The sequence below is a fragment of the Crinia signifera genome, chromosome 11 (assembly GCF_055691185.1).
Source record: "Crinia signifera chromosome 11, ASM5569118v1, whole genome shotgun sequence".
Classification (NCBI taxonomy): Eukaryota; Metazoa; Chordata; class Amphibia; order Anura; family Myobatrachidae; genus Crinia; species Crinia signifera.
In genome coordinates this window covers 32,088,357-32,160,445 of record NC_139227.1, presented here as the reverse complement: position 1 = coordinate 32,160,445, position 72,089 = coordinate 32,088,357, and the positions used below count along the sequence as shown (strand labels likewise).

Below are 72,089 nucleotides of genomic sequence, written 5' to 3'. Positions count from 1 at the left end.
TCTACCTTCGCCAGCTCCCCCTCATTGGTCAGGAAATTCTCTGGATTAAACTCATGCGGATATTTCCACTGACTCTCGTCATAGTGCAACGAGGTCAGGTCTGTTATAATCAGCGTTCCCTGGGTGGAATAAGGTCAGACCAGTAATGGAATGTAAGAGACAATTTCATAGAATTTGGCATGTCATTTGTTAAATAGATAATGTCGAAAACACATATGCAGAAACGATGTAAATGGAAATTTAACATTAGTTAAATACAAAGTTGATAATTGTGTCATAAACCATACATCATAAGTGATTCTGGGACATATAACCTGATTGGAGGTAATCTTCTGCGGATGTAGCCTCTCAAATCCTTCTGTCTCTTCAATCCCAGATAGACTCAATGATTCTGATCAAAACTGAACTATTAACATTTCTATATGAAAGCATTCTTATTTTGCAGCATTTTTCCACAGCTGCCTAAAACCTTTACACAGTATATACAGTATATTGGAAAACAGGTAAAATACCCTGAACATTGTATAATGAGGGGTGTGGCCAAGATGACAATGATTGTGGATACCACGCCCCTGGACCAACATCATTTGTCTTGCCACGCCCCCTAGACTTACACGCCCCACTGCAATGGGCAGCCAGAATGAAGGCATCTATGGGTTACAGTATAGCGGGTTGACAATGTCTAGGTGGACAGTCACTAGATCGACCACTGGTGGTCGACAGTGACTAGACCGACACCTGAATATTTATCTTTCCTCTGGGCAACTGGGGTGAACTTACGCCACTGCTACCTGATGATAACCTTGCCATTTATATAATTGTTGCTCACCTTTGGGATGGTATAGCCGTTGAGCTGCACATCCTTGATGGGGGAGTGAGCGACCCCTAGTGGCACGACGGTGGTAAAGCGTTGGACCTCTTGCAGCACAGCCTGAGTGTATGGCATCCTCACTCTGTCCTCATAGTCTAGATGCTCTCTGTCTTCTCGGACTTTATTTATTTCCTCCCGGCACTTATCTGACAGAAGAGAAGTTACATTGTATTACTCCTACCAGATGCACAGATAAGAAAGCTAAGAGCGTTCTGTACCCTGAATGTCTGGATACATCATCATGTACAGGAAGCACCACTCCAGGCTGGCCGCCGTGGACTCAGTTCCAGCAATAAATAAGTCACTCACACATGTGAAGAGATGCTCATCGCTGAAGGTGGACTTGTTACCGTCCTCCTGCCCCTAGATAAAGTACAAGAGGAGACACCAATAGTAGTCATTGCAGAGCCAGGGAAGGTTGCCTAGCAGTAGGGGGTGGGTTCCAAATAAAGGGTTCAAATTAATTGGCACTAGTGATGCAATGGGTGGCAAGTGCAACATTAACTCCATGTAGAGTAAATATGTCCCGTTTTTGCATGCAGCACACAGACACTGAGCAGATGTAGCTGAGGTAGACTAGCTCTCCATCCAACTACATTTAGGCAAAACTTGCAACCCCTCCTTCTAAATCATTAGATTGCTGGAAATTTGCACTTTCTAGTTAGATTTACCCCTAGCTTCACATGAGATTTATCCCCTAGCTCACATACCCGCCAACATTGAATACAGTAAAATCATTACAAATTGGGGAGGGGGTCTGGCCATAAGTAAAGGAGGTGTGATTATGGGTAGACAGGGTGTGGTCACGCCCCCTTTTCCCATCTTTTTCACAGGTCGCGGCATGTCCGGGCTGCGGAGAGGGGAGTCCAGCAGAAACAGGGGCTGCAGGCGGTGGGGTGGGAGGAGTAGGATGCAGCTGGTGGCTGCTGTTGCTCTAAAGGAGGAGGTGGAGGTAGGGAGCTGAAAACTGGGGATATTGGTTTTAGCCAGTACAAACCATAAAAAAACAGTACTGTATGTGTGGTACTCCACTTTAGGGGGGTATCCCCTATACCCCTAAAAGGCACCTGTAAAAGGCACCTGTAAAAGTGTATTCAACTACCCCTAAGAACCCTTTTCCTTTGATGGAGGCTAAGGGGTTCATGAGAGCCGCCTAGCACAGGGATTCAGCGGCTGCCCTTACCTTAACTCCTGGCTGGCTCAGGGCACAAAGAGGATGGGGGCAGAGGTCATCCCAGCAGCAGCGTGATGGCAGAGGAGGAAGCTGGAGGACTGGCATGTGAGAGGAGTCTCTCCCTAATCTCAATCACTGGCGGGAACCTCTCGGGAGCGCCCTGGGAACCGTAGAAGAGCGGGCGCTGCCGAGAGGTTCCCGCCAGTGATTGAGATTAGGGAGAGAAAGAGCCGGCACCTGCAGCAGCAAAATCAGGTGATCAGGGCTCAACCTCACCCAGGGTGGCTAACAGCACAAGGGGGCATATCTGTTACCCTCTCACCCCATAATCTGTTGCCCCACCGAGACTGCCCTCACGTACAGCCCCGGGCACAAGATAGGAGGTGCCTTATCTCCACAGACCCTCTCCCTTGTGTAGGCAGTGACTATGATGGGAATCATTACTACTCCCAGCCGTAGTAATCTCCAGCCCCATGTTAAAGGGCGGTATAGAGGCCTGGACTGAGAAATATCTGTTGGGCTCCCATTCTTGTGGCTACCCCTACAGCCTGTTTTTTTTGCGTATACAACAGGAGGTTACCCTAAGGCAGGAAACTTGCCTGTCCCTCTAACTTGAGGACTGTTTGCTATTCACCTTTCCCTGTGGATCATAAATTAGTGTGCACACTACTATAGGGCCTAACTAATGTCAATTTGAGGTCCCTTCTTTGCGGGACCATTTCTTTGAGCCAGTGACTGTTTATCTGGGACAGTGTACGTTGATCTGCTACTTATTTGCATTAAGCGCTGCGGAATATGTATGCACTATATAAAAAACTGTTAATAAATAAATAATAAATTAAGTTGTTAGTGAGTTTCGATTGGCTGCAGAGCCAGAGATTGAGGTTTAATATACACAGGTTGAGCAGCGCCATCTGGCGGGCACTTTAAATCTACAGTCGTCTTATAGTCACTGTTACAGCATTTTAGTAAAATTATGTCATTTTCTATGCAAAATGTTATTTTTCTCCAAATGTCCTTCCTTGTTATACTGCTCTGGTAATGACAGTTAGAATCGCTAAAGCCTATACAGGTTTAGAGTACTGATAATTGCTTTACTTAATGTTTTATCGTGACTACCTGTCAAGTAGTTCTTGTGTCATTTACAGCTGCCCTTAGAAGTATTGCAGCGACCAATCCAGGTGTCTTTAAATAAAACCTTGTCGCTGCTAACAGTGGTAGTTGTCCTTTTGTGGGTCTTCCCTGGGGTGTACCATTCCCTGCCATAGGTTCTCCAGCAAAGGGCCGTGAAGAATCGCGAAGTTGCTGCAGTCGCCTGATCCAAGTCCAGGTACCATCTTACACCTGTTCGTTTCAGGGGCCTTGTTACATACCGGCTAAAACCATACAGTTAGAGGGTATGGGCTCATTGCATTGACACTATACCTTAACCAGCTCTTCGAGGTAGCAGTCTATGTAGTCTCTGGGCTCTCCGGGTACCCTGGTTATCTTGTGCTCCTCCAAAACTCTTCCGAGGAATCCAAAAACAATTTCTAGGTTCCTGAAAATCGTCTTGTGCGGTAATGGAAGATATTGGACAAATCCGAATGCATTGTACAGCTGCAGGGAGGAACCAGAGACATAGTCATATATTCATGTGTAGGAAATCGAATATATAATATTCTACATTGTGTGTCCAGCAGCAGAAAGACTCCGCCCCTCCCCTCCCAGCTCTCACTGGCTGCCAGACTACCAGATTCATATGTACTGGCAGATGCTCAATTAGTGAAGTGATATCACACAGGTGGTTACAAGGGAGGGGTAATCTTATGTAAAGAAAAGCACACTGTGCATATCAGTAACCAGATATAATCTACATGATAATATAATTCAGAGTTCTTGGTTACATATATTTGCAAATATATGGAAGCCCCCAAGCCAATCGTCAAGGCCTCTCTGAGTATTGGGGGTCCCTATTGCTATATCTAGGTTTAGGGTGTGGCACCCCAAAAATCAGCATACACAAGAAAGCCTAAAGCAGCACTCCAGTGAAAAAACTGAAGTGTTAATAAGTGTTAGTGTTAAGAAGCAGAAGCTATGTACAAAAAGTGATACAAAAGTGATGAATGGAATAAAAATAAATAAAGGAATAGTGTTAGTGAGATTATTAGTAAGAGATAAGTGTTAGTAGAATGTAATGGTACGCCACCCCAGAGCCACCTAGCCACAGCAATCATGGGGCACCGCATCCCAAACCCATCTTAAATCCAATGTGGATCCTCTAACTATCTAGTAGAGCCACCTGATAACTAAACATACCTTAACTAAGAGCTACCTGCCCAGAGCAACCCCATAACGCTCCATGTGGCATGTAGGACCAGCATCTCCTCCTAGGGAATTTGTCGCCAGCCAATTAAAATGCAGCACTGGCTGGTGAGCCAATCAGAGCTCGCGTACCGGCAGCTGCTCTGATTGGCTGCCGGTACGCAAGCTCTGATTGGCTCAAAAGACGGTGCAGCATTTTAATTGCCCGCCGGCGTTCTGGGTTGAATAAGCTTCCGCTATGGAACCTGCTTTGTTCAGTGCACTGAGCGCAGCGCAGTTGAGGCAGTCGGGGGGGGGGGGGGAGATTTGGAGCTGCCCATGCACTTTCAGAGGCTGGAGCCTGGGACAGCTGTACCCACAGCACCCCCCTATCGGCGGCCCTGTCTCCTCCTAACTACTAGACTACCAGTTATACTGTAGTCTCACTTCTAGGACCCCCCAGATCTGTCAGCACCTGCGACCAGCACCCACCCCACCCACCTGGGTGACTGGTTGTGGCTGTGGGTAAGGTGTTTTTCTGCTTGTGGCTTGATTCCTGGTTGGGGTTGCAGTAGATAGTCATCAATACATTGGTCAGTGGTAATGAACCAAGATTTCTGTCTGTGGAAGCAGGTTGGAAAATGACCTACCCAGAAAACTAGATGACCTCACCTGTGCATGTTTCTAGATTTCCCCATCGGTCAATGTGCCATTGTGGCCATCTGTGCCTAGATGAAGGTATAGTGTGGCAATGTTGGTCTGGGTATGTTAGAGAGAGAGTTCCCCTGGTTGGGAGTAGTATCTATTTGAGAGTATGATGTATGGGGTCCATATGTACTATTAGTCAGGGACCCCATGGCCAGCAGAAGGTTTGGTTTACTTAGTCAACTCTCAGAACCCCTGGGAGTAGCATCCAAACAAAAACATAATAAATATTAATTTTTTCTTCTAGTTTCAAAGGTTCATTTGAATATCCATCTTTACCTTAAGATTTGGTTGTCCCACAGTGACTTACCTGAGCCCAGATTCCAGTAGCTATCTTCATATTTTCATGGACAAGATTGAGAATGTTTCGGAACGTTGGATCATCGTAGTCGTAGCGTCTCCCAAACACAACGAAGCAAATTATGTTGGACACAGCGTTGTCAATGACTAAGTGTGGATCTATTAGTGCATCTGAAGTTAGAAAATATCATTCACTATTACATCAGATTATACATTTGGTTACTTAGCAATTACTAAGTGGCCATATTGCACAGTCTGAGCACAAGTAACAAAGGAATAGTACAGACAACTATATTTTAGAGCTAAAACTAATGAGGGGCCATGAGGTTCTTACTGTGGAGGCATCAACCCGACTACTGCCAGGTGACCGGAGCTGGAACCTCAACAGCAATGAGAATACTGGTGCCGGAAGCCCTACTGCAGGAATACCAAATGTAAGTAGGCAGCGGGTTAGGGTTAGGCATGCGAAGGGGTTGGGTAGGTTTAGACAGTAGGGGGAATTTAGGGTTAGGCTGGGTGGGTTAGGTATAGGCATTTAGAAGGGAAGGTTAGGGTTATGCAGTGTGGCCAGGTGTTTGTATTAGGTAGCGATTAAGGGGGTTATGCACTAGTTGGGAGGGTTAGGCTGCTGTTGGGAAGGGTTAGGGAGGGGGGATTTAGGGGGCAAAAGCAATAGGTCAACATGGCACTGATCAACATATGATAAGGTCAATGTAATTATTTCATACAGTACTTTATCATCCACGTGGACTGGGACCATATAACCCACCCCAGTACACATACAGGGCCACATCCGGGCATTACCTGCTCACCGGTGTTCTTCATATACTCCTACCATGCCATAACCAGCCCCAATACACACACACACACACATGGCCGCACCTGAGCTTCACCTGCCACCTGTGTTCTTCATATACTCCTACCATGCCATAACCACTCACTACACACACATGGCCACACCCGGGCATCATCTGCTCACCTGTGTTCTTCATATACTACCATGCCATAACCAGCCCTAGTACACACACACATGGCCACACCCGGGCATCATCTGCTCACCTGTATCCTTCATATACTCCTACCATGCCATAACCAGCCCCAGTACACACACATGGCCACACCCGGGCATCATCTGCTCACCTGTGTTCTTCATATACTCCTACCATGCCATAACCAGCCCCAGTACACACACATGGCCACACCCAGGCATCACCTGCTCACATGTGTTCTTCATATACTCCTACCATGCCATAACCAGCCCCAGCACACACACACATGGCCACACCTGGGCAACACCTGCTCATCTGTGTTCTTTATATACTCCTACCATGCCATAACCAGCCCCAGTACACACATATGGCCACACCTGGGCATCACCTGCTCACATGTGTTCTTCATATACTCCTACCATGCCATAACCAGCCCCCAGTACACACACATGGCCACACCTGGGCATCACCTGCTCACCTGTGTGTTCTTTATATACTCCTACCATGCCATAACTAGCCCCAGTACACACACATGGCCACACCTGGGCATCACCTGCTCACCTGTGTTCTTCATATACTCCTACCATGCCATAACCAGCCCCAGTACACACACATGGCCACAACTGGGCATCACCTGCTCACCTGTGTTCTTCATATACTCCTACCATGCCATAACCAGCCCCAGTACACACACATGGCCACACCTGGGCATCACCTGCTCACCTGTGTTCTTCATAAACTCCTTCCATGCCATAACCAGCCCCCAGTACACACACATGGCCACACCCAGGCATCACCTGCTCACCTGTGTTCTTCATAAACTCCTTCCATGCCATAACCAGCCCCCAGTACACACACATGGCCACACCTGGGCATCACCTGCTCACCTGTGTTCTTCATATCTCCTACCATGCCATAACCAGCCCCAGTACACACACATGGCCACACCCAGGCATCACCTGCTCACCTGTGTTCTTCTTGAACTCCTGGATCAGGTGTGTGCTCTCCTCACAGATTCTTTCCTCCATAGACTTTTTTCCCAGCCCAAAATTGCGGAGGGTGGACAGGGTGAAGCGCCGGTGCTCCTTCCAGGATGGACCATACGGAGCTATTATAAGCCCTGGAGAGAGACATATGCTTAGGATGAGCCATAGTATACATGCCCGAGGCCATCCTGTGATAAAATCCTGCTACTTTTTTTTTATTGCTGGCAATTTCAGTGTCACAAATATGGCATATGGGGGTGGTGACTAGATTTTTTGTGGGAGTGTCTGGCGAAATTAAGGCACGTCCATGTGGTTTAGGGAAAGGACTGTGACGTTAGCTCCCGCCCAGATCTGACTGGAACTTGTTGGTAGGGCAGACCAGGGAAGCAGTGTGAACCGGGCAGACCCAGGAATTTCCCAGGTCTAATGTGCAGTATGAACGGGGTCTGTGAGCTGAGATGAACTGTGCCCTACCAAACACCCGGGTTTTTGCAGGGGCGGCAATGAGAACATGGTATGAGTGAATTAGAATGAACAGGAAGCAAAATGCTGCTTTCCGTGGGTGTGGACCTAATAGCAAGAGTTGCCTTAACGCACCCCTTATCTGCGGCCACCTCCATCTTTTTCCAAGGCTTCTCTCAGGGAGAAGAACATTAAAGTCAGCAAGTGTGTCTATTACTATTGAATTAACATTTACCCTTGGTACCGGAGATGGCTTCTGCTATTCTGTTCTGGGGCCTATCTGCAAAGTCAACACCTTTATTCACCAGAACTTCTTTGAGTCCTTTGAGCCCCCGGACCACCACAGCTGGCGTGAATCCCAGATAGATGCTGTACACCGGACCATATACCTGGGAGAACTGACATAGAAGGGTCATATTGTGTTATATATAATAACATGCCATTTGTGACTGTCCCATGCCCCAGCTGTCCCTCGCTGAGTGCGCACAGCATATATTCACTGGGCAAGAGGGACAGGGGGCATGGCCAGCAGCTCAAAGAGCGCAGGTCATGCCCCACAGCAGTGAAAACAGGGGTGTGGCCTTGTAAGAAAGTGCTGTGAGCATAGGCCACATCTAGTTTCAGGCTGACACCAAAGAGGTCTCAGTTCATAATTTTGTAAAGTTGGGAGCTATGACACAATGTTGTGTTTTTATTGCCGTTGGTCAGTATTACATACCTGTAAGTGAAACTATAGAACTCTGGAGAACAATGGCTTCAGCAGCACTTCCTGTATTAACATAAACTTACTGTATGACAAATGGATAATAATGATGCAATACAAATACATCTACACTGCTCTTATATGATCGATCACCCATGTAACTAGTCCTGACCGGTCTGTTGCTGCACCTACAAGCTTTGTATTGTAATAGCAAAGAAGATAAGATGCCTGACATTCAAGCTTGATAATCTACGTTCTCTGTTATTGCAAAACATTTCCATTGCTAAGGTAACGATTATGGCTGAGAGGCAGACACGTATAGCGCAGTTGAACAATATAGAATATTAACCTGGGTACACACTATATCATGTGCGGCACCAAATGAATGATCTAGCACTGAAAACTGAACAATATCGTCAATGATATTGTTTAGTGATGTCACCAGGACCCCGCTGAACATTCATTATAGTCAGATTTGACTACATGTTTAAGATGATAGGAGGATTGTTAACAACCCGCAGGAGCGCACATCCTTAATGATATGGGCCAGATGTACTAAGCTTCAAAAGTGATCAAATGGAGAGTGATAAACAACCAATCAGCTCCTGCCTGACATTTTTTAAACACAGTCTGTGACATGACAATTAGGAGTGATTGGTTGGTTGTTTAATACTCTCCATTTGATCACTTTTGAAGCTTAGTGCATCTGACCCATAGGCCGGGATGTATCAACGCTTACCGCTGCGCTGACATCCCGTTTTCGCATCCGCAGTGCCCTCGCTTAATGTATTAATAAAGTTTCGCAATTTCGAAGACAAAAAACTCCGCTGGTTTCAAGTATCGCAGAGTTTCCGGTGCGGCTAACATTTGCATTGTGTTCAATGCAAGGTGATGCGCTGTGGAATGTATTAACATTCGTAGCGCAATGATCATCCCTGGTTTTGTTCGCCAAGTCTTTGTGCGTTATACACTGTTGTGTCATATTAAATTAAATTTTATTGTTTATATAATATATTGTTGGGTCAGAGGAGTTGGGAGGCACCAGAAGGTGATGTGGGAGGGGCAAGATGGTGGGATGGGAGGCACTTTGGGTGGAGGTAGAGGCACCAGAGGGTGGGATGGGAGAGGCAGTTTTGCTGGAGGTGGGAGGCACCAGAGGGCGAGGTATGAGGCATGTTAGGGTTTGGTATGTAGGATGAGGTGTGAGGCTTATTATGGTGCAGAGCATGCAATTTTAAGAACAGAAATATATAAATATATTTTAGTATATATTTGTTGAATATTTTTAAAAATATACATGTGCGTCCCCCTGCATCCTTTGTGGATTTGTGGATTGCGCATGACAGGAAAATCAAACTACATTGCGCATGCGCAGAAAGGAAAAAAAAAAACCCGATAACTATCCGGAGGAGGCAGCCGATTACGCAACATATTAGAAAAGTGAAAAAAATAATACATGACACGGACAGACCCGCAAAACGGCGGCGAAACAACCACGATAAATAAACGGTAACTGCACCTTACACCCGCGAATATTGATACATTCCGGCCATAGTGAGTACACTCTAAACAACCATAGTATCGTTGACGATATCATTAGCATGCTTATCATTGGCTAAAATCTCATAGAGTGTACCCAGCTTCAGCTAGAATTCCACAGAACAGGTATTTCAAGTTATACATATCTAAGGGGCGTATTTATCAAACAACAAATAAAGGGGGTTATTCTTGTTTACTCCTTCTGGCAAATTCCTTCTTAGATGGACAAAACCATGTGCACTGCAGGTGGGGTAGATGTAACTTGTGCATAGAGAGTTAGATTTGGGTGGGGTTTTACTTCAAAGTGAGATCTATATTGCAGTGTAAAATAATGCAGCCAGTATTTACCCTGCACAGAAACAAAATAACTCACCCAAATCTTATTTTCTCTGCACATTTTACATTTGCCCCACTACAGTTTTGTCCATCTATGAAGGAATTTACCAGAAGGAGTAAACCAGAATACCCCCAAAGTCCCAGATTTGTTTCTTATAGCAGCTCATCGATTTGAAAGAAATGAATTACTGGGGCAATGTGGCAAAAGCTACTGCAGGGATAGGATTGGAGACGTCCCTGCAAAGTATAAAAAAGTGATTTCTTATGAGGCCTCTATACTGTAGTTATGTGTTGGGGCGCAGCAGAGGAGCTACACGTGTGACCGTTACCAGATGGTGAGTATGTCGCCCTCACAGTGCTGGGATCCAAACAAGGGTTTAATGCTCCTTTCAGCACTTTTCTGTTTGGGTCCATTCAATTCAAAATTATGGCTCCCTGAATATGATGTATGACGAGCTGGATATGACATATGATGAGCTGGATATGACATATGACATATAACGAGCTGGATGTGACATATGACTAGCTGGATGTGACATATGACTAGCTGGATATGACATATGATGAGCTGGATATGACATATGACGAGCTGGATGTGACATATGACGAGCTGGATATGACACATGAACAGCTGGATGTGACATATGACAAACTGGATATGACATATGACGAGCTGGATTTGGCTTATGAAGAGCTGGATATTACATATGACGCGCTACTGTAAATATGACAATATCCAGCTCGCCATACATCACATCCAGCTCATCTTATGTCATATCCAGCTCGACATACAACATATCCGGCTCATCTTATGTCATATCCAGCTCGCCATACATCACATTCAGCTCATCTTATGTCATATCCAGCTCGACATACAACATATCCGGCTCATCTTATGTCATATCCAGCTCGCCATACATCACATCCAGCTCATCTTATGTCATATCCAGCTCGACATACAACATATCCAGCTCATCTTATGTCATATCCAGCTCGACATACAACATATCCAGCTTGTCATCTTCATATCCAGCGCGTTATATGTCATATTCAGGGAGCGCTAATTTTGACTTAATTGGCCCCTCGTACTTTCGTGTGTGAGTGGTATAACTAAACATGCCGCTTACCAGTAAGTGAAGCCCCCTACAAAGTAGCCGATACTGGCGGCAGCAGGGACCCTGGGTGCATACACACTTGCAGTGGCGCACGCAGAGGGGGTTTCAGGTTGCCGGGAGGGTGACTTGTGGCACCTATATATTCTGCCTCTATGCTACTTATATGGTATACCCCTTTCCCATTGCACAAATACCTGGGGTTATTACATTCAGATAGTTACTTACAGTTAGGCAGACTCTGTACTCACCTCCCTTATGTTCTTTAGGGGATTGGAGAAGTCCATCTGCAGAATGTTGCCCACTATGGGCAGTGCTGGGGGACCGGGAGGGAAACCCTTTGGCCGAGACAGTTTCCTCCATAGTATTACCAGGAGGATGATCCCCAGCAGCAGAGCAGTGCTGATCTCCATGCTGGCTGGTAGCTGTTTCTCATACAGTGACTCCTGCTCAGGGCCTCACACTGCTTCCTATAACACAAAGTTCAATGCTGAGCCTCCCCCTCCCACAGGGGAAGCTGTGATAATAATATACAGTACAGTAGTTGTTTGGTTGCACGTTCCTGCCCTGTTCTGTATCACAGGCATACCTGCTACTATAGACACTGGGTTTAATTCAGACCCAAGTGCTGATCTCCAAAAATCACTACTACATGTGCCACTATTTGGAGACTGTCCCGCTGTCCCTCTGGCTGGTGGCAATGCCCACGGGCAGGGGGTGCCGGAGATCACCTGTAATCGCTGTTCATGGCATCTATTCAGTACTGGGAGGGCAGGGTGGAAGCCGGGGGCTGCCCAGTTGCTGGGGAGCGCTGGGCATGCCCCTAAAGATGGGGGCCATGGTGCCAGACCACACCCCCAGAAGATCTGCCCACCCACCATGTAACCGACCCCTTTTTTCGAACCAGACAAAAGATTTTAAAATGTTGGGAGGTACTGTATGCTATTAAGCAATTCCCAGAGATCTGTGACCGCACTTTAAGTATTGACCAGGGGAGGTTACGACAAACCATCACATCCCTCCAGCAGCCTCTCCCTGTGTGTGACCAGCAGGTGTGGATTTGGCGCCAGGCTACTTTCAGCTGACGCACCAGGAGGCGGCGGCAGCCATAGAAAAATAGTAATGCAATTTGAATCTGGTGCGGGTGATGGGCCAATCTGAGCATGCAGACTGGCAGCCAATCAGAAGCTGGCCTTGCTATATGGTTGCCGGTCTGCAAGCTCCAATTGCCTCGTGACTGGCGGTTCTGTCTTTTCATGCCTACCTGTCTGTGTGCCAGCTGTAATCAGTAAACTAACACCTCTGCATGAGTGAAAAACTCATTTTGACATTTTGACTGTCGACCTTCCCAATGTTGACATAATGCTTGTGTCCACTGTCGACCTAATGAAACTGTTGACCTTTGAGTGTGTCAACCTAAGGTCTGTCGACCTAATGACCTTTGCAAAGTTGACCTAGTGAACGTATCATGACCATCAAGCCCTGCCCCCATATCAAAAATCCCCACAATTCATGGATGTATGCAGAGGGGGCGGGGTTAAAATTATGCAAATGGCGTCATTCTAGCCCCTCTGCATACACATGCGATCTGCAGGATTTTACCAGCGGGGTAGAAGGATGCAGTGGAGACCGGTTGCACATCTGCTCACATGAAGCCGCACGGAGGAAAAATCATTCGACGGTCACTCACCATCGGAAATTTTTCCTCCCTTCATTGATAAAAGTGTCTATACTTACTTTTATCCTGGACAGTGATGGCCGGGATTGGGGTGGGCGCTGACGTCACAAGCATGCATGCACACGCATACCCTCCAACATGGCCCATTCCATTAGGTACAAAATGCTCTGTTCCTGGCCTCATAGGTGCCGATTTATGTTTTTGCTGGTGGGTGCTCAAGCCAAAAATATGTGGCTTCATGGGGAAGGGGTGTGGCCACAAAATAATACCAATTTATATTATGGAGCACAGTTGTCTCCAATATTCAAATTATGGCAATAGAGTTCCACATACATAAATGCCCCCACAGTGCAGGTACATAAATGCCCCACAGTGCAGGTACATAAATGCCCCCACAGTGCAGGTACATAAATGCCCCCACAGTGCAGGTACATAAATGCCCCCACAGTGCAGGTACATAAATGCCCCCACAGTGCAGGTACATAAATGCCCCCACAGTGCAGGTACTCCGCGGACAGAATACACTCTTCCCGGCATACTGTTTCCCAGGTGATGGGTCCGGCGATGTGGGTGCTGCAGCCGCAAATTAGCAAGTTAATATGGCGGCCCAGCAGCGGGACTCGGGCCTGTGGGTGTTCATCAATTTCCGTGGGTGCTCGGGCCCTTGAGCACCCACAGAATCGGCACCTATGCCTGGACTTCCCTGCCAGTGGTAGTTACAGAGGTAGGGCTCCAGCCAGGCCTGGCGACAGGGGGGCGGGGTCAAAGGGGACAGTTGACCTGGGCCCTGGGCAGTCTCCTCCTACGTGCCAACTTCAGAGCACTGAGGTGAGGACCCGGCAGATGACGGAGAACCCCTGTAGCAGGGCGGGTGCTCTCGCTCCTGGAATCCACGGCACTGGGACAGATGTTTACCACTGAGTAGGTAGAGGCCGACAGGAAAGCAGTGGGGACAGGGCACATGCTTAACAGGTCACCAACTCTCGCTGCACTTAGTAGTGTGACAGTGGGGGAGCCAGCGCATGTTACCTGGATTTAAAAGTCCCTTGCTGGTGTTTGGCTGTCAGTGTAAAGTGGAATGGGGGAGATACAGTATGAGGTGACCCCAAATACCAGTGTGCACATGTTTTGCACTCAGCCCCCCTGCAAGCATCAGTCTTTCCCCCATGTCTCTCTTCCTAACACTCTCTTTATCTGTCTGACACTCTGTCCCATCCTACCTCCTTGCTCCTCTCCACTACTCCCATCCTCCCTCCCTGCTCCGCACCACTAATCCCATCCTCCCTCCCTGCACCACTACTCCCATCCTCCCTCCCTGCTCCGCACCACTAATCCCATCCTCCCTCCCTGCACCACTACTCCCATCCTCCCTCCTTGCTCCACACCACTTCTCCCAGCCTTGCTTCCTGCTCCGCACCACTACTCCTATCCTCCCTTCTTGCTCCGCACCAGTACTCCCATCATCTTTCCCTGCTCCGCACCACTACTGTACTTGATGAGGAGGGGGCCCCCCAGAGATATCAGTGTATGGGGCCCCAAGATTTCTGTTGCCGGCCCTGGCTCCAGCACAGTCCAAAATTCAAAGAGGGGGGTCACATCAACTGTCAGTGAGTCCAGGACAGAGATGCTTGGGGTGGTAGTATATGTGGCTCCCCTTTTTGAATATTGGACTGTGCTGCAGCCCCAACTCTGCAACTGTGACTGGTAAGGAAGTCCAGGAACAGAGCATTTTGTACCTAATGGAATGGGTCATGTTGGAGGGTATGGGACACATATGCATTCTGACAGGCTCGCCCAGCGTTTCTATGGGCGCGCTCACTGTTTCTGTGGGCACGCCTATGAAATATTGGGAGAACCCCAGCAACAACCCCCCTGCCTGCCCTTTGGTGAGCGGATGCCTCAGACCCTGCTCTCTTGAAGCGCCCCTGCGTCCTAAGATGCATGCAGTCCAGTGTCAACTCACATTTATATCCTCTGACATCATTTATCACAGGTAAATTAATGTTAAACTATAGGGGAGATCTATCAAGGCTTTTAAAGAGTGGACAAGTGCAGAAGTTGCCCATAGCAACCAGTTATTGCATCTATCATTTTATAAAATGTACGTGATAAATGCTAGCTAGAAGCTGCTTGGTTGCCATGGGCAACCATTGTACATGACCCATTTTCCTCACTTTAGCATGGCTACGTGCCTCCTACAGTATGTTAGAAATGTGACTGTTATGCATTTGGTCCCTGTGTGAGAATACTGTAGGTACTGAATGCAGCATGGCATCCACCATGGAGGCAGGGTCCTGTCCACCCGGCGATCACTCTAGCATATACTCGGATTTACAACTCCATTCAGAAGTAAAATGATACATAAATCAGCATTGGCATCAACAGTGGAGGGGGACGAGTACTTTTTACTCGTGCCCGGGTCTGCTGGAGGGGCCGGGGTCCTGCTCCCCCCTCCCCGTTGCAGGGAGCCGGGCAGAGGGGAGAGACAGGCTGACGCCAAAGCACAGCCTCTTACCCCAGCTCAGCACATGCTGCTCAGTGCCGTCTGCTGAGCTGGGGAGAGAGACAGCTGCAGCGGCAGCCTATTCTCTCTCTCTTCTTTATGTTTTTTCACGGGGCCGTGGCCCCCTACATTTTACTGGGGCCCGAACGACCTGGTGGCACCCCTGTAAATCAGTGACGTAGGGGTCTATGTACTATAAGAGTGTAAGCTTGCGAGCAGGGCCCTCCTACCTCTATGTCTGTTTGTTACTACCCAGGTTGTTTTAGCACGATTTCCAACTGTAAAACGGAATCTGCTGCGCTATGTAAGAAACTGTAAATAAACAAATATAAGTCTTGGGGCGGGATGCATCAAACAAAATAACGTATCCAAATCTTACTCTCTCTGCACAGGTTACATCTGCCCCCATCTGCAGTGCAGCATGGTTTTGTCCATTTTGAGAACAAATTTGTCCTGCGATCGGGTCTGAATTAGGCCCATTGAAAGCATCTAATACTTAAAAGGACTAATAATGTAGTATAAGAAAGTATTTAATGGGTTGTGATAAATTGCTGAATGTTATTATTGCTGTAAATGTAATGTATGTTATTAGAAATGTCAAATTAGGGAGTATTATAATTTAATAGAATAGTATTTACTTACTAAACGTTGTAGTTGACAGGCAAAATGTCGACACATTAAAGGTTGGCACACGGTCAAAAGGTCGACATAAAAAGGTTGACATTGAGCAGCATGTACCTCATTCTGAGATAGTAGAAACAGAGTGTGCAATTCTACTTTTGATCCAGCGCATCAGGATCAAATGCGGCAAAACATGGTGCAACTTACTATTGACTGTGACAGTATAGTCAGAATCGATAGCCCAAAATGCATCATGTGCACATCCTGGCTATTAGTACAATGGGATTACATATGTAGAAATGAGAAGCGAAACGCGTGAGTACCTTGTGCTGGTATCACAGTAATGATCGCAGTGTACAGATGTAAAGAAAAGCAAATGACCAATCATACAGGTTTATTTTATTTAGTAATCTATATATAAAAGGCTAACTACTCCTCACCTCTATGAGGTGAAGTACCGTCACTGACCACTAGAGACCAAATTACTCCTTTGTGTGTAAAAAAAAGAAAAAAAGAAGGCATGACAGAAAGTGAAAGCAATTTTTGCAGGGACACTGATCCGCTTCAACCGTGCTGGAAATGGAGAGAGGTAGTCAGAGATTGGATAATGGAATCTGTTGCTACAGTACATACATCTTGAGGATGCTTACGTTTTGTGTGGATCTCCCACAAAATGAGTAATAAATAGGCCCCATTCTCACACATTACACGTTCCCCTAGCCTATCATTGCCGAGTACATGTCAGTACTGAATGCTGAGCAGTTTCCTGAAGTCCGTTTCCATCTTTCTCCTCAGTTCTGTGTCAGGGGCTCCAGCCGCATCTGGTAACGCTTAGGAGTATGGGAGATTCCAAACACCGGGGTGCTGTCTGGAGGGGACTTTGGGTCCGGCCAACAGAGCTTGAAATGCGTCAGTATATTAGTGAAGAAGAGAAAGATCTCCATGCGGGCGAGATTCTCCCCGAGGCAGCTCCGTGGTCCTGAGGGGAAGGAGAGGAAGGGTCAGTGGGAAACATTGGATCTGCAATAGGGTGTGGTATAGGAATCCCGACAGTCATTAGCCCGACGTTGGGATCCCGACTGCCCGGACTCAGACAGCATGGTGAGCGCAACAAAGCCCCTTGCAGGCACGGTGGCTCGCTATGCTCGCCACCTATTCTATTCTCCCTCTATGGGGGTCGTGGACCCCCACGAGGGGAAATAGCGGGTCGCCGTAGGGCACCCATTTGTCGGCGTTTAGACAGTCGAGATTCCGACATCGGGTAAATGACTGTCGGGAACACTTCCGGCACCCCTGCAATATGTAGCTGTGGGCATAATTACTGTAAATCACATTACCTGCATTAGAGGCATCTATCACAAAGCATGGTACTTGTTTAGTTTCACAGCGGCAGCGCACACTACACTGTAGCTATGAATCTTGGCAGCTTGCCAAACTGCCTTAAGCTACGTTATCAGCGTAGCGCTGCCTTACTTCTGTAATCTACATTATCAGCATCCTATGCTGACTCCACGGAAGCCCAGCGCTGACAGGTCATTGTGGCACTTGTAGTTCCACAGAGAAACAGACAGCCAGCGTAGCGCGGCAGCACTTTTCTAAGCTACGTTATCAGTGTAGCGTGGCAGCAGCGCTATGCAAAGCTACGTTATTAGTGTAGCTGCCTTACTTGAACTATTTCTCTGTGGAACTACAAGTGCCACAATGACCTGTCAGCGTAGTGACTCCGCGGCAGCTCAGTCACTTATATAGTGTGGCGAGCCCAGTGAGGGGACGCGGAATACATGTGAAGTAATCCGCGTCCACTCGCCACGCTTCGGGCTGGACTATATAAAATTGACACAGTGAGATGGCAATGGCAGAACCGCACACTGGTCAGCACCTCAGCCCAGCAGAAAACGAATCTTATGAGGGTGACGAAGGGCAAGTGGCACCCTCTAAACCACTGTGCTGCCCTCAAACTGACCTTTTTGCCACAGGCCCTGATATGGCTGCACCACATCCGCTCCCTAATAGAGAGCCTCATCGGGTGCCCATTGGGGCAGGTCTGGGTCTAAGGCAGGAAATGCTGCCCCTGAAGAAAAGACACTGCCTCCTCACTCTGAGTAAAGATAGTCAGCCTCTCTGCAGCCATCTCTGTGATACGTCTGCCTCTCACAAAATACAACAGCTGACTGACTACGTAGACTGACTACGCAACAGCTGACTGACTACGCTAACCGCATAACGCTCTGACTGACTACGCTAACCGCGTACCGCTCAATCTACAAGCTGACTGACTTAGTCGCGAGAACTAGACGCTGTTTCCGACAGTGACGCTAATTCTGACTAGACGCTTTGAAAACTAGACGCTTTTCAGTAAATACGATGACTACGCTACTCGCGTAAACAGTACTGCCTACGCTGACTACACTACACTACTTCTGACTGACTGCACGCGCAGCTGATAACGTAGATTACAGATGTAAAGCAGCTGGCGAGCTGCCAGAATTCTGATTACGTACTGTAGCTGAGAGAAGTAAGGCAGTTTGGCAAGCTGCCAAGATTCATAGCTAGAGTGTGCGCGCGCTGCCGCCGTGAAACTAAACAAGTACCCAAAGCATTTATATAGCAAAATATTATGCCAGGCAATAATTCAGTGATGAGGGAGCTGATGGCGGAGGACAGAGTTGGACCGGGGGGCCCAGGTGCCTGGTAATTCCAGTGTGGGCCCTACTACTTCAAGGATCTGCCCCTTTCCATGGGTGTGGCTCAGTGGGCCACAATCGGGGGGGGGGGGGGGGATGCAATGACTGAAATTAGGGTGTCTGTCATCCAACAGCTGCTCCTTTAACCTCCTTTAATAAATGTATTTGGAAAATTGTGCATCTGGTGTACTTCCTGTTCTGCCCTGAGGGATTGCTGCTATGCATGGAAGGATCTTGTGCTCCTCCACCTTATTGTACTCATCATGGGGGCCCCAGCAGACTTCCAGGATGGGAGATCGCATGAATGTGGGGGGTGAAAGAGGGGAAAATTGAGTAGGACACCCAAGAAGCAGAAGTGAGGGACAGGAGATACGATAATGTAGAAAGGTGGGGTGAGAAGGAACCCTGGTGGGGTGTGTATGTGTGTGTGTGTGTGGGGGGGGACGGGGGAGGGGGGGGGGACACACCTCCATAAGCTCAGTCTTACACAAGTCCTTCCATACTATACTGTAGAACAAATATTACACCTGAGTGCTTGGCCAATCATAACATTAGTATTCAATCAACTGGATTTTGTTTGCCAGTAACCTGAGTAATGTGCAGGCATTATTGGCTGACCCAGAATTGGGCGTGTACATCTATGGCCAACCTCCCATTGTGATGAGCCCATTCAATTCACTGCCTGACCAATCAGATTAATGTAATCTGGCCATCTACAAACAGGACTTAACTGTATATTACATCATCCAATAAGTGTCAGTCATATGGAGATCAGCATGTGGTTAGCTACTGATTATATTTATCAATATTATATTAATTTATAGGGTGAGATTTAATAGGATGAGAGATTCAGAAAGTGAGAGATTCAGTGAGAAATCGCCAGTTTTTTTTTTAAGTGGCAATCATTTACACTGCAAAATCAGTTTATTAATAGTAATAATAATAATAAACATTATTGTCCAAGCATTATGCAACCCCCCCCCCCCCCCCCAACCACCCCCGTTGCCCTGTGTTACCTGCAGAGAAGGGCAGGAAGGAGTCTACCTTCGCCAGCTCCCCCTCATTGGTCAGGAAATTCTCTGGATTAAACTCATGCGGATATTTCCACTGACTCTCGTCATAGTGCAGTGAGGTCAGGTCTGTTATAATCAGCGTTCCCTGGGTGGAATAAGGTCAGACCAGTAATGGAATGTAAGACAATTTCATAGAATTTGGCATGTCATTTGTTGGTAATGTCCACTACATATGTGTATTGTATGCAGAAATTAGGTAAAATGGGTTTACATTAGTATTATGCATATTGATAACTGTCATACACTGTATACCATACTCTGTGATGGAGAGGGAGACATGGGAGTCCAATAGCTAATTAGCACTTAATGATTGCAATACAGGTGAAATACCTGCAGGTCCCCAAATCCAATGAAGGCCGAGCAGCTGAAGCTTGAAGACCCATACACAGTAGAAGATTATCTTTCCAATCTGGCTGGTTGGAATGAAAATCTGGAAATTTCTGGGAACAAATTACAATCCACCGTTTGCTCCCAAACGCAGGAAAATGGACAAAAGCCGTCATCTGCATAAAGGCCCATACACACTAGAAGATATTGGCACCAATCTCAGAAAGGGGCTTCTGGTGTGTATGCCTAATATCTTTAACAATGTGCCCCCCCCCCCCCCCCCTTAATTGCTAACGATATTGTCATCTTCCGGACATGCAGGTCAATCTGCCAATATTGCTCATGCCGTTTGCACCCATCGTTCAGTGTGGATGCACAATATCTTTCATGATCCGCTCAAGGGAAATTGTTCAACAATATCTTTCCTCTTTCATATCTTCTAGTGTGTATGGGCCTTAAATTGACTAATTTGTCTGTAGGACCAATTTGTGTCTTCCATGTGTAGGAGCAAATGGACAATTGTCATTTGTTTCCAAAAATGTCCAGATTTTTATTCCAAGCAGCCAGATTGGAAAGATAAACATTCTGGAGGCCATATCTCCAGAAGGATAGAAATACATTAGAGACTGTACAAAGAAGAGCAACTAAAATGGTGCATGGCCTACATCACATAACTTACCAGGAAAGACTAAAATATATTAATATGTATACTTTAGAGCAGAGGGAAAGGGGGGACATGATAGAAACTTTCACATATACCAAGGGCTTTAACAAGGTACAGGTGGGAGACATTCTTCACAGGAAGAGGAGCAGCAGAACACGAGGACATGCACTGACACTGGGGGGAGGAAGGTACAGGTGGGAGACATTCTTCACAGGAAGAGGAGCAGCAGAACACGAGGACATGCACTGAAACTAGAGGGGGGAAGATTCAGTGGAAATTTGAGGAAAAATTACTTAACAGAAAGAGTAGTAGATAAGTGGAATAGCCCACCATCAGAGGTGGTAGAGGCAAATACAGTAGTGCAATTTAAACATGCTTGGGATAGGCATATTGATATCCTTACAAAGAAATAAGGATCAAATATGGTTTGAGGTAACATGTTTAAAAAAGGGGCAGACTAGATGGGCCATGTGGTTCTTATCTGCCATCAAATTCTATGTTTCTATGTGTTACATTTTTTGGACCGAATAGTCCCTTCTACTGCTTTGGTATAAAGCTCTTGCCACGTCTAGTTACCTGATGCCAGCCTTGCCATTTATATAATTGTTGCTCACCTTTGGGATGGTATAGCCATTCAGCTGCACATCCTTGATGGGGGAGTGAGCGACCCCTAGTGGCACGATGGTGGCAAAGCGTTGGACCTCTTGCAGCACAGCCTGAGTGTATGGCATCCTCGCTCTGTCCTCATAGTCTAGATGCTCTCTGTCTTCTCAGACTTTATTTATTTCCTCCCGACACTTATCTGACAGAAGAGAAGTTACATTGTATTACTCCTACCAGATGCACAGATAAGAAAGCTGAAGCTGGCCATACATCTACAGATCGATTGTCAGATTGGGCTGGTTGGAACAAAATCCTGGTAATGGATGAGAGCAAATGACAGTTGACCATTTGCTTTAAAATGCTGGAAAACTGCCAAACTGCCATTCAGATATTACCAGGTTTTTGTTCCAACCACAGCCCAATCTGACAATTGATCTGTAGATGTATGGCCACCTTAAGAGTGTTCCGTACCCTGAATGTCTGAATACATCATCATGTACAGGAAGCACCACTCCAGACTGGCCGCCGTGGTCTCCGTTCCAGCAAGAAATAAGTCACCCACACATGTGAAGAGATTCTCATCGCTGAAGGTGGACTTGTTACCGTCCTCCTGCTCCTGGATACAGTACAAGAGGAGAGACCAATAGTAGTCATTGCAGAGCCAGGGAAGGCTGCCTAGCAGTAAGGGGGGATCCAAATAAAGGGTTCAAAATGGCACTTGTGATGCAATGGGTGGCATGTGCAGCATTAAGAGCATGCAGAGTTGATAGTGCATGCTTTTGCATGCAGCACACAGATACTGAGTAGATGTTGTTGAGGTAGAAGAGCCCTCCTCCCAACTATATTTAGGCAAAACTTGCTGCCCCTCATTCTTAATTATTAGAAGAAAATTGCACTTTCTAGTTAGATTTACTCCTAGCTTTACATGCTATACATCATTGCATTGACACTATACCTTATCCAGCTCTTCGAGGTAGCAGTCTATGTAGTCTCTGGGCTCTCCGGGTACCCTGGTTATCTTGTGCTCCTCCAAAACTCTTCTGAGGAATCCAAAAACAATTTCTACATTTCTAAAAATCTTCTGGTGCGGTAACGGAAGATATTGAACGAATCCGAATGCATTGTACAGCTGCAGGGAGGAACCAGAGACATAGTCATATATTCATGTGTAGGAAATCCAATATATAGTATTCTACATTGTGTGTCCAGCAGCAGAAAGACTCCGCCCCTCCCCTCCCCTCCCAGCTCTCACTGGCTGCCAGACTACCAGATTCATATGTACTGGCAGATGCTCAATTAGTTAAGTGATATCACACAGGTGCCTGCAAGGGAGGGGTAATCTTGAGAGGAAAGAAAACACACTTGGGGGTAATTCTGTACTGATCGCTAAGCAGCAGTCGTTCGCTGCTTAGAGAGCGACTTAACGGCAAACTAGCAGCCGCTAGCAGGAGAAATCTATCGATGGTCGCCGACCATTAAATGATTTCTCCTACCTTTGCAAATAAGTCAGTCTGGAAAGATGGGGCTCTGAGGCGCTGGGACAAAGACGGCTTGTCCCAGCACTCCCCTGAGAACTTCCAGCGTCTTCATGGGGATGTCCATAAAACGCTGGGCGTTCACCTGGTCTGGACCTGTGTCCGCCCCCAGCCTTCCCTGAATCCTGAGTCATCCCCTTTGTTCACCGGCAACACTGTGTTATATCAGTAAATAGGTTTAAATCTACATGATAATATAATTCAGAGATCTTGGTTACATATATTTGTAAATACAGTATATGGGAAGCCGCAAGCCATTCGTCAAGGCCTCTCTGAGTATTGGGGGACCCGTTTGCTATATTTAGGTTTAGGGTGCGGCACCTCAAAAATCAGCATACGCCAGAAAGCCCAGAGCAGCACTCCAGTGAAAAAACTAAGTTGTTAAAAAGTGTTAAGGCCCATACACACTGGGCGACTTTGAGCTGAAAGTCGTGTGATAACCACGAGTGTAGAATGAGGTGCGTGTTCTTACCGGTGTCGCCGCTGGAATAGTTTCTGCTTCTCCTTCTTCTTGCGGATTAATTGCAGGCAGGGAACAGAGGTTTCTTAAAGGGTTAACGCTTTTATTGCACAGTATTTCGCAGCCTGCGTCTCAAATCAAACAGCAAGACATGCACAATAACAATTGAGGTATAACGTGTCTGGTTAATTAAAACAGAAAGGAATCGCTACGCTCTACGGTCCTGGCCGTCAACTTCTTTAGAGTAAAGACTATACTTCGCCTACAACTACTAATGCTATAAGTCTATCTAAACTTCACAGCTGCATGAATCAGTGTAACACATCTAATGATTATTGCATAGACAAAGTAAATAACAAATCTCACTATCGCATCAACCACAGTGACAGGTACATGTAATTATGACATAGATAACCCAGTAATTATTAAACAGATAACATGGGATTATTATTGCGCAATAATAGGTGTTCTTTTTATAGTGCACTTAAGAATCCTAACGATTACTGCAGTAACTCTTTAACCCTTGTGATCCTGTGGTAAAACATATCCGGGACCCGGTAACACAGTCCGGCCTAATTTCTCAGTCTATGGCCATAGGGTACTTGTAATCCACAGGGGGGCGTAATGATCCGGCTCACAGTTGGGTCTCAAATGTCCCGAAGTACTTGGGAAGGCCCAGAGTCAGTATCTAGTTATCAAGCAGGGTGCTGCTTGTAACTTGGGGAGGAATCGCTCCGTTCTCTCTCTGCATAGGGATGGGGCACTAAAGGGGTGTTCTTACTCAGTCCTGCGTGGCTCCTAGGCAGGGAAGGTAGCAGGGGTAATTTAGGCTCAGTCTATAGACAGTTCTTATATGAAAGTGTAAGTGCCACTCTGTGCTGCAGATAGGGGTGCAGGACGCTGCAGGGGACAAACAGGCTGGTCTGGCTGGAATGCAGCCACTCACCCTCTCTCAGTTGTCAGGTTGGTATGCGGTGGACTGGAGTGCTGCTGTGCCTCTCTGCGGCTGTCTGCTTCTCCACGTGTCAGGTTGGTGCGCGGTGGATTGGAGTGCTGCTGTGCGTGTCTGCGGCTGCCTGCTGCGTCGCGGGACCCCTCTGCGCCGTCTGCGCACTGTTGGCTTCCCCTGGGGGCGGTCTGTCCCTCTCTTCCCCGTCCTTTTGCTCTAGCAGCCCGGGCACACACACGCGTCCCGTCCGTTTCTCTCTGCGCACTCCTCCTTCCTCTCCCCGTCTTTCGCGCGCTCCCCTCCCGGAAAATCGCGCACTTCACCCCCACGGGCTCATGGGGGATGTAGTCCTCTCGCCTCCCAGCCTCCAGCCGACTGCGCATGTGCGGGGCTCCGATAGGGAGACGCACAGCTCTGCCGTGTTCCCCGTCGGTCTCAGTCCCGTTCAGCGTGAACGGCTTCCCTGCTGCGCACAGGTATCACATTCTTCCCTTCTGAAATGTTTGCATGTCCCCATGCAACTATGCACATCTTCCCGTACATTAATACAAAACAAACAGTAGGTTTAAATACGGTATTTCTGACAGAGAATACAACACGTAGCCTCAACTGTAACTTTTACACTCTAAGTCAATCATTATAATTATTCTCTAAATCGGAGGGGCTTAACCCCTCGGGTGCTTCGGATGGGTCTGCTGGACATCTGCTCTGTTCCGCCTGTACGGAGTGACGGCCCGAATTCCTCTGCCTCCCTTCTGTCTTCTGCGACGACACCGGGTGATGCCATTGGAGCTGTTTCGCCCCCCCAGGAGCAAGGGGAGGGTCCTCCCATGAAGAGTAGGAGGTCTGTCGGGTCTTGCAGAGGGTGGATGGGAACTTGTGTCGACTCTTCTTCTGTATAGCTGAGCCCCCCTTCTTCCGACCTCGTTCTGTGACGGCATAATTTGAGTTGGTTCCGATGTACCATCTTGAGCGCATGGCGGTCACTTCCCTCTCTCTCTATCCGATACACCACTGAGTCGGTGTCTGGAAGATGTACGACCACATAGGGTGTGGATTCCCAGATGGGGTCCAATTTGGTGCTTCGTCGATTGTCTTTCTTCCAAACCCGATCTCCCACGCGGAATGATTCAGCCCCCGCATCCTGATCGTAGCTTGTCTTCTGCCGATGGCGGGCTGTCTCCATCCTTTCTTCCACTACTTTCTTCGCCAGATCAATCCGATGTTTGTGGTCATTTACCCAGTCGGTCTGTATAGCTTCAACCCTCTCAGGGAGAGTATTGAGCTCGAGGTCGGCGGGCAGTTTCCCCATTCTTCCGAACAGGAGGTAATACGGGGTGTATCCAGTCGAAGCGTGTTCCATGTTATTATACATATACGTTAGCTCTGGTAGTAGGGTGGGCCAGTTCAGCTGTTCTGCCGAAGAGAGTGTCCGCATCATCCCTATCAGGGTCTGGTTCGCCCTCTCACATAACCCGTTGCCCTGCGGGTGGTAGGGGGTGGTCCTTAACTTCTTGCAGCCGGCCACTTTGCAGAGTTCGCTGAACAACACCGATTCGAATGCTGGGCCCTGGTCAGTCAAGATCATTTCTGGATATCCGTAGGGTCGGATAAAGTTCTTCAACAGCTGTTCAGCAGTTGTCTGAGCTGTCATATCCCTCACCGGTACAGTCACCATGAACTTGGAATAGTGGTCGACTATCATCAGGGCATACTGGTACCCTGCGTGGCTCGGCCCAAGCTTGACATGGTCTAGCGTCAGGATCTCCAATGGCCGCTGACTGTGGATGGATTGGAGCGGTGCTTTCTGTCCAGGCCGAGGGTTTCTCTTCAAGGCGCAAGCCTCACACCGTTCGATCCACTCTTCGACGTCTGCCTGTAGGTGGACCCAGAAGAATTTCTTCCTGATGGCAGTCCCCGTCTTTTTGATCCCGAAATGGCCAGAGTGTTCGTGGTATGCTTTCAGCACCACCGTCCGTTGGGAATGGGGAACCAGTATCTGACTTAGGGTGCTGTGAGTACATGGGTCGATGCTAGTCCGGACGAGTATCCCTTGGACGATACGGATCCTGTCTCGGTGCCTCAGCAATCGGACCAGTTCTGGGTCAAGCCTTTGTCGCTCCTCTTTACTCGGGGTCTTGCCAGAGGCCAGAAGACGTCTCAGCTGCTGCAGGACTGGACTCTCCTCTTGGATCTTGGCCCAATTCAGTTCTGGTTGTCTAATAATGTTGCTAGTTACGGCAGGAGGGATCGCTTCGGTCTGCTGGGCGGCCACCAGGCTTTGTTTCGCAGGCGGGGGTCCGAACACCGGGAGTTCAACTTCTTCCCACTCGTCTTCGATTGCCGGTTCGGGGCCCCTGGGGAGTCTAGAGAGGGCATCTGCGTTAGCGTTTGTCTTTCCGCTCCTGAATTTGATCCGGTACTGAAAGTTTTCCAGTCTGGAGACCCACCTTTGTTCTAGCGCTCCGAGCCGAGCATTCTGGAGGTGGGCCAAGGGGTTGTTGTCTGTATAGATGATGCAGGGTGTCGCAGCCAAATAATCTTTAAACTTTTCGGTCACTGCCCAGATCAGGGCTAGTAACTCCAGCTTGAAGGCACTATAGTTCTTATCGTTTCTTTCCGTTTGTCGCAACCCCCTACTCGCATATGCGATCACGCGCTCCTTCCCTTCTTGATCCTGGGCTAACACAGCTCCCAGCCCCTGGGTACTGGCATCGGTGTACACTTTGAATGGAAGGTCGTAGTTCGGATAGGCCAGTAGAGGTGCTTCTGTGAGTAGACCTTTCAGTCGTGTGAACGCTTCCTCTTGCCGGTCAGTCCAAGTGACAAGGGCGTTCTTCCTGGTTTCCCGGCCTGGTGTACTCCTCAGTAATTCATGTAGCGGGGTCGCAATTTTGGCAAAGCCCTCAATGAATCTTCTGTAGTACCCTACGAATCCTAAGAATCGTCGCACATCGCTGATGGTTCTCGGGGTGGGCCAGTCTTGTACCGCTTGCACTTTCGCAGGGTCAACTTCTACTCCCTTAGGGCTGACAACATGGCCAAGGTATTGTACACTTGTTTTGAGTAAATGGCACTTAGACGGCTTTAACTTGAACCCATAATCAGCCAGTCGGTGGAATACCTCTCCCAGGTGCTCCAAATGTTCCTCGTAGCTCCTGGAGAAGACGATGATATCGTCTAAGTATAGGAGTAGGATGTCGAAATTCCGTGAGCCCAGGCAGTACTCCATCACCCTCTGAAATGTTGCCGGGGCGTTGGTCAGCCCAAACGGCATCTGGTTGAACTCAAACAGCCCCATTGGAGTCGTGAATGCCGTCTTCTCTTGATCCTCTGGGGCTACCGCGATCTGCCAGTAGCCGCTGGTGACATCTAATGTGGAGAAGTATGCTGCTGATTGGAGGGCGGCTAACGACTCCTCAATCCGAGGGAGGGGGTACGCATCTCTTTGTGTCACCGCATTCAGTTTTCTATAATCGACACAGAAGCGGAGGCTGCCGTCCTTCTTTTTGACCAGTACTAGGGGTGCGGCCCACGGGCTGCAGCTATCTTTGATCACCTCCGCTGCCTTCATTTCCTCAATCATCTTCTTGACAGGTTGGTATAATGCCGGAGGGATCGGCCGATGGCGCTCTCTTATCGGAGGGGCAGCTCCGGTTGGGATGTGGTGTTGGATATTTTTCACGTGTCCATAGTCGTTAGCATCTTTGCTAAAAGCCCTCTCATACTTCAGTACAAGTTGCAATACTCCCGCCTTTTCTGCCTCTGGTGTATCCTGGTCCCCTATTTGTAGTTTACCCCACCAAGGGGGTTCACGTTGACTTCCTGGGGCGTCTCCAGTAATTGTATTCTGTCGAATCGGAGTAGGTTCCGTCCCAACTATATCTTGGAAGTTCACTTCATAAATTTGGGCGATCTTTGTGAATCTGGCTATTTTGATAGGGTGATTGTGCGGGTTCAGCAGCCTTACCGGGACTCGTCCTTGCGTCACGGTTACTAATGCGCGGGCTACCACAAACTGTTCCGACCAGTTTTCTCTGTTCCTTTCAATAATGGCATCATAATTTCTCCCTCTCGGCCCAATCTTTGCTTTGCACCAGAGCAGACTTTCAGAGTTCGGCGGTAACAGGACGGTTCTTCGTTCGGCACTTCGGACGGCCCCGATCTCGCCCTTCTTATCGGCGAACCTCTGTTGACTTTTCAGGACACGGATGGTATGTTGCAGTGCTCGCCTCTCAATCTGATTTCTGCTGCACAGTTCCTGTTTCAGCGTTGAGATTAATTCTTCAGGGCAGTTTCTGAGAATATTCATTCCTATTATGACAGGCGGTAGTCCCTTATCTTCAACGGTCGTGATCAAGCATCCTTGATTGGGCAGCTGGGTTTGTCCGATTTTGATCCCAGTCTCCCAATATCCACAACAGTCGATACTCTGCCCGTTGCTGGCTAGCAGGTTCAGCCATGCCGGCGGTGGTGCCAGAATCTCTTCTTCTCTCCAATGCTTGGCGAACTCAACCCATTGGACAGTGGTAACCTGGGATCCAGTATCTAGCAGGGCGGGTAAGGTGACTCCATTAATCTCAATCTCAATCGTGGGGCATTGGCCTATATATTTCGGCAGCCATTCCTGGGGTGAAGGACCTATTGCTGGGGGTTCTCCCGACGGTTGGTCCTGGACCTCGGGAGTTCTTCGTTTAAATGTTCGGGTTGTCTACAATTTCGCTCAATGTGCCCGCTTCTCTGGCATCGCCTACATACCGGCCTCCCTTGTTCGTCGAATCGATCTGATGGGAGGCGACCGGAATTCCACGGAGTATTCCTCCATTCATTACTGTATCGGGGTTCCCTTTCCATTCTCCACGGTCTCGGTTGGGGAGGTGTTTCTTTTAGGGCTCTCAGTTCTCGGCAGAGGTCGGCCATCCCTTGAGTCAAATTGGCGATCTGTCCTTGCATTTCTGCGACTGGGTCTTTCGCTGCGGTGGCTTGGGCTTGTTGCTGAACGGCTACTTCAGGATTCACAGCCACTTTCCCTTTGCTAGGCTTGTCCCCAAAAACCTTGACCGCCAGTTCCTTGAATTTGGCAAAGTCTATGGGTGCTTCTTGTCGGTGTAGCATCTTCAGTTGACCCTTCGTGTTGTCATCGTATATCCCATCCAGGAACTGGTTCGTCAGTGTCTCGTTCTCTGCTATGACTTCGGTGGGGGTGCACTCCTTGATGGCTTGTAGTGCCTCTTTCAGTTCCACAGCGAATTCTCGCAACGTCTCCTGCGGTTGTTGCTTCCGAGCGTAAAATTGTGTCTTCAGTTCTGATAGCGTCTTAGCGTCAAAGATCGTTGCCAATTTGTTCAATATCGCTGTCGCTGATTCTTTTTGATCTGCTGCCCACGATTTTACTTCTCTCTTAGCAAACCCCTTCAACTGTGCCATTAGGATTTCGATCTTCTGTTTTTCATTCAGGCCGTGTACGTTGAACAGGGTCTCTATCTGGTCCCTGAAGTCGCGGAATCCGTCGGGTTCTGACGATCTGGTCTCTCCTGTATAGGTGGGGAGCCACGGTGCTCCGAAGTAGTACGGCATGTTGATTGTCGCCGGAATCCGTGCAGTAGCGTCGCTTCCTCCAGGTGTATCACCTTGATCCGTGCTCCGCATGGCTTGCGGGTTTCCTTGAGCTTCCTCTTGCGACATCTTGACCGGTGCTGGGTTGGGTTTTCTCCGCTTCTAGTGTACGTATCCTGTTCGTCAGGCGCCAAATGTGATAACCACGGGTGTAGAATGAGGTGCGTGTTCTTACCGGTGTCGCCGCTGGAATAGTTTCTGCTTCTCCTTCTTCTTGCGGATTAATTGCAGGCAGGGAACAGAGGTTTCTTAAAGGGTTAACGCTTTTATTGCACAGTATTTCGCAGCCTGCGTCTCAAATCAAACAGCAAGACATGCACAATAACAATTGAGGTATAACGTGTCTGGTTAATTAAAACAGAAAGGAATCGCTACGCTCTACGGTCCTGGCCGTCAACTTCTTTAGAGTAAAGACTATACTTCGCCTACAACTACTAATGCTATAAGTCTATCTAAACTTCACAGCTGCATGAATCAGTGTAACACATCTAATGATTATTGCATAGACAAAGTAAATAACAAATCTCACTATCGCATCAACCACAGTGACAGGTACATGTAATTATGACATAGATAACCCAGTAATTATTAAACAGATAACATAGGATTATTATTGCGCAATAATAGGTGTTCTTTTTATAGTGCACTTAAGAATCCTAACGATTACTGCAGTAACTCTTTAACCCTTGTGATCCTGTGGTAAAACATATCCGGGACCCGGTAACACAGTCCGGCCTAATTTCTCAGTCTATGGCCATAGGGTACTTGTAATCCACAGGGGGGCGTAATGATCCGGCTCACAGTTGGGTCTCAAATGTCCCGAAGTACTTGGGAAGGCCCAGAGTCAGTATCTAGTTATCAAGCAGGGTGCTGCTTGTAACTTGGGGAGGAATCGCTCCGTTCTCTCTCTGCATAGGGATGGGGCACTAAAGGGGTGTTCTTACTCAGTCCTGCGTGGCTCCTAGGCAGGGAAGGTAGCAGGGGTAATTTAGGCTCAGTCTATAGACAGTTCTTATATGAAAGTGTAAGTGCCACTCTGTGCTGCAGATAGGGGTGCAGGACGCTGCAGGGAACAAACAGGCTGGTCTGGCTGGAATGCAGCCACTCACCCTCTCTCAGTTGTCAGGTTGGTATGCGGTGGACTGGAGTGCTGCTGTGCCTCTCTGCGGCTGTCTGCTTCTCCACGTGTCAGGTTGGTGCGCGGTGGATTGGAGTGCTGCTGTGCGTGTCTGCGGCTGCCTGCTGCGTTGCGGGACCCCTCTGCGCCGTCTGCGCACTGTTGGCTTCCCCTGGGGGCGGTCTGTCCCTCTCTTCCCCGTCCTTTTGCTCTAGCAGCCCGGGCACACACACGCGTCCCGTCCGTTTCTCTCTGCGCACTCCTCCTTCCTCTCCCCGTCTTTCGCGCGCTCCCCTCCCGGAAAATCGCGCACTTCACCCCCACGGGCTCATGGGGGATGTAGTCCTCTCGCCTCCCAGCCTCCAGCCGACTGCGCATGTGCGGGGCTCCGATAGGGAGACGCACAGCTCTGCCGTGTTCCCCGTCGGTCTCAGTCCCGTTCAGCGTGAACGGCTTCCCTGCTGCGCACAGGTATCACAGTCGCTCAAAACATCATGTTTGAGTGTACAGTATTTCAGCTCAAAGCCGCCCAGTGTGTATGCCCCAGCAATGAGCGGTGCTGCGTGCTCCCACATCATTGCCGGGAAAGCTGTTCATCTGCTGGTATGCTCTATGCAAAGCCGTCCGCACCCCCGCTGTCGGCTCCGGGCAGGGGGGAAAGCGGCTCAGCAATGAAAACGATCATCGCTGTCCATACACGCTCGGCAAAGTCGCCCAGTGTGTATGGAACTTTAGTGTTAAGAAGCCGGAGATATATACAGAAAGTGATACAAAAAGGATGAATGGAATATATATATATATATATATATATATATATATATATATATATATATATATATATATATATATATATATATATATATATATATATATATATATATATATATATATATATATATATATATATATATATATATATATATATAGTCCGGCACTCACTGTTGCTGTAGGTTAATGCTGCGGTGCCTTCCCCAGGATGTCTGGTCCAATGTATAGCGTGGTGGTGAGGGCGGCACTCGTCAGACTTGTTTAATGCAAGTAAAAGCCTTTATTTATCCGACGGCGTTTCGGGTAGAGACCCGTTTTCAAGGACATACGTATGTCCTTGAAAACGGGTCTCTACCCGAAACGCCGTCGGATAAATAAAGGCTTTTACTTGCATTAAACAAGTCTGACAAGTGCCGCCCTCACCACCACGCTATATCTATATATATATATATATATATATATATATATATATATATATATATATATATATATATATATATATATATATATATATATATATATATATATATATATATATATATTAAATAAATGTGTAAGAGATAAGTGTTAATAGAATGTAATAGTGTGCAACCTCAGAGCCATCCAGCCGCACCAATCAAGCACCCCAAACCCATCTTAACCCCAATGTGGGTCCTATAACTAACTAGTAGAGCCACCTGATAATGGCTATAACTAAACATACCTTAACTAAGAGCTACCTGCCCAGAGCAACCCCATAACGCTCCATGTGGCATGTAGGACCAGCATCTCCTCCTACCTCCCAGACATAACCTCACTTCTGCCCACCACCACCCACCAGCGCTATCAGCATCTGCAACCAGCACCCGCCTCACCCACCTGGGTGACTGGTTGCGGCCGTGGGTAAGATGCTGTTCTGCTTGTGGCTTCATTGCTGGTTGTATTGAATAGTCATCAATAATATAATTGAAGACATGAAAACATGAAAATCGGTGCATGATTATAGACTCCAAAAACCATGACCTATCGTGGTGCTTGAGGACTGGAGCTACTGTATGAACCCCTGGTCTAGGTCATTGACGTGGGCCTGGAGGTTTACGGTTTTCCTCTAGTATGTGGTCATGTACTTCGGTTTCAGCCAATTGATGTGGTGGGTGGGTTTACTAACTTCTATAAAGAAGGGACAAGGGGCCCGATTCAGACTTGAGCAATTATTGAATGTGTGGGGTCAATCTGCCAATGATGCCAGCGATGGTTATTGACAGCCTATGGCCATTTGTGGGCGTCACACCAGCGTTTTCTCAGACCACCCAGGAACACACAGGCATGACCGCGAGTTGGGAGGGAGGGCCGCTGAAGTCTGCTATGCTTCCTTCTATAGACGGAAAGGGGTTTACTTGATGGATGTAGGTTTTGGCCTGTTTATTAAACAGCTGTTGAGGGGAATTCTGGTGGTCATTCCAGGGACTATAGTAGCTTTTCTTTTACAGTTAAGTGGTTGTATCTGGTGGCAAACAGGGCCAGTGGCTCTTCAGCAACTTTTGATGGTTGGAAGCAGGGCCACCAGTGGCAAAGCCTCCACAGGGAAGATTCCCACCATTGAGGCCACCTGTGCCCTGAAGAGGGTAGATGGTGACAGAGAAGTGGTGTGAGTGTGTTAGGGGGTAGAGGGTGGCATGGTGGTGTGGGCGTATTATAGGGAGAGGGTTCCCCTGGTTGGGAGTAGCTTCTATTTGAGAGTATGATGTATGGGGTCCATATATACGTCAGGGACTCCTTGGCCACCAGAAGGTTTAGTTTACTTAGACCACTCTTAGAACCCCTGGGAGTAGCATCCAAACAAAAACATAATACATATTTCCATTAGATTCTTTTTCTAAGGTTTATTTGAATTTAGTTCTTCACCTGAAGATCTGGTTGTCCTACAGTGACTTACCTGAGCCCAGAAGCCAGATGCCTTCTTCATATTTTCATGGAGAAGATTGAGAATGTTTCGGAACATTGGATCATCGTAGTCGTAGCGTCTCCCAAACACAATGAAGCAAATGATGTTGGACACAGCGTTGTCAATGACTAAGTGTGGATCTATTAGTGCATCTGAAGTTTAGAAAATATCATTCACTATCACCACAGCTTATACATGTGGGTAACTACCAGTTATTAAGTGGCCATATTGCATAGGCTGAATAAAAGTAAAAAATAAATAGTGCAGACAACTATATTTTAGAGATAAATCCCACTCTTCTCAATGGTATCAATGTGACGTAGGGTTAAGCTGCAGTGGGGAAAGGTGAGGGGGAGGTGGGGGGCACAAGCAATAGGTCGACATATGAAAAGGTAAATTACATTTTTTCATGACTGTTATATTTCATACTTTATCATCCAGATGTATACCATGCCATAGCCAGCCTCAGTACACACATATGGCCACATCCAGGCACCACCTGCTCCCCTGAGTTCATGCCATAACCAGCCCCAGTACACACACATGGCCACACCCAAGCACCACCTGCTCCCCAGTGTTCTTCATAAACTCCTACCATGCCATAACCAGCCCCAGTACACACACATGGCCACACCCGGGAATCACCTGTCACCTATATTCTTCATATACTCGTACCATGCCATAACCAGCCCCAGTACACACACATGGCCACACCCAAGCACCACCTGCTCCCCAGTGTTCTTCATAAACTCCTACCATGCCATAACCAGCCCCAGTACACACACATGGCCACACCCAGGAATCATCTGTCACCTATATTCTTCATATACTCGTACCATGCCATAACCAGTCCCAGTACACACACATGGCCACACCCAAGCACCACCTGCTCCCCAGTGTTCTTCATAAACTCCTACCATGCCATAACCAGCCCCAGTACACACACATGGCCACACCCGGGAATCATCTGTCACCTATATTCTTCATATACTCGTACCATGCCATAACCAGCCCCAGTACACCAGGGGCTGGCTGGCAAAGTTTAGCCTGGGGGGCATGCACAAAGGACAGGCCCATGAGTGGTGATCCATCCTCCACCTCGCATCTACATATATACATGCACCGCCTCTCACATACATACAGCACCACTTTCATACGTACGTACATGCATACATACATACTCCGGCACTCTCATAAATACATACATACATACATACTCTGGCACTCTCATACATACACCATCACTTTCATACATACATACATACATACATATTCCGGCACTCTCATACATACATACATACATACTCTGGCACTCTCATACATACACCATCACTTTCATACATACATACATACATACATACATACATACATATTCCGGCACTCTCATACATACATACTCTGGCACTCTTATACATACAGCAGAGAATATACACCGAACCACCTAGGTGGGGCGGTGTATACAGGCGCTTTGGGGTGAGTTGTTTGGCAAGCTGCTCACACCGTGGGGAGGTCAACCCCCAAAAAATAGGGAACAAGAAAACAGACAGATGGTGGAGCGCTAACACAAAATTACATATGACCAAATTGGGTATCACAAATATTTTATTTAATACTAGCTAAAAGGTTGATACGTTTTGGTATAAAAAAAGGCAATTGCAATTGACAAAATAAAAAGTGTACAGCCTATTGAGGGATATATGGATGTGACAATGATAACAATAGGGGGTATCTCACTTGTTCCTAGAAATCCTCTCCAGAAATAGAGTTGGACAATCTCCCACAAATGAATGGGAAACTGGGATGGCGGGTGTCCATGAACCTGCTGGAGTATTCTTGGGACTTTGATCCTGATTTTTATGGGACCATGGAATTCAGTCCTTGATGTAATGTCTCCAGGTATATTAGCAGGTGATGGTTTCCCTTGAATTTTCCAGTAGGTGTCCAACAGTGGGAAAAGATGGAAGTGTGGAGGGCTGGTTCAAGTGAGAGTCCTTTTGTAATCCCAAGGTAGATAGGCTGTAAGCACTAGACCTGACGCGTTTCGTCGTCCACAGACAACTTTGTTGGTCATATGTAATTTTGTGTTAGCGCTCCACCATCTGTCTGTTTTCTTACTCTCATACATACATACATACTCCGGCACTCTCATACATACATACTCTGGCACTCTCATACATACTGAGCCCCCCCCAGCACAAAGATGACATGCAAAGCTCTGCGTGTCAATCAGAAGCACACCCTATATGCCGGCTGCAGACACCTGCAGAGATAAATGCAAAGGGAAACACCATGGAGTAAGCAGGAGTCTCCCTGACCCTGGACACTGTAAAACCCGTTCCTCCCATTGGAATGTATGCAAATTCATCTCTTTGAAGCTCTAACTCTAGAGAGCAATAAAAACATTTATTCAGACAACTGACACCTTCAAATGTACATGATAGTTCTGATAGTCTACCTCTCTGCTATTCCTGCACAAGCTTTTTTTCCAGTTTCTTTATCTCCAAAGCAGGGCAGGCTGCTAGCTGCTCTTCGAAGCTGCAATTCTTAAATGGGACTGTAAAACGGGTCTAAACCTTGAGACCTTTCACATTGCACGTGAAAACCGTTTTAAAAATCATTTAATACCATTCAAAATTCAACCCGTTTAACCCCCAAGGGACACGTTTCAAGCCATTGAAATAGAGCCATTCACACTGCCTTAAAAACGGCTTTAAAACGTGTAGGACTCTGCTTTTTAACCGTGTTGAAATACCGGTTATCTTTAACCGGTAAATCAACTTTGGCACTTTCACATTGCAGCCTTAAACGTTTTAAAATGGGAAAAAACAGCAATATACCGTTTTAAAAGTGCAATGTGAAAGGGGTATCAGCTTCTCCTCGCTCTGTCCATACTGACAATAGCTCCCGCAGACCCCAGCGCTCAAATTTACTAAGCGCCTGCAAGCCACCGCGGGGTCTGCACCTGCAGAGCTATAGATACGCCACTGGCGGCTCCATATACGCATTTTCAGTGACTTCATTCAGCCACTACTCCTGGGCGGGCCGCCTCAGTGTCCAAGAAAGATCCGAGTTCTTACAGCTGGGCTGGTACTGCCCTGCTACCATCTGATATATATGCTGCACTGTAATATAAGTGACCCGTGCATGCTCTGTAGTGGCCTCTTACACTATACATGTCCTCAGTGCAGGAGGCCGGCGGCCATGTTTCTGGAGACCAGAAACCAGACTGGTCAGCCGTGGCTGCAGCAGCAGCCTCAGAACAAGGCGGCCCGCACACAAATCGATTAAGCGGCCCGGGGGGCACATGGCACCCTGCCCCCCAGCCCAGCCCGCCTCTGCAGTACACACACATGGCCACACCCAAGCACCACCTGCTCCCCAGTGTTCTTCATAAACTCCTACCATGCCATAACCAGGCCCAGCACACACACATGGCCACACCCGGGCATCACCTGCTCACCTATGTTCTTCATATACTCCTACCATGCCATAACCAGCCCCAGTACACACAGATGGCCACACCCGGGAATCATCTGTCACCTATGTTCTTCATATACTCGTACCACGCCATAACCAGCCCCAGTACACACACATGGCCACACCTGGGCATAACCTGCTCACCTGTGTTCTTCATATACTCCTATATGCCATAACCAGCCCCAGAACACACACACACACGGTCACAACTGGGCATCACCTGCTCACCTGTGTTCTTCATATACTCCTACCATGCCATAACCAGCCCCAGCACACACACATGGCCACACCCGGGCATCACTTGCTTACCTGTGTTCTTCATATACTCCTACCATGCCATAACTAGCCCCAGTGCACACACATGGCCACACCTGGGCAACACCTGCTCACCTGTGTTCTTCATATACTCCTACCATGCCATAACCAGCCCCAGTACACACACACATGGCCACACCTGGGCATCACCTGCTCACCTGTATTCTTCATATACTCCTACCATTCCATAACCCACCCCAGTACACACACATGGCCACACCTGGGCATCACCTGCTCACCTGTGTTCTTAATATACTCCTACCATGCCATAACCAGCCCCAGTACACACACATGGCCACACCTGGGCATCACCTGCTCACCTGTGTTCTTCATATACTCCTACCATGCCATAACCAGCCCCAGTACACACACACATGGCCACACCTGGGCAACACCTGCTCACCTGTGTTCTTCATATACTCCTACCATGCCATAACCAGCCCCAGTACACACACACATGGCCACACCTGGGCATCACCTGCTCACCTGTATTCTTCATATACTCCTACCATGCCATAACCCACCCCAGTACACACACATGGCCACACCTGGGCATCACCTGCTCACCTGTGTTCTTAATATACTCCTACCATGCCATAACCAGCCCCAGTACACACACATGGCCACACCTGGGCATCACCTGCTCACCTGTGTTCTTCATATACTCCTACCATGCCATAACCCACCCCAGTACACACACATGGCCACACCCTGTATCACCTGCTCACCTGTGTTCTTCATATACTCCTACCATGCCATATCCAGCCACAGTACACACACACATGGCCACACCCTGTATCACCTGCTCACCTGTTTTCCTCCTAAACTCCTGGATCAGGTGTGTGCTCTCCTCCCAGATTCTCTCCTCCATAGACTTTTTCCCAAGCCCAAAATTGCGGAGGGTGGACAAGGTGAAGCGCCGGTGCTCCTTCCAGGCTGGGCCGTACTTAGCAATTATGAGCCCTGAAGAGAGAAACTGTTTAGGATGTCCCATAGTATGCATGCACGAGGCCGTCCTGTGATAAAATCCTGCTACTTTTTATCGCTGGCCATGTGCAAGTTGAGCGTCAGAGAGCTGGCGTTTGGGTGTGGTAACCTGCTGTTTTCTGGGAGTGCCAGGAGAAACAGGCATTTTAAGAGAGGGTGTGACGTCAGCACTGGCCTGATTTGACTGCGTCTATCACAGCCGCTGAGTAAGTCCTGGGCTACGCACAAACTGCACACATTGGGAAAATGATTCCATCGTGAGCGGCTTGTGAATAGATTGGCAGTTATAAGCAATGTGCAGGCTTAGCGAGGCAATGTTGTATACCTGATTGCAGGGCTTCAAAAATTAGCAGCCAAGCACTCAGTTCTGAATTAGGCCCTATGTGACAACAATGTAGATAGAGGATGAACTCATAGATGAAGGTAACAGATGTGTACCAGGAGGTTGACACGGAGGGGAGAACATTCTGAGGTGGGCCATCGGCAGGGCCATCTTAGCGTATGGGCTCAATGGGCAGTTGCCCAAGGGCCCCACAATTCTAGAGGGCTTTGAGTTGTGGCAGACTGGGTTGTGGGCATCTGGCTCCTGAGCTTCTTGGGAGGCAGTAGAGAAGCTGCCTGGTCACCATGATTGTGAAACAGACACAAACAGAGCTACCTGGCAGCATTCTCTTCCTGCTTCCCAGCCTGCAGCCAGACATTGTATTGCTGTCAGTAAGCTGATTGGTGGATGACTGGAGCTATCCACCAATCAGAGTACAGAAAGCCATTTACTGTATGGAGGCAAGTGGAGAGATGGCACAAGACCACAGGAGGGGTGGGTTATGATTTTTCTTTCTGTTTACATGTTTTCCCATGAATAGGTGAGGAGGGGCCCCAGATGCATTACTTTGCCCGGGGCCTACAATGCTGTTAAGACAGCCTTGGTCATCAGTACCATGTGCTATACAGAGTTGTATATATCTTCAGACAGATCCATTGTATAGTGACATAGTATAAGGCTGTTACAAGTGTGCTCTGATGATAATCATGATGGGGTAAATTTAGTTGCATGCTCACTATGCTGCAGCAAGTATGGCTGCTTTGCGTTCAACTCATTGCAGTGGCGGATCTGAGTTGGGGGTGTGAACCTGCTCTTGCTCATTTACAACCACACTGCTAAATAGAGGCAAGTGGTAGTGGGCAACGGAACACTTGCCTTAATTGTCCCCACCCCCTGATCCACTGGTGAACGGTCAAACTCCTATGTGTGCAAAAATACAAAAGCTTAGCACAAGTCCACGCATTGGCTACAGAACTGCTCTGATCAGTCTCCTGTTAGGTAGTCACTGTGATATGGAGTAGGTTATGGTTAGTACAGGTTTGGCACGGCTTATTGCATAGGATCAGAATCTAATCAGGTGCAGGTTATCACCAGGAAATCCCTCAAGGGAATATGGTCATGCTCACTTGTTAGTGAATTAGTAACAAGGAGCATATCCGCCATCCATGGGTGTATGGGGAGGGGCGGGACACTAATCTGCGGCCACGGCTATACAAAACCATACACCCCCCCCCCCCCCCCGCCGATAGTTTGGCACCAAAGTCAGCAAGTGTGTCTAGTACTATTGAAGTAATATTTACCCTTGGTGCCTGAGATGGCTTCTGATAATCTGTTCTGAGGCCGATCTGCAAAGTCAACACCTTTATTCACCAGAACTTCTTTGAGTCCTTTGAGCCCCCGGACCACCACAGCTGGCGTGAATCCCAGATAGATGCTGTACACCGGGCCATACACCTGGGAGAACTGACATAGAAAGGTAATATTGTATTAGATATAACAACATGCCATATTACTATACAACATACCCAGATCTCCAAACTGTCCTAGTTTTCGTGGGACAGTCATGATGTTTTGTGACTGTCTCGTGCCCCAGCTGCGGGCAGCAGTGTCCTGCGGTGGGCAATTGGGAGGCCACCTGTCCCTCGCTGAATGTGCACAGCATCTATTCACTGGGGAGAGGGACAGGGGGCATGGCCAGCAGCTCCTAAAGTGCTGGTCATGCCCCACAGCGATGAAAAGAGGTGTGTGGCCTTGCAAGGAAGTGCTGTGATCATAGCCCACACCCCCTAGTTTTAGGCGCACACCAAAGATGTCTTGGCTCATTCTTTTCGTAAAGATGGGAGCTATGATACAATGTTGTGTCTTTTTTGCCTTGGTCAGTATTACATAAGTGAAACTATAGTGAATTGATGTTGTAATATGTTTCAAGGTGAGTAAGTAACAGTTGCAACATGGCCTGTGTGCGCAAATCACCTCAGGACTCTGGAGAACTGTAGCAGTGTGACCTTACTACTGTAGATGCAAGTCATGTTGATCAATGGCTTCAGCAGCACTTCCTGTATAACACAAACTTCCTATACGGCAAAAAGATAACATGATGCAATACAAATTCATCTACTGAACATTGCTCTTATATGATAACAGTAGATAAGGCACACTTTTTCTTCAAACTAATTGGTTTTGACAGGTCCACGCCCCTTTTATACAGGTTGTCCACGCCCCCATTTATACAATTTGATATCAAACTTGATATGATCGTATCACGTTTGATATCAAAGTGGTATAAATAATATTAACCCCCGTATTAAAATATAATTGGTTTGAGGCTGTAACTTCATACACTGATATTGACTATGTGAAATAACACATATATAAAGCTCGCTTAATGTTATCTTAACCAGCTGGAAGAATTTCTAAACATAATGCTAAAAAAGTTGTTAGAAAAATATGGTATACAACAGATATATAATTCGTAGAAATGTAGATCTTGTTTTATATCAAATTTGATTTGTGTAGGATGTCGCGCAACGCCGATCATCAAAACAGCCGGCTGAAAGCCAGGTATTATAACGTATTAAAGCCGGGGAGTTTTTGCGGCTTTGATAAATATTATAAAGCTTTGAAAAATAAATTTAAAAGATCCGATGTGAGAAAATGGTTACAAGAGCAAGACGCGTACACATTGCACAAACCGGCTAGAAAAAACTATAAAAGGAATATGATATGCGTATCGGATATAAATCAACAGTGGCAATGTGATTTGGTATCACTCATAGATCTGGCAAAGCACAACGACGGCGTAAAATATATACTAACCGTCATCGATATATTCAGTAAGAGGGCCTGGGCTGAAAGTCTGACTGCTAAGAGCGCGACGACTGTCGCTAAGGCTTTTGAAAAATTATTCCAACAGGGGGACGTACCGCGGAAACTACAAACCGATAATGGTAAAGAGTTTCTAAACAAAGTCCTAAAAAAGTTGTTAGAAAAATACGGTATACAACATTTCACAACCAATAATGATGTGAAAGCAGCCGTTATAGAACGCTTCAATAGGACTTTAAAAACACGAATGTGGCGATATTTCACGGCGAATAATACATACCGATATATAGACGTTTTACAAGCGTTCATTACCAGTTATAATAACACATACCATAGAACGATTAAGCGGGCGCCGAATGAGGTGGATGGCTCTAATGCGCTGGATGTCTTCAAGACGATATATGGCGATTACTTTAGAAGTAAGAAAACAAAGGCTTGTTTAGCGGTCGGGGACCACGTTCGTATCTCAAAATATAAGGATATATTTCAGAAAGGTTACGAACAGAGTTTTTCTGAGAAAATATTTGTAATACGCGGCGTGAACACTAAAGGACTTAAGCCGCTTTACACGTTGGAGGATCTCTACGGGGAGGCTATAACGGGTAGTTTTTACCCCGAAGAACTTCAAAGTATACCGAAAAACTATAATAGGATTTACAAAGTGGAGAAGATTTTAAAAAATAAGACGGTTAGAGGGAGGAAACACGTATTAGTCAAGTGGCGTGGATACCCCACAAAATTTAACAGTTGGGTCGCTGCATCGGAGATAAAAGATATATAAACAAAGAGGAAGATGGATGACAAACCCTTCTACATAACATTGCCGAGTAACGCCTCAGCCGATACATTTCCACAAAATAAGATTTCTGACTATACCACAAAGTTAGCAAGGCCTATAGACTTAAGTGGAGATTGGGAAGTAGCTCTTACAGAAATACAATACCCACACACCTGGAATACAATCGATGTGCGTGATTGTGTGTTGAAAATAACAAAGTGGGATGGGACGAGCGGTACAGCAACGAGGGTTTGCGTTAAACCGGGGTTTTATGAAACCATCGGGGCGTTACTGTTTTCTTTCAACGCTGAAATTGACCGACATAAACTGGATGGTTTAAAACTATTGTACGATCCGCTTGAACGAGAGATAATCATCGACAACAAGGCGATGTACAACATCACAGCCGGTCCTAAATTGTCGAGAATACTGGGGTTATACCCGAAAACTAAGTTTTTAAAACCGTGCGCCGACATCAACGGCGGGCAATATACGCTCTTCGTGTACACAGATATTATCGAACATCAGAGGGTCGGTGATAGTTATGTTCCGTTGTTGCGCACCGTTGAAATAAAGGGCCGTAACAACGAGATGGTCACTATACGGTATGAGAAGCCCGATTATGTTCCGTTGTGCAAGACGCATTTTGACACTATAGCCATAGAGATAAAGAATGATCAGAACGAAAACATGTCATTCAAGTTTGGGAAAGCGAACGTGAAACTACATTTCAGACGCCGCAAATCCGAATTTTATTAAAGACAATGGTGGCCGTTAAAAATTATGGTGACCCGGGGCTCTACGCGCAATATTATAAAACACAGGCCGGTAATGGATTACCCGGTTTTCACGGCAGCACGTATATGTACGGGTGCGGTTTAGGTGGAATTTTTCGAAGCCTGTTCAGAAAAGCGGTACCGCTTTTCCGAAGAGGGCTGGCGATAGCAAAGCCCCACGTGAAGAATGCAGCACGCAACATCGCGAAAGACGTCATCGGACAAGCCACAGCGGCTGTTGTGAGCAAAATACACGACGCAAATCAAGCGAAGCAAGATGGATCAGGTTTAATCTATGCCAGGAAAGGGGCGGCTAAAAATAAACGGAAGCGGGCAATACGACTTCCGACATGGTGCAGACCCCTTTTAAACAAAAAACGGAGCAGACGCGGCTTAATTAAAAAAAGGAAACCGAAGCGAAGGGTCGGTGATATTTTTTAAGCATGTCTTTCATACACAATGAATCCATGGAATGCGCAAAATCTGAACTTGACCTTTTTGACGTACCACCGACGCAGACCAGCGTAGAGAAAAGCCTCTACGTCGAAGTTCAACCTTTGGCGGCATTATCCGAGACCGCGCCGCTTGAATTCTACATAGCGGCCAGCGGTGAACACTACTACGATCTGAACAACACGTTGCTGTACGTGACCTGCAAGATCGTACGGCCTGATAACACGGCTATACCTCAAGACGCCAAGGTCGCTCTTATTAATTACCCCATAGCAACTTTATTTAGTCAGGTTGATGTCACTTTGGGCGATAGGCTAATATCGCAGTCCAATAATCTTTACGCTTATAGGGCCTACATAGAGACCATACTGAATTATAGCTCAGATGCGTTATCCACAAAACACACAACTGGATTATTCTACAAAGATGTGGCTGGAGAACACAACACAAGAGCCCTGGATGGTGTAAACACAGGGTTTATAAAAAGGGCAAGAACAACGGCACAAAGTCGAACGGTTGAATTATTGGGGCCGCTACACTGTGACCTTTTTCATCAACATAAACTAATATTGAACGCCGTGGACTTGAAGATAAAACTCATCAGAAACAAAGATGCTTTCTGCTTAATGTCTGCTGAAGCGGAGGCCTTTAAAATTCAGATTGTTGCAGCGTCCCTGTTTGTGAAAAGAGTTCAGGTCTCACCCGCAGTCCGGATTGGACACGCCCAGGCCTTACTGGCCACCAACGCCAAATACGCGATCGATAGAGTGGGCATGAAGATCTATAGTATACCGACGGGGAGCCGAGTATTTAATTTAGAAAACCTGTTTTTAGGCCAGGTACCAAAAACCGTTATAGCCGCTTTTGTAGATAATGAAGCGTTTTCAGGAGCCTATACCAAAAACCCTCTACGGTTTGAACATAAAAATGTAAACTTCGCATCCCTATACCTGGATGGAACACCGCATCCGGCCAAACCATTTCAACCAGACTTTGAACACGGTAACGCGGTTCGCGAGTATATGTCGCTCATTCAGATCACAAATAAGCAGAAATCAGATTCGGGGATACTAATTGACCGTGAAGAGTACCTCAACGGCTACACACTATTTGCTTTTGATCTGTCGCCTGAACAGGAATGCGCGGAGCATCTGTCTCTAATCAGAACCGGAAATCTACGAGCTGAATTCCGGTTTGCAGGAGCACTAGACCGGACAGTCAACATAATAATATACGCATTATTTGATAATATCATCGAGATCAACCAGCGGCGCGATGTGCTGTATGATTATCTATAAATGAAATAAATAATTTTTATATTTATCGTATATTTACCAATATTCATCACCCCATCAGCGATATGAACACATTACAGATAAATTGTATACTGTACGCTAATCCGGTGACGCGCCTGTTTTTTAAAGGGACCTACCCGTGTGATATGCTTCCGAGCGGTAAACTATCGCAATACCCCTGCGCGTTTGTAATCAACACACACACCAGCGCCCAACCGGGGGAGCATTGGTTGGCCGTTTATTTTAACAACCAGCGCGAGTGTTACTTTTTGGACTCTTACGGTTTAGAACCTGACAATCCCCTATTCCCAAAGGCCATAATAAATTTTTTAAACTCAAATTCAAAAAGAATTTACCACCAAAATAAGCAGTTGCAAGGTTTTAACAGTACCGTTTGTGGGCAATATTGTATATACTTTATATTTTTCATGTGTAAAAATTACAAATATACAGATGTGTTGGTCCGTTTTAGTTTTGATACAAAACGTAATGATCGCTATGTATCAAACTTTGTAAGACGTCTCCCTAGAAGTCATTGTTTGAGTCGATATACGGGTAACTGTATACAGTCCTGTGTCACCAGTAACCAACATGTGTTTGATAAAAATAATGTGTAATACAAAATTGTTTGTGTAACTTGTAACTAATGTTGTGATTGAAATGCTGTATGTACATTGCTTATGGTTACTTTCTATTAAAAAATCTTGCTTATTGAACTTTATATCGTGTGATTGCATATTTTTGCAGACAAACTGGTTAGAATCAAAGAACAAAACAGCATTTTATAAATCATAACCATATTTTATTGGTACAGACAAAATGTATTTACAGCAAAATAATCACGAATAACACGATAAACTTTACAGTTAAAACAATACACTAAATACATGATACATTACAAATTAAACGTCATCGTACAAATTAAACACACAAAAATACATCGTATAAAAACATTATAAATTAGTTATATGTTAAAGGTTCAACCACTGCGAATCCTGAAACAGATTTACGGATCTTTTCCTCGGTAGTAAGTATCCGTGTGGCGTTGTTAACCCGGGGGAATTTAAAGCATTTATACGACTTTTTTTAATGTTGTGTATTGGGGAGGCTATATTTACATTGCCAATTTCATCATCGTAGATTTCAGCTTTTAAGCGATCTAACTGTAATCTGTTTGATGCATTACCAACTACAGTGGACGGGATATTCAACTCAGCCATAGCGCGCATAAATTCAATCCATCCGTTAGGCATTTTATGACTCGTCACGCTGTGATTTTGCGTGATACCCCTTATCAAGTCTAACACATTGGATCCTGGCACTGTGACGCCTTTATACATAAACACACCCTTGCGGTCCCAATTCGCAATGTCTTTAGAGCGAACCATTTTACTCATTAGTATTTCACAGTTCTTTTTATACCGCGCATTAACACTGTTCAAGACATCGTGGTAAACAGCGTCGGTAGCGTCGTCTTGTGTAGGGTTAGTTGTATCCTCAACAGCATTTGCACCGGGTGATAAAAGCGTTAAAGTTGACATTTCTCTATCAGTTTGTTTACTCAACACCAGGTATCTCTGTAACACAGCTGTGTAGCGTTTTGCCTTTTCATACTCTGATAAAGCATTATTATGTAGTATACTTATGATCTCAGCATCTAGGCCTTGCGTGGCTGTTTTGCGTATATCATCGCTGTTTGGTTTGTTGTTTAAACGGTCTATCTGTTGCTGGGGGACCAGATACATTTTCTCAGCGTATGCCATCACCGGTTAGACAGTAGTCCGGTAATTAATGGAATGGCAAATCCTAGCAACGATCCGATAAACCCACCCGACTGTTTCACCAACCTCTTCTTTTTCCCAATGGCGCATTTCTTATTACAAAGCGATTTTATAAGGGACCTCTTCTTTTTAAGGTAGTTCAACTGGCGCTGTGACAGGGGTATTTTACCTTTAAGCGTATTGAGAGCAATCTCACATATGGCTGTCACCAAATCGTTTGAAGCGTTGGATAATATAGCGTTTCTTTGGGCCGGTTTGGCTTTAATGAGGGTTTTTAAAAGGGCCCAATTACGCCTTATCCTGGTCGACATGTTCACAGCTGTTAGAAGTGGTAATGAATGACTATAGGATGCGCGGTTATAGCTATTTAGAACCCCGCTTCTTAACAACATAAGCTACTGGTGTGTCGGGGGGGAATAAACCGCTTCGTAAACGATAATCATCAAGGGCATTGTTTCTTAAATCAACCAGTAAATAACCGTATGGAGGCTCCGTAGCGGACTCATAGGCTTCAAGAAAAAAACGATATTTTGATGGGTACATTTGTCTAGCCAGAATGCTAACCTGCATTTTATCCCTGGGGTTTTTAAACAGGACCATATATTTTGTGTTTAAATGTATAGTCCTGCTCTTTCTACCTTGACAAAATATGTTTTGCACAAGGTACATGACACTGAGATTACGATGGTGCACATACTTTGTGAACGCTTTCTCAACCTCAGAATTATTACTCGCTGCATCCATCAAGTCATCTATCACCGTTAAATTAATCTTATCAGGGGGAAAAAGCTGGTCGTCGCTAAATGACTCGGGCAACCCCTCTATAAAACGCATACCAGGGTGAGCACTCAGAAGTTGGTCATATATCGGTTGCCAACAGGTGTAAAACCAAACAATATTATCAGGTACATGCGTCATATGTGTGGATGCGTGTTGTATTAGCGTTTTCACAAAATAACTTTTCCCCGAATTGGAGGGTCCGGCTAAAATACAGGAGAAGGGGTGTTGAAAACGGATATCCATCTTAATAACCAAATGGTAGGGTTGTAAAATTATCCGTGAGGTTACGTTTAGTGTAAACGCACTTTTGCGTTTTCTGCAGCATACGGGTTTCAATCTGCCAGTACTTTTTCACACGTACTATACCGGGCTGCCTGGTCACAATTTTTTTCTGATCCTCGCCTTTGGGGTTTAAAGGATAATCTAAGACCAGTTCTTTCAGACTGTCAAAGTTAACGTGCTGCTCATTACAAACATTCAACGTTATACCTTTGACCTTGAGGCTCGTCTTGCCGTTGCTTAGTCTATAGCCGTATGACTTGGGGCCGGCTGAAACAAACTCTGTTATATGCGTACCAGATGGTAGTTCGCTGGTCAACTCCCCTAGATAATCGCCTAATGGCGGATTCCAGTCACCGGGCCTGCTGACAAAAATTACAGAATCTGTATCGTGATACAGACATCTATCTTGTAATCTATCCAATAGGTTGTACAACTCGACGCGGGCGTGCGCTGTGGTAAATGCTGCTATAAATATATTTGTTGTTGAAGACCTGGTATAATGGTCTTTGGCGTATTTCCAGTTGACCATAACAGTTTCTGAGTCTATGAAGTCTAAAGCAGACACCTCATAGTGTGGTTGAAAGGCATATTCAAAAAGCTTATCAGGATCTGTCACTAGACAAGTATTGGGCATGTTGCTACGTTGACCAAATTTACCCCATAATGAGTTTAAAAACAATTTAGAAATTTGTCTTTTGGCGGGGTTGACATTTATGTGTTCGTGTCTTAAAGCTATGCCCTCATTTTTTTGATACGCGTCTATGTACTCTTGTTGTTTCACAGAGTCTGTACACCAATCAGGGTAACCAGAAGCCTCCTGTTTATCTCTGAGGTGTGTTTTAATGTAACCTGAAAACAGATCATCAGATCTCTCATCAAAATGCCACACCTCATAGATTTTACACACTTTGTACCCCTTTTCTATAGCAAGATTTATCTCCACTGTGCACCATGTACCGGTTAGGGCGCGGTTTTCTGTGTCATGAACACACGGCTCACACTGTCCAGATTCGGCGCATGTGCGGCACAGCGGAAACATTAACTTACCATTCATTTTAACCGGTAAAACTGGAAAGAAAAGGCCTCGCGGAGGATTAATTTTTAATTTAACAAAACCGAAATACTTTGTGACATCATCAAAGTCCTTATAAATGATGCGTGGGTGACGTATAGGATATGTTTTGGTCTTGTTGACAAATGGGTATAGGCTAGTAAAGTCAAAATAGTGTATTTTTTCATCGCACTCTGTCTTGTGATAAAGTTTTATGGCGTTAGTGAGTCCGCCATAAAGACCATCACGAGGATCCAAGGGTTCAGGGATTTCCAAACCTTTCAGAAAAACCTGAAGCTCCTCATCAGTCTCCCTCATTTTCTTCCACTCACACCCCCACATCTCCCTTATCTGAAATCCACACCGTTTAAGGAATTGTATCCTTAACTGTGTCTTGTGCCGCAGTTGACCGTAGGTTGTTTTAGTCAGATTGTTTTCATCATCGGCTTTGTAACAGTTGTCACAACCGTGATAAAAACACCCCTGGAATTCAAAAGCTGTTGGCACGCCGTTAATCACGGCGTAACCATCCAGACTGTATCTACCGACTTTCTTCTCACCACCTTGTAAAGCGTGTCTTATACTCACACCTTCTTTGTGTTCTATGTACATTAACCACTGTATGGCTGGTGTTGAGTAACGCTTCTGGGTCTTGTGATAGTTATCACCCGGTACAAGAGCCAATGTGTTTGCCTGTAAATATTTACAACGATACATAGCCATACAAACCGACGCTAAAGTCGTCAGTTGGAATGGATCAACGTGACGTTTAACGGCTACATCTTTTTTCTCTGCCGCTATTACAAACTCCTGTTCTGTCATGGCTATAACGGCTGATCTGAAAGCTGCGCACCCTTTTTGCAATATTCTGACATCCTCTTTACAATATCGTATTAATTCTTTTTGAAAATTAAACGCCTTGTGTTTGTTTTTTTCGTACCACTCTGTAACATCAGCGGCCTCCTCAGGCATCATGTGTTGTAGGCCAAAATATTCTATTGAGGGCATGCCCCCTATGTAATTTTGGTTATCGGCTGTGTTAAAAAAATGCGGGAAATGACCTTTAACGCCATCAAATCCCATGGCCTTTGGAAATCTGCTCAATTTCATGGGGAGAAAATTGAGAGAGTCTATAAACCTAATCTTCAGATCTTTTATTGTGATACACATTATGTTTCCGCCATTAGAGATGAGGGATACTGTATACCGTTCTTTGATGATCTTGTTCAATACAAAATACGAATCATACCGCCCAGCGTTATGGGCTATGAATGTGTAATGCGCAAATTTTGGTTTCATGAACGTCTTTACAAAATCATCGATACAAGCTTTGCCCTTAAACTCCCAGGATTTCTCACCCATTAATGTGAGAGCGTAACAGTAGTTTGGTATATGTATACCTGTCTCCTGCATGCATTCGAAATCAAAAAAGATGTATTTGGTGGTGGGTTCTTCCGCTTTGATGGGCTGTATGTAACACAAATGATCCGCAAACCCATCAACATATGCCTTGCAAGTAGAACACTTTAGCCCCTGACACTCATGAGACCTGCGACGGTAGAGACAACACCTGTCGCAATAAACATGTTCAAGACAGGATATTTTGCGATCTAAAGCTAAGGATTTGTGCTCCTCTAAACATTCACGCGATCTGCAAAACACCCTACAAACCGAACATCTTAATGCGGAAGCCCCATCATCAGCGCACGCTTGTCTGTGACAAGCCTTACAAAAGAAAAGACAATCGTGGCTATTTTTGCGCTCATAAGTTCGATTACATAAGGAACAGAAAAATCTCGATCCGAGAAATACGCAGATATTAATCAGGCCATAATAGTGTGAATCGTGATATAATACATACAGGGTATCACCGTAGCGCGAATCTGAAGAATAGTAATGCCAAGAACGATTATTATGATATAGTATTGTAATTTTTGTTTTTAAGTGTTTTTTAAAAACAACAACGTCGCTAAAGCTGACTGCTTTATCGATCGATAGTTTCAAATCCTTATGAATTTGAAGCGCCCGATCGTGTATTTCAGCGTCTGTGGCATTACCTTTATCCAGAAGTTTGCAGATCGATGCCGCAAAGCACAAATAATTGTGCGTATTGTTGAAATCATACAGGTGTCTTCTGCGCCTTTCTATAATTAAGCTGTATGGAATGCGTCTAAGGCCGCGACCAGTTAGGGCCCCACCCGCTCTATTTCTAAAAACAGTGATCACAAACCTTAAACCCGTGCCTAATAAGAATTCAGCGTTACTTTGAAGAGTGTTTGTAATTTGATTCAAGAAACTGACAGCGTCTAATGATTCTTGCGGCTTTCGGTGTGAGTAGATGGCGTTGTGTAAACCACCCCCCTCCAATCTTAACTGTACACGATCATTAGGGTCAACACCAACCATGAATTCATCAATCATAACCTGTATAGCGTTGTGTACGGCTTCAACACCCTCTGCAAATGATGTAACTCTTTCCAAATTAACAAATTGAAAATGATTATGATACTCAATAGCTCTGAAATTAGGATGGTGTCGCTCATACCTGTTAACAGCTTCTAAGTACACATCTCGCCGTCCTTCACCATTACCGGGTGGCGCACCCCCAGCTATGTCATTATGCATGGGCGTTGCGGGGTGTTCAACATTGTCAGGTGACGCAGCGTCACCCGGTAATGGTTGGTCCGGTGATTTGTCAGCCTGTGCACACGGGGTTGGGGGTGTGTCTCGCACCCTGTGTTGTTTACGCTTTCTCAGTCTGTATATGCATTTTAAAGCCTGTTTTATTTTCGAACGGCGAAATAAGTGTGAGATTTTGCACGGTACATTTGCTTTAATTCTTGGGACTTTTTTACACACATGTAAATTACGTTTCAATCCATAACCCACCATGCCTAGTCACGGATCCGTTTCAATTATCTCTGCAAAATGATACATGTTCGCTTTAATAAAATCCCTAGTCCTCACGGTCTCTGCTATATGGTTTGATGTTACATTCATGTACATTTCTACAAGTTCTTTAATGATCTCTGGCTTCTTTTTTGAACCATAAAGCTCATCTTTTATACGGTTCAACATGGTATTGACATTTCTACGCATGTACCCTATATGCTCACGCATCCTCCCCATGACCGCGTAGTATTGTATTTCCGCATCTTGTCCTAATTGTTCCACATTCTGACCCCCATCAACTATGTCTGTCGATACCACGGTCGCCGGGGCATCCACACCGCCCGATGCGGTTGCCTCGCCGACCGTGGTAAAAACACTGGGCAGTTTTGTGTAATCATCACCCATTACTTTATCAGGGATTCTAGCTACAGATGTTACAGCCTCATCATCATTCTGTGGTGTATCTGAGACTGACTCTTCACTAGGGGTGATAAAAAATGTTTGACCATTTAAGTCCTCATCATTAGCGGATAATGTATCTGCAGGCGTGTTACTGACCACGCTTTGTGTTTCTGCAGTATGATGTTCCTGCGTGTCTGAAATCACGATGACATCATCATCCGTCAGCGGCGTGTATCTCTCTCTTGACAGTCGTAAAGTTTTACGAGTCTTCACAGTCTTTGTATTACCGGCAATGTCAATGTCGGATTCAGTAGGTGTTGCAGGTGTTGTAAATGCGTGCGGGTAATCCACATTACTCACGGTTGGCACTGTTTGTAATGCAATTCTTTTTCTCACGGGCCTACCTTCCGAATATTTCAATCTTCTTTTAAGGTCTGATAAATCGGCCTTGTTTTCTTGACCGACTCGACTTTTTGTAATTCTCCGCTTGCTTGGCTTGAAATCGTCGCGCTCGGTGGCCATGATCTCGGCCCTTGATACATTTTCTTGAAGTTGTGGGTCGATAACCGTTTTAGCTGATTCACCCCCATCCATTTCAGCATTGAGTGGTTGAGCAACCCCGGCCGCGGCTATCATTTTTGCGAATCGTCGCGGATCCGCTGTAAATAAAAAATAACAACGTTTTAGTTACACATTCGCGGACACTAAGACAACCGCTTTATAACACCTTCAGACCCGCCTCCCAAAACACCCAACCCATCCATGTCGGTTTTCATCTACACAGACTGTTTAATACCTGTGGTTTCCATTTGTAAAGAACAGTGGTAAATGTTGTGCTATATAAGAAACCAAATAAATAAACATACACGGGTATTTGTCAAAGGTTTGCGCCGGCATGGTTCCTTTAAACAATGACCAGAAAGCTTGATCGCTGATCTGGGTTCTTTTTGCTCCTTTAGCCAATGCGCTGTTGGGTTGTTTGGCGTTTGATCCAACACTCGATGTCGGTTCTCTGTATCCGGATGGTCCCGCTTCACACGTATCGGCCCTAGGTACCGTAGGTTCATACCGACTAGCTATGTCATCTGTAATACATATATTATCAATTAACGACACATTCGCCGACTTGAGAAAAAAAAAAAAAAAAAACGTCATTTAAGTCATGATAACAACAACTCCTGTGGACACTATTCATGATTTTGCGACGATATGTAACATTTAACACAAAAACACATTATAAAAACATCACCAGCCAATCGTCAAAATTCACCTTGTATAGCCGGGGTCTGGTATAGCTGTTTATAGTGTTTTGCCGATGGTAAATTCCAGAGATCATCCATTATGTGTTCTGCATCAGATTTCGACATAATCGGCGATACTAACAGAGAACAAATAACACATTAATATCACAGGCGGTATAAAAATGAATATAACAGGATATATATATATATATATATATATATATATATATGAGTGAGAACGTGAGAGTTCGCGCGAGATAGCGTGAGAGAGAGAGAGAGAGAGAGAGAGAGAGACATATTTTTGGAAATAATAATATATCACATTTTTTTAACATACATCACATTTTTTTTGACGGCTTATGATCACCTACATTTTTGCGATTCGGACAAATCAGAGTATGCTGCGTATGGGTTTTCGAATGTCGTCAGATCCGGACCGACTGTGAAATCCGAACCATATGATCCAACTTCAGATGCGTCATTTGTGACATCTGAAACTGATTTATGGGATTAACAATTTAATAAAAAATAATATATACATAAAAAATAAAATAAAAATTAACACAACAATTTTGTAGAACGAAAAATACAATCAACACGTGTAACATTAATACCAATAGGGCGCTTGATAATTAACACCAACAGAGTAACATTTATAACCACCAACAACAATGTGTCTTTGGTCTGTAAACTTACATGTATTTGTCTGCTCATTTGACGGCTGTTGGAAGCTGGGTAAATCTTGAAAATCTCTGAGACTTATTTTATTTGCATTAATGGTTTTGTATTCCTTTCTCTGTAATAAATAATAATAAGTTGAAATAACAATACAATAAGATATTGTTAAACTATTGTAAATATCATATACACACCTGCATGTTGGTGTTTTGTTAATTGGTACAGTAGCTTAAGTTTCGGTGATATTTATAGTTCAAAGTCAATTTCTGCAACAATCACTGTTGATAATAAAAGATATCTGTAAGTATCCATAACAAAATTTGCGTGCACAAAATCGCATAAAACTATTAACGCTCTCACAAAAAACCTCATCTATGTAAATTTATTACTGGGGATCCAACAATGCTAATGACTAATCCCACCATATCACATGTTTAGCCAGCAGACAGCCATACATGGCAGCATAGCGTGCGGCTTTACACATGAAAATGTAATAACTAGCTCATTATTTAAAACCATTATGTATAATACAATGATACAATATTAAAATGAAGCTATTTATAAGTATCAACGCCGTAATACCAAAAAAAAAAAAAAAACTCATCTATGAAACAATCAATAAAAATTAATTACAGGTGATCCAACAATGCTAATGCAGAATCCCTCCATATCACAAGTTTAGTCAGCAGACAACCATACATGGCATCATAACGTGCTGCTTTACACATGAAAATGTAATAACTAGCGCATTATTTAAAATCATTATGTATAATACAATGATACAATATTAAAATGAAGCTATTTAGAAATATTGTATATACATATATATATATATTGTTACTCCATATCACATGTGTAGTCAGCAGACTGCTCATACCTGGCCGCATTGTGGATAACCAGCTTATAAAATTACACTATAATAACAAAATCACTTTATACAGCCGTTACACATCCGTTATACCGTAATCTGCGATGACTAACACCCCCCACCCTACCACTAAATAAAACATCTTGCTATGTATATTATAAAATATTAAAACTATGCTATTTAGAAATATTGTATATACATATATATATTGTTACTCCATATCACATGTGTAGTCAGCAGCCTGCTCATACCTGGCCGCATTGTGGATAACCAACTTATAAAATTACACTATAATAACAAAATCACTTTATACAGCCGTTACACATCCATTATACCGTAATCTGCGATGACTAACATTAACGAACTGTAAATTGTAATAACACAATATACTGTATTTTTAAAAGCAATATGTATAATGTACAGACCACAAAACATCTTGCTATGTATATTATAAAATATTAAAACTATGCTATTTAGAAATATTGTATATATATATATATATATTTATTTAGAAAATTAATATAGACTCACCCCTCCTTTCTGAAACAAAATCTTCAAGTATTCTCTGAACAGTGTGTGGACAAAAGTTTTCAAGTTCTCTGCCTTCAAAATGTGTGGCCTGTTTCCTCATGGAGAACATATATATACACATCATCCAGTTAGCACATCTGTGTTGCATTTGTTTCATTTGAATATTCATGAGTTGTGTTCCAAAGTTAAAGACTGGCATAACAAATATATAGAATATTACCCAAAACACAGCTGTTTTCAGAATATAGTGCTTGATAAAATAAAACCAAAAATGTGATGTATAAAATACTTATCCTTATTATTAAATAAATGACAGATATGTTTCAACATCAACAGCCTACATAAGACCTATATATACATGTGTATGCTTTTTAATTTAAAATATATACCTTATCCACCACCCCTGTGTAATTTGATTGAGATATATATATATATATATATATATATATATATATCTGATTTAAATAATATAGCATTTTATCCATATTTTATTCATCACATAATATAATGATACCATCACATTACACATATATATATTTATATATACTGTATATATATATATATATATATATATATATACTGTATATAGCTATATATATATATATATATATATATATATATATACTTTATATAAATCCTTTATTTATCAGCATTGATAATGTTCAGTTAAATATAATACAGTATATATATAAGTTAATTCTGTAGTCTCTAGCTCCGTCTGGAACTTGCTTGCAACTGCAATACATGACCACTAGATGCCACTCATGCTCTGTTGCAAAGATTTCATGGCCTTTCTTTGTACTGTCTAAACTAATTAAACGGTTAGCCGTGTGAAAATGTTTTTTTCAGAGGTATGTGCTTTCTAATGAATATAATTGTTACCAGCCCTGCTGTGCTGTCTACGCTAATTGCGTCATACATAAATGTCAACGTCTTCAAAGACTATGGAATCCGGTGTTTAAAATTACTTTTGAAAATTACAATCATCCGTCATATCTGATGTCTTTCTAAAAGTAACACTATACTTCTCACGCTGTGTGTCTTTAAATTTAAATGCCTACAACATGTCAGGCCCAGACTGAATGGCTCTGTATCTTTAAATGCATAACATATGTATACCCAGACCTCTTTGTTATGTACGCGGATATTTCATTTATTTTAAAAGCAAGAAGGTCCTTAGATGCTGTGGAAGTTATCGTGTGGAATATAACTTTTTAGCTCCTGTATCTTTAAATGCATAACATATGTATACCCAGACCTCTTTGTTATGTACGCGGATATTTCATTTATTTTAAAAGCAAGAAGGTCCTTAGATGCTGTGGAAGTTATCGTGTGGAATATAACTTTTTATTTTTATTTTATTTATTTTTGATACACGGTTGGTCAGCCACATCGTTGTAGCGCTTTTGGCTCGTTCTAAGGTAAGTGTTATTATAGTTGGTAATGATCTGCCTGTATTATTCACTGTGAAAGATCTATGAGCTATACCAAATCACATTGCCCTTGTTGATTTATATCCGATACGCATATCATATTCCTAGAAAAATATGGTATACAACAAGATCTACTTTTTCTCACATCGGATCTTTTAAATTTATTTTTCAAAGCTTTATAATATTTATCAAAGCCGCAAAAACTCCCCGGCTTTAATACGTTATAATACCTGGCTTTCAGCCGGCTGTTTTGATGATCGGCGTTGCGCGACATCCTACACAAATCAAATTTGATATAAAACAAGATCTACATTTCTACGAATTATATATCTGTTGTATACCATATTTTTCTAACAACTTTTTTAGCATTATGTTTAGAAATTCTTCCAGCTGGTTAAGATAACATTAAGCGAGCTTTATATATGTGTTATTTCACATAGTCAATATCAGTGTATGAAGTTACAGCCTCAAACCAATTATATTTTAATACGGGGGTTAATATTATTTATACCACTTTGATATCAAACGTGATACGATCATATCAAGTTTGATATCAAATTGTATAAATGGGGGCGTGGACAACCTGTATAAAAGGGGCGTGGACCTGTCAAAACCAATTAGTTTGAAGAAAAAGTGTGCCTTATCTACTGATAACCCACGTAACTCGTCCTGACAGTCTTTTGCTGCACCTACAAGATAAGTGATTATATTCAAGCTTACTCATCTCTGTTCTCTGTTACTGCAAACATTTTCCAGTAGTGTCAGGTATACTTAGAGTGACCAACCGTCCCGGTTTGCCCGGGACTGTCCTGATTTAGACCTCCTAAATCCCGCGTCCCGGCCAAACCCATCCCGGGATGCAGAAAGTCCCGTTTTAACTAAATTATTGGTGTTGTTGCCTGGTGACGTGCCGGGCAGCTCACTGCTCTATCCGGCCGCACAGCATTAGACTTGGAGTGTGGGAGGAGAAGCTGTTACGCTGTGTGCGCCGCCGCCTCCCCATCATTGGAAAGTTCGGCCGCCGCGTGACCGTGTCCCCTCCCACTCTCCCAGTAATGCTGTGCAGCCAGCCAGGGCGGGTGCGATCAGGCAGCATTACTGGGAGCGCAGCGCCGGCACCGCGTTAATGACCTGCTGCTGCCTGTGCTGGTGAGCCCCTGGCGTGACTGAAGGAGGAAGGTGAAGGCGGTGACCCGACGGCTGCTGGAGCCTGCGAGTCGACTCTGCGAGACTGTCAGTCTGCTCTGCGTCTGCGACGGTGTGCTACTGAGTGTGCCCCCTGCCTGTATATGCGGCCGGGTGAGTCACTCTGTGAGGGGGAGGGGGGGTTGTCGAGCCGCGACCCCCTGTCCCGGGTTGGCCACATGGAAAGTTGGTCACCCTAGGTATACTTTGCTAAGTTGGTAACGATCGTGAACGATCTAGCACTTAAATACTGAACAATATCGGTAATGATATCATTCAGTGATGTCACCAGCACCCCATAATGCATGATATAGTCAGATTTGACTGCATGTTTAAGACGATAGGGGGATTGTTAACAAACTGCGGGAGTGCGCACCGTTAAGGATACAGTGAGTAAACTCAAAACGAATGTCACCGTAATATCGTTAGTTGGGTAAAATCACATCGTGTGTACCCAGTTTAAGGTAGAATTCCACAGAACAGATATTTCAATGTATACATATCTAAGGGGCGTATTTATCAATACAACAAATAAAGTCCCAGATTTGTTTCTTATGTCAGCTCATCGTACTGAAAGAAATGAATTACTGGGGCAATGTGGCAAAAGCTACTGCAGGGATAGGATTGGAGACGTCCCTGCAATGTGTAAAAAAAAAAAAAAAATTTATTAAGAGGCCTCTATAATTCTGGGTTGGGGCGCAGCAGAGGAGCTACACGTGTGACCGTTACCAGATGGTGAGTATGTCGCCCTCACAGTGCTGGGATCCAAACAAAGGTTTAATGCTCCTTACAGCACTTTTCTATGAGGACCGTTCAAGTCAAAATGACGGCTCCCTGAATATGACATATGACGAGCTGGATATGATGTATGATGAGCTGGATATGACATATGACGAGCTGGATGTAACATATGACAAGCTGGATATAACATATGACGAGCTGTATATAATATATGATGAGCTGGATATGACGTATGACAAGCTGGATATAACATATGACTACAACCAGCTCGCCATACATCATATTCCGCTCGTGATATGTCATTTCCAGCTCGTCATACATCATATCCAGCTCATCATACTGTACGTCATATCCAGCTCGTCATATTCAGGGAGACAAGATTTTTACTTAATCGGCCCCTTTTCCTGTGTGAGTGGTATAACTAGAATAGAAGAATAGAATAGAATCAACTTTATTGGCCATGTATGCAGGGCCGGCGCTACCCACTCAGCAGCTCCTGCAAAGCAGGGAGGCGCCATGCTGAAAAGGCGCTGTCTCCCTCCCTGCTCTGCTAAAGCTGCCTCAGCCCTCACTGTCACTGCCTCCTGCATGCCGCCCGCAGCACCTGTCTGACAGCGGGCGGGAGGCAGTATAAAGAGCTGCTCTCTGCACCACGAGTGCACACAGCCTGCACACCGCCCGCAGTGACTGTCTGACAGCGGGCCACAGTATGGAGAGGCTGAGTAGCTCCCTGCACCGCACACACACTGTCCTCCTCCTGTGACCTGCCCCCTCTTCCTCACGGACACTTGCGCTGAGGCATGTAGCGCTGTCTGTGAATGCCTGGATGACATGCCCTGTCCGGATATGCCCCCTTCCCATTGCTACCTGCGCCTAGCCCATAACGTATGCGATTCTCGTAGCGTGTATGGGCACCTTTAGTGACTGCAACATTTTGCGGACACAGCACTGAGATGGTGTATGCATACATGTACATGCACCCGAGATCCTCCATAGGATTGCATGTTGCATACACTCCCACAATCGGGCTGCAGCTCGTTGCAATGGCAATGTGAAAGGGCGCAAAATTTATGGTTTGCAGGAGGGCGCCGGACACCCTAGCACCGGTCCTGCATGTATGCTTGCGCACACTAGGAATTAATTACATTAAGACATTACGGGGGACATTTACCAATATGAAAAACCTAGTTTTTCGTATTGGTATTTCCCCTACGGCTGCATACGACTGTTTTAGTCGTATGCAAAGTCGTGTTCCGGAGGGGAAATTACAAAGCAGTCATATACGACTGCTTTGTAACCCTCCGATGGTGTAACAATTCGTATTAGCGGCACATATATACGGCCGCTAATACGAATGTTTCTAGCAGTCTGCACGGATCAGTCAGATCCGTGCAGGCTGCAGAGTCTAAAAAAAAATAGAAAAAAAAATAAATTAAAAAAAAAAAAAAAAAATCGGCGTGGGGTCCCCCCCACAGCCGAAACCAGCACCAGGCTGACGGAGCCTGGAGCCGGTAATTAAAAATCAGGGAACCCGACAAATAGGGGTTCCCCGATTTTTAACAACCAGCCCCAGGCTCCAGCTCTGGGGCTGGTTCCCAAAATACGGGGGACAAAATGACTAGGGGTCCCCCGTATTTTAAGAACCAGCCCCAGGCAAAACCAGCCAGCAGGGTAATGCCACAGCCGGGGGGAGACTTTTTATACAAGTCCCCCCGGCCAAAGCATTCATCCCTACCGACCAGTCAGCCTGGCCAGGGGCCCTGGGGGAGTGGGGACCCCCCCAATGAAGGGGTCCCCCCCCTCCAGGACTTACCTGACCAGGCTGAAGCCTGGTACTGTCCCCGATGCCCCTGGGCGGTGGGCATCGGGCTGATTCAAGTGTAAAAAAAAAGATGAAACTATTGTTTTTTACTGTGGCACTACAAGTGCCAGCAAGCCTCCCCAGCAAGCGGGGACTTGGAGAACCACAAGTCCCAGCCTGCTGGGCATTAAAGGGCCCGCTGGCACTTGTAGTTCCACAGTTAAAAAAATAGTACAATAAACACACACTGACACAATGAAAATAAAAGTTTAATACATACATTACACACATACTGATACTTACCTTTCTTGATCCCGTAGGTAGCCCTCTGTCCTGGTGTCCGGTGTCCTGTGTCGTCCTCCAGGTCCATGTCGACGGTCCGTGTCGTCCTCCAGGTCCATGGCGGTGTCCGGGTCCGAAGAAATCCATGTTGGAGCTGTGGAAGGAAATCCTACTCACCTGGTCCTGTGCTGAAGAAGTCTTGTCTTGGTCCGCATAATCCAGGTAATCTTCATGCTGTCGCCGGTCCCCGCACTCTGCATCGCACTGAGGAGAGATGTTTCCTCCTCGGCGTCTGCACTAAGAATGAATTCTGGCCAATCAGGAGCCGCCTAGCGGCCAAACAGGAGCCGGCTCCTGATTGGCCAGAATTCATTCTTAGTGCAGACGCCGAGGAGGAAACATCTCTCCTCAGTGCGATGCAGAGTGCGGGGACCGGCGACAGCATGAAGATTACCTGGATTACGGCGGACCAAGACAAGACTTCTTCAGCACAGGACCAGGTGAGTAGGATTTCCTTCCACAGCTCCAACATGGATTTCTTCGGACCCGGACACCGCCATGGACCTGGAGGACGACACAGACCGTCGACATGGACCTGGAGGACGACACAGGACACCGGACACCAGGACAGAGGGCTACCTACGGGATTAAGAAAGGTAAGTATCAGTATGTGTGTAATGTATGTATTAAACTTTTATTTTCATTGTGTCAGTGTGTGTTTATTGTACTATTTTTTTAACTGTGGAACTACAAGTGCCAGCGGGCCCTTTAATGCCCAGCAGGCTGGGACTTGTGGTTCTCCAAGTCCCAGTTTGCTTGTGAGGCTTGCTGGCACTTGTAGTGCCACAGTAAAAAACAATAGTTTCATCTTTTTTTTACACTTGAATCAGCCCGATGCCTACCGCCCAGGGGCATCGGGGACAGAACCAGGCTTCAGCCTGGTCAGGTAAGTCCTGGAGGTGGGGGACCCCTTCATTGGGGGGGTCCCCACTCCCCCAGGGCCCCTGGCCAGGCTGACTGGTCGGTAGGGATGAATGCTTTGGCCGGGGGGGACTTGTATAAAAAGTCTCCCCCCGGCTGTGGCATTACCCTGCTGGCTGGTTTTGCCTGGGGCTGGTTCTTAAAATACGGGGGACCCCTAGTCATTTTGTCCCCCGTATTTTGGGAACCAGCCCCAGAGCAGGAGCCTGGGGCTGGTTGTTAAAAAATCGGGGAACCCCTATTTGTCGGGTTCCCTGATTTTTAATTACCGGCTCCAGGCTCCGTCAGCCTGGTGCTGGTTTCGGCCGTGGGGGGACTCCACGCCGATTTTTTTTTTTTTAATTTATTTAATTTTTCTATTTTTTTACACTGAAGCCTGCACGGATCTGACCGATCCGTGCAGGCTTAAAGCAAATACGACAGGGAAAGCAAGGTGTATTTTCCTGTCGTATTTGCGTGGGTGTTTTACACCACTTAGCAGCCGTATTATCAGTACGGCTGCTTAGTACATCAGGAACCACCATTCTTTTGAATGGTGATTCCTGTCGTATCCTATCGATGGTGTAGACATTCGTATTTGTAAATACAAATACGAATGTTCCATCTTTAGGAATACGAATTGTTGTAATTTTGGGATTGTAAATCCCGAAAATACAAATTCGTAAAAAAAAGGTGTATTTCTGCCTACGAATACACCTTTTTTCTACGAATCCATTTTAGTAAATTTCCCCCTACATGTGGGGAACACATGCCTGCCGAGCTGCACAGTGCCTAGGCAGCCATCAGCAGCGCTACTGGTCGCTGCAACAGCCAGGTAGGTAACATTAAGCAGAGACAGTACTGTTATCATATATGGCGGGATGTACTAACGGGAAAATGCGGTAAAACACCCGGTTTACCGCATTTTCCTATGTATTAAAACCCCGCCGCCCCGTCAACGCATTGTAGGGTACACTATAGAAGCCTATGGGCTTCTTTCGCCGCCCGCGCGCCCCCCCTCCCGTCCTCCTTTGATCTCCTCCTCCCCCAGGTATCACAGCCGGGAGGACATCCGGCTTTAGGGGGGAGGAGCAGAAGCAGGGGGACGCTGGCAGCCACCGGGAGGTGAGGAAGACCCCCGCAGACCACATCACTGGTATTGCGGGGGTCTCCGTCACTGCAACCCGATGCTAGCCGCATATGTTAGTACATATGCGGCAACATCTCGGCGGCTGTTACGCGAAGGGCGGCGATGTATATTAATACATCCCGCCCATAGGGAGCACATACCCGCCGAGCTGAACAGCGCCTAGGCAGCCATCAGCGGCGCCACTGGTCACTGCTACAGCCAGGTAGGTAACAATATAAGCAGAGACAGTACAGTTATCACACAGGGAACATATTTGGCTGAGCTGCACAGCTCCTAGGCAGCCATCAGCGGCGCCATCTTGATCATGCTGCTCAAAGGCAGCAGTAATAATATTTTTATTTATGTAGCACTTTTCTTCCAAAGCTGGCACACCCTGCCAGCTTGTTGCTGGCAGGGTGTGCAACCAGCGAAGGTACAGCATACAGGCTTTGCATACAGTGGGGGCAGAGGTATATGATGAAGATCATGGTAAAGAAACAGTAAAACAAAGAGTAATACATAGCTTTCCTCAGCTCAGAGGCGGAGACAGATGGTAATTTAGGAAACGCAAAAATAAAACATGGCAGTGTTTCGGTTAATGTCCATGCCGCTTACCAGCAAGTAAAGCCCCCTATCCACTTGCTGATACTGGCGGCAGCAGGGACCCTGGGTACATACACACTTGCCAGTGTCATAGGATATAGCATCAGAGCACTAACTCACCATTGGGTGACTTGCGGCACCTATATATTATTATTATTATTTATTATTTATTAACAGTTTCTTATATAGCGCATACAGATTCCGCAGCGCTTTACAGAGTATAGTTGAACATTCACATCAGTCCCTGCCCCAGTGGAGCTTACAATCTATATTCCCTACCACATGTACATGCACACACAGACATTATAGGGTTAATTTTTTTGTTGGAAGCCAATTAACCTACCAGTATATTTTTGGATTGTGGGAGGAAACCGGAGTGCCCGGAGTAAACCCACGCAAGTACGGGGAGAATATACAAACTCCACACAGTTAGAGCCATGGTGGGGATCGAACCCATGACCTCAGCGCTGTGAGGCAGTAATGCTAACCATTACACCATCCGTACTGCCCTTTATGCTACTTATACCCCTTTCACATTGCACAAATAACCAGGGTTATTACATACAGATAGTTACTTACAGTTAGGCAGACTCTGTACTCACCTCCCTTATGTTCTTTAGGGGATTGGAGAAGTCCATCTGCAGAATGTTGCCCACTATGGGCAGTGCTGGGGGACCGGGAGGGAAACCCTTTGGCCGAGACAGTTTCCTCCATAGTATTACCAGGAGGATGATCCCAAGCAGCAGAGCAGTGCTGACCTCCATGCTGGCTGGTAGCTGTTTCTCATACAGGCCCTTATTCAGATCTGTGCGGATATTCCCGCATTCTTACGGAGCGGTCCGCACGCCACGGTGTTTTGCCGCATGCGGCCATCGTCCGTAGAAACGCCCACGTGTCCTCCGCATTCGGACGGACTCACTCTTTAAGAACAGGGCGTGTTTACGGACGACATACAAACCATGCGTGTGCGGGAGAAACACTCCGATTCTGCACGGTATTACAGAGTATTACAGAGTATGCTCGGAAATACCGCATCCGACCGGGAGCCAAGCGGTGCTACCGCCCGTAAGCGGAGTATTTACGCCAAACAACCCACTATTAAGTATCTTCTGCAATACATCACATGACCCACTTATTCAATTACCTATCCTCATAAAAAACTGCTTATTTTGAATTGGAATCAATTAGATGCCAATATATCCTTACAAGCATGCCTAACACATGCATTGCACACATTAACCCTTACAGCAATTGAAGCAGCAATGGTTTCAATTAAAGCACTGACAAGCGTCCTATTAGTGAGTAATGAGTAAAGGAGTCGATTCTATTGGGTTCAGGTGTTAATGCTTGTAGTCATTAGGCGTACGTTCGCCTACCGCATGAACGAGTGGTGTCCGCAAAGCAATAGTACACTTGTGGACACCGCACATTTCTTCCCTTTTTGATCGCGTGCATTCGGAGTGGTATCCGAATGTACGCCCCCCAACATAAGTGTACTCCCCCGTGTCCGCCCATGTTTCCGCCCCGTTTTGCCCACTTTGAAACTACGCCCATGTGTCATTCCGCATGACGCCCATAATACGCCCATATTTCCCGACTGATTGCGGGGAACAGTTTGGGACGGGATTTGGCCGAACTGGTACGGAGTCAAGGCCTGGCACATGCGCGTTGCGTTCTCCACGCATGCGCAGACGGCGTAAAGACGCGATCCGAAAGTATGCGGTAAAGTCCGCGTCAATCAGAATAAGGGCCACAGTGACTCCTGCTCAGGGCCTCACACTGCTTCCTATAACACAAAGTACAACAATGAGCCTCCCCTTCCCACAGGGGAAGCTGTGATAGTAATGTAGGTGTTTGCTTACACTTCCCTGCCCTCAGGGCTATTTTTCTGCAGGCTCCAGCAGGAACTGTGGCCCTTATTCTAGTTCACTCTTCCTGACAAAATATTTCTTAGATGGACAAAACCATGTGCAGTGCAGGTGAGGCAGGTGTAAAACCCCACCCAAATCTAATTATCTCTGCACAAGTAACACCTGCCTCACCTGCAGTGCACATGGTTTTGTCCATCTAAGAAATATTGGTACTTGTTTCCTATCTGGGCGCCCAGGTTTTCTACGTACGGCACCGTAATGAAATCGGATCGCATCGCATCGGATTCGGTACTCGATGATGTACGATGGTATACGATGCGATGCGATCCGATTCCCCATAGGTAACAATGTGAAATGGCTCAATTTAGCCAAATTATCATAGGAACAATAGTAAATGGGCCAAAAACACCCCTGAACATTGAACTGTCCCCCCAAAAGTAGTTGACGCCACCCCGCCATCAACGTGAACCCGAAGCGTGGCGAGCGCAGCGAGCCCGCGAGGGGTGGCGGTACGCGTCCTCCGACCTTTTCATGCCCTACTATCCACTAGGGCGTGGAGTGAGAATAGAATAGTGTGGCGAGCGGACGCGGATACCTTAACAGGTAAACGCATCCCTTCGCGGGCTTCCCAGGTGTCCATGGCGACGCAGACACCTGGGAAGCCCGCGAAGGGACGCGTTTACCTGTGAAGGTATCCGCGTCCCCTCGCGGGGCTCGCTGCGCTCGCCACGCTTCGGGCTCGGTGGCTCGCTGCGCTCGCCACACTATTCTATTCTCACTCCACGCCCTAGTGGATAGTAGGGCATGAAAAGGTCGGAGGACGTGTACCGCCGCCCCTCGTGGGCTCGCTGCGCTCGCCACGCTTCGGGTTCACGTTGATGGCGGGGTGGCGTCAACTACTTTTGGGGGGACATTCCACTGCTCTGTGGGTTTTTTTGGGGTTTCTGGCCCATTTACCATTCTTCCCTATGCTGATTTGGGTAAATTGATCCATTTAACATTGTTTCCTATGGGAAATCGAATCGGATCGCATCGCATCGTTCAATATCGTGTATGTGTATTTGTGGTATCCGATGCGATGCGATCCGATTTTTATACGGAGAATAGCATGGTGCGCAATTAACTTAGTGGGTGCCCAGATAGGAAACAAGTACCGAAATATTTTGTCAGAATGAGTGAACTAGAATAAGGGCCACAGTTCCTGCTGGAGCCTGCAGAAAAATAGCCCTGCCTGACCTGTTCTGTATCACAGGGCTGATCTCCGAAAATCACTACTACATACCTCCCAAATGTCCGGATTACAGCAGGACAGTGTCGCTATCTGCAGACTGTCCAGCTGTCCCTCCAACAGCTAGCAATGCCCACGGTTGGGCGGGCAGTTGGGGGGAGCTGGAGATCACCGCTAATCACTGAAGAGATGCTGTGCACCTGTGCACGGCATCTCTTCAGGACAGGGAGAGAGCCAGGGGCCACCCAGTTGCTAGGGGAATGCCGGGCATGCCCCCCAAAATTGGGGTCATTCTGATAGGCCACACCCCCTCTGTCAGAAACCCCACCCACCCGTCAAGTAGCCTGCCCCTTTTTTAAACCAGACAAAAGATTTTAAAATGTTGCTGCTAAGCAATTTCCAGAGATCTGTGACCACAGTTTAAGCAGTGATGGGGTAGTTGATGATGGCCCATCACATTAGCAAATTGTGCCATTGTAGCCCCTTTTTGTACACATGTGCACTCAGGATTTTACCATTGGGGTAGGAAGATGCGGTGAAGGCCGGTTACACATCCGCTCACATGCGGCTGCACGGAGGAAAAATCATTCGATGGTCACTCACCATCGGATGATTTTTCCTGCCTTCATTGATAAAAGTACCCTGCTCTCTTAAAGCGCCCCTGCATCCTCAGATTCGTGCAGTCCAGTGTTGCCTCACCCTTATATCCTTTAGATTCGTGCAGTCCAGTGTCGCCTCACACTTCTATCCTCGATTCGTGCAGTCCAGTGTCGCCTCACCCTTATATCCTCAGATGCGTGCAGTCCAGTGTCGCCTCACACTTATATCCTCGGATGCGTGCAGTCCAGTGTCGCCTCACACTTATATCCTCAGATGCGTGCGGTCCAGTGTCGCCTCACACTTATATCCTTTAGATGCGTGCAGTCCAGTGTCGCCTCACACTTCTATCCTCGATGCGTGCAGTCCAGTGTCGCCTCACACTTATATCCTCAGATGCGTGCAGTCCAGTGTCGCCTCACACTTATATCCTTTAGATGCGTGCAGTCCAGTGTCGCCTCACACTTCTATCCTCGATGCGTGCAGTCCAGTGTCGCCTCACCCTTATATCCTCAGATGCGTGCAGTCCAGTGTCGCCTCACACTTATATCCTTTAGATGCGTGCAGTCCAGTGTCGCCTCACACTGATATCCTCGATGCGGGCGGTCCAGTGTCGCCTCACATTTATATCCTCAGATGCGTGCGGTCCAGTGTCGCCTCACACTTATATCCTCGGATGCGTGCAGTCCAGTGTCGCCTCACACTTATATCCTCAGATGCGTGCAGTCCAGTGTCGCCTCACACTTATATCCTTTAGATGTGTGCAGTCCAGTGTCGCCTCACACTTATATCCTTTAGATGCGTGCAGTCCAGTGTCGCCTCACACTGATATCCTCGATGCGGGCAGTCCAGTGTCGCCTCACATTTATATCCTCAGATGCGTGCAGTCCAGTGTCGCCTCACACTGATATCCTCGATGCGTGCAGTCCAGTGTCGCCTCACCCTTATATCCTCAGATGCGTGCAGTCCAGTGTCGCCTCACACTTATATCCTCGGATGCGTGCAGTCCAGTGTCGCCTCACATTTATATCCTCAGATGCGTGCAGTCCAGTGTCGCCTCACCCTTATATCCTCAGATGCGTGCAGTCCAGTGTCGCCTCACACTTATATCCTCGGATGCATGCAGTCCAGTGTTGCCTCACATTTATATCCTCAGATGCGTGCAGTCCCGTGTCGCCTCACATTTATATCCTGATATCCTCAGATGTGTGGGGTCCAGTGTCGCCTCATATTTATATCCTCAGATGCGTGCGGTCCAGTGTCGCCTAACACTTATATCCTCAGATGCATGCAGACCATTGTCGCCTCATACTTATATCCTCAGATGCGTGCGGACCAGTGTCGCCTCACCCTTATATCCTCAGATGCGTGCGGTCCAGTGTCGCCTCACAATTATATCCTCAGATGCGTGCAGTCCAGTGTCGCCTCACACATATCCTTAGATGCGTGCGGTCCAGTGTCGCCTCACATTTATATCCTCAGATGCCTGCAGTCCAGTGTCGCCTCACACTTATATCCTCAGATGCCTGCAGTCCAGTGTCGCCTCACATTTATATCCTCAGATGCGTGCAGTCCAGTGTCGCCTCACATTTATATCCTCAGATGCGTGCAGACCAGTGTCGCCACACACTTATATCCTGAGATGCGTGCAGTCCGGTGTCGCCTCACATTTATATCCTCGGATGCGTGCAGTCCAGTGTCGCCTCACATTTATATCCTCAGATGCGTGCAGACCAGTGTCGCCAAACACTTATATCCTGAGATGCGTGCAGTCTAGTGTCGCCTCACACTTATATTCTCAGATGCGTGCAGTCCAGTGTCGCCTCACACTTATATCCTCAGATGCGTGCAGTCCAGTGTCGCCTCATACTTATATCCTCAGATGGGTGCGGTCCAGTGTCGCCTCACATTTATATCCTCAGATGCTTGCAGTCCAGTGTCGCCTCATACTTACTGTATATCCTCAGATGCGTGCAGTCCAGTGTCGCCTCACACATATCCTCAGACCATTATTTAAACTGTGGGGGAGATATATCAATCCTTCTAAAGAGTGGAGAAGTCCATAGCAACCAGTTAGCATCTATCATTTTATAAAATGTACGCAATACATGCTAGCTAGAAGCTGCTTGGTTGCTATGGGCAACCTTTCTACATGACCTCTTTTCCTCCCTTTAGGATGGATACATCTCCCCCTATGTTAGTAAAGTGACTCTTATCTATTTGGATCCCGTGTGAGAATAGGTACTGAAGGCAGCATGGCATCCACAATGCAGGACCGGCAACAGAATTCTTGTGGCCACATACACGCATATCTTGGCGGGCCCTCCTCCCCATCAAGCCCGGTAGTGGTGTGGAGCAGGGAGGGAGTAGTACTGCAGAGCAGGGCAGGAGGATGGGAGTAGTGGTATGGCGCAGATAGGGAGGGAGGGAGTTGTGGTACAGAGCAGAAAGGGTGGATGGGAGTAGTGGTGTGAGCAGATATGAAGGGTGGGATTAGTGGTGTGGAGAAGGGAGGGAGGGTGGATTTTGTGGTGCTGAGCAGATATGGTGGGTTGGAGTAGTGAAGCGGAACAGGGGTGGAGGGTTGGAGTATTAGTGCATGGAGGGAGGGTGGGAATAGTGTTGAAAGACGTGCCATATAACGGCTGTGCCCATCAGTGCTCGGGGCTCACTTCACTGGTGACCAGACGTCTAATTGGCTTGGGTCTGAGCAGTTGGGTTCTGGGCGCCTGGTTGGTGGTGAAGCTGGGTGTCTGAGTGGAAGGAGGTCTCGAGTCTAAGCGGCAGCAAAACCAAAGTCTAAGTGTTGGAATGCCAGATGGCTGAGCGGCAGGGAGCCCAAGCAACAGGGGTGCTGGGTGTCTGAGCTGGGGGTTGGCTTTGGGCCCATCAGATCATTGGGGCACAGGACAACTGTGTATATGTTATACTGTCTCTGAGGAAGCAGCTGATTTGATTAAAGGTGGTGAAACGCTTAAGTCAACACTTTTCTGGTACCAGATCTGTTCCTGCTGGATGTGCTGACTGTGGCGGACCCAGATATGGTAAAGGAGTGTAACCTACAACCGGGAGTCAGGAGCCTTTTTGCCTGTGATTCATCTACAGCTATCTGCCATTTCTCTTTGGTGGACAAGAAAAACTATCACCTTAAACAGCTTGACTTCGCAAACCTATAATCAACCTTCACAAATATCAGAAGCTTCACTTGTTTGGCAGAACTAACCATCTACATTTGCCTTTATAAAGAACTCTCTTTTCATGATTAATGCGCATACCATCTTGCAGAACACCATCAGATGCATGCTACTATATATTGTTCTATATATTGTTCTTGCTACAAATTGGTCACATATTTAACAAACCATTCATGTGCATGTGTTCTTTCTGTTATTTACTTTTATTCTTATTTTTATCTCCATTTTTATAATTGTTGATATATGTTGTAAAGATGAAGATGACACATTTTTACTAAATTTTTCATAAAAGTGTCAATATTTTACTATATATATATTTTTTTATTAAAATAATTCCATTATAGCGCAGTGTCTTTTGTTTTATCTTGTTTTTCTTCTTTGTGGGGTGGTAGCCACAGTTCACTGCAGCTTTAAGAGGAATTCATCTAGATCTGGCTTAAAGTAGTCTTCCAAGCGCGCAGTCATACTCTTTTCTTTGTACGAGAGTTAACGAAATGCATAACACGAGAGATTTCCCGTCAACACCATGGCTGAGTGTTTTGCCTTAGAAGCAAAGGGTGCAAAACCCAAGAAGTACAAATTCAAGTGTTTCGTATGTCACAAAATTGGACACACAGCTTCAGAATGCAGGATGAAGAACACTTATGGTACGCAGAAGTGACACAACAAGAAAAACGAGTCAGCATTGAAGTTAGCAGACCAGCACAAAAAGATTGCTGGTACGTGGACTCGGGAGCCACTAGACACTTCAGCTGCAACAAACACTGGTTCAATTCTTTAACATTGTGTGTACCCACAACAGTTACAGGGATCGGAGACAAGGTCCTTACTGCTTCACAAGTTGGGACAATCACAGTAAGACTAAGAATTGAGGAACAGACAGTCGTTATGGATATCTAAGATGTCTTGTACATGCCGGAATTAGGAAGCAACCTCATTGCGATCAGCTTAGTCAAGACCAAAGGTTACGAATCTAATTTGCAAAGGGAAGGTGTATGGTGCATAATAAAAGAGGGATCATAATTGCTTCAGCAACCCTATTCAACCAGCTATATGTCCTGGACACAGAGGAAAGCACAGCCTTGGCAGCTTCTGATGATAGCAACACAATGGAACTGTGCCACAGATGTTTGGGACACTTAGGATAAGACAACGTCCAGAAATGAGCAGACTGAATGGTAACAGGGATCACAGTGAACAATGTTGAAAGACCTGTGTGCAAGAGTTGCATAAAAGGCAAGCAAACCCACAATCCATTCCCCAAGTCAGCAAGTAGAGCGGAATCACCACTAGCTCTAGTGCACATGGATGTGTGCGGACCAATGGAAGAGGAGTCAATTAGCAGTTA

The 72,089-nt window shown here is 46.0% G+C and overlaps 3 protein-coding genes across 4 annotated transcripts in view; all 3 read right to left on the bottom strand.

Moving 5' to 3' along the window:
• Positions 1–11,950, bottom strand: part of LOC146045291 (cytochrome P450 2J6-like) — a 15,088-nt gene extending 3,138 nt beyond the window's left edge. The window contains exons 1-8 of the mRNA XM_083164044.1: positions 11,712–11,950; positions 8,006–8,168; positions 7,290–7,442; positions 5,344–5,504; positions 3,471–3,644; positions 1,090–1,234; positions 830–1,017; positions 1–119 (exon numbers count right to left, since the gene is read on the bottom strand). The exon at positions 1–119 is cut by the window's left edge and continues 23 nt beyond it. Of these exons, the coding sequence (XP_083020170.1) occupies positions 1–119; positions 830–1,017; positions 1,090–1,234; positions 3,471–3,644; positions 5,344–5,504; positions 7,290–7,442; positions 8,006–8,168; positions 11,712–11,873 (1,265 nt within the window). The 5' untranslated portion in view covers positions 11,874–11,950. The remainder of the gene's footprint in view (positions 120–829; positions 1,018–1,089; positions 1,235–3,470; positions 3,645–5,343; positions 5,505–7,289; positions 7,443–8,005; positions 8,169–11,711) is intronic.
• A 4,691-nt stretch (positions 11,951–16,641) lies between these two features.
• On the bottom strand, positions 16,642–64,636 carry LOC146045753 (cytochrome P450 2D6-like). 2 transcript variants are annotated; one of them, XM_083164799.1, is made up of 9 exons: positions 64,454–64,636; positions 40,385–40,547; positions 38,585–38,737; positions 33,974–34,134; positions 22,569–22,742; positions 22,085–22,229; positions 21,625–21,812; positions 19,963–20,104; positions 16,642–17,241 (listed from the first exon to the last, which is right to left on the bottom strand). In XM_083164799.1, exons 7-9 carry the CDS (start codon positions 21,739–21,741, stop codon positions 17,054–17,056), a joined length of 447 nt encoding a protein of 148 aa, XP_083020925.1. In that variant the 5' UTR covers positions 21,742–21,812; positions 22,085–22,229; positions 22,569–22,742; positions 33,974–34,134; positions 38,585–38,737; positions 40,385–40,547; positions 64,454–64,636; the 3' UTR covers positions 16,642–17,053. The 2 variants fall into 2 exon arrangements, with proteins under 2 accessions (XP_083020925.1, XP_083020926.1); XM_083164800.1 differs by lacking the exons at positions 33,974–34,134; positions 38,585–38,737; positions 40,385–40,547; positions 64,454–64,636 and having other exon boundaries at positions 22,569–22,844.
• Positions 33,528–54,619, bottom strand: LOC146045034 (uncharacterized). Its single transcript, XM_083163732.1, has 10 exons — positions 54,513–54,619; positions 54,337–54,436; positions 54,012–54,137; positions 53,670–53,777; positions 53,266–53,484; positions 52,313–53,058; positions 40,385–40,547; positions 38,585–38,737; positions 33,974–34,134; positions 33,528–33,653 (listed from the first exon to the last, which is right to left on the bottom strand). The coding sequence occupies exons 1-10, from the start codon at positions 54,516–54,518 to the stop codon at positions 33,528–33,530; spliced, it is 1,908 nt and encodes a 635-aa protein (XP_083019858.1). The 5' UTR covers positions 54,519–54,619.
• Positions 64,637–72,089: the final 7,453 nt, after the last annotated feature.

Bases quoted from the DNA above. Each gene is read 5' to 3' on its own strand.
- LOC146045753 (XM_083164799.1), bottom strand. From the start codon at position 21,741: ATGCCATACACTCAGGCTGTGCTGCAAGAGGTCCAACGCTTTGCCACC. The intron at 20,105-21,624 runs GTGAGCAACAAT...TATTCCACCCAG, and splicing joins ATGGCTATACCATCCCAAAG to GGAACGCTGATTATAACAGA. The intron at 17,242-19,962 runs GTAACACAGGGC...CCTTCCCCTCAG, and splicing joins CTTCCTGCCCTTCTCTGCAG to GACCACGGAGCTGCCTCGGG.
- LOC146045034 (XM_083163732.1), bottom strand. The intron at 38,738-40,384 runs GTAAATATTACT...TTCTCTCTTCAG, and splicing joins AGCCATCTCAGGCACCAAGG to GGCTCATAATTGCTAAGTAC. The intron at 33,654-33,973 runs GTAAGTCACTGT...TACCCTCTTCAG, and splicing joins CATCTGGCTTCTGGGCTCAG to GGCACAGGTGGCCTCAATGG.